Raw genomic sequence first — 72,089 nt, 5'->3', positions numbered from 1 at the left:
CATCCGTTGTTACTCACGTAATCCAAACCACTTTGATTACTGTTGAATAACGTCCTAAGTTCGTCTACTTTGATTACTCATAAGCCTTAGCAAACGAAGAGAGAAGAGGAGTACGAAGTCCTGCTACTATCGTAAATACTTTAGGCTGTCAGGGATGCGAAGGACATGTTGGCCCATCTCGCATTTGATTACTTTGACCTTACTAGCAATACTAATGGACCACTAGGGCCCAATAGCACATAAAAGCCATTGAAAGTCCTTTTATATGGAATTGGGCCATAGGAGGCCCAATAACACATAAGAGTTATCCCTTTGGGCCCAAAGATCATGTAAATGGACTTGCAAGGTCCAACAAGCATGATTTGAAACTTTCCAGCCCAAAGTTTGAAAATCTACTCGTCTTAGGTATCGCATATCTATTGGAGGGTTCGATTGAACGATCGTTGTATTTGTATCGATTCGAGACCGATCGATTTGTTTATAACGATATTTGTTTATAACGATATTTGACAATTTAAGCCCAAAAATGGGTTTTATGTTGAAATATGTTTATCATAATCTTATAAGTTATTATTCTTGACTTGTTTAGTGTAAAATAACTTAGATCATGTTTGTTTCCTTTCTCATGTCATAGATCTCGAGTTATCATCCCTTTTTGGTTACATGTTCATCACAAAAACACATAAAATCATACATACATGCATAAAATCACACATAGCATACACATACACATAGATCTACACATTTTTCTTGTATTCTCCCCCATAAAACATATAAAAACCAAAAAGAGAGGGGTATGAAGCTCACCTTGAGTTGTGGTTTCGGTTTTTGAAGAGAGAAATGAGGAAGATTCGATCCTAGCAAGTCTTCTTGGAGAATTTCGAACTTAGATGTTTTCTAAGAGGGTGATCGAGAGTTTGAATAGATTAGGAAGAGATTTTTGATAAAACAAAGAATCTAGATCATAGATCCAAGCATGAACTTACCTTAGATGATGAATTTGTGGAATAATCTTCTTGAAAAGCTTCCTAATCTCGAAAATTTGATAAAGGATGAAGAGGTTTCTTTGAGAGTGTTTGAGTGAAGTGTGTGTGTGTGTTTGTGTTGTTCTTTGGCCGAGAGAAAAAGAGAGAGGAGGAAGATAAGTGAGTGAAGAGATGGTTGCTTGGATACATGAGTTATTTGCATGGAGAACCAAGAAATAATGGTGAGGTGGCAAGTACAAAAGTCAACTTCTCCTTCCTTTGTGTAGTTGGGCCGAGAAGAGAAGAAGAAAGAAGAGAGGTTGGGCCCTTTAATGCCTAAGCCCATATTATAATCTAATTAGGTGAATTTTCGGCCCAAATAAATCCAGGAATGATTTTTATGACCCATTAGGGCTATATAAATTTGTTGTGACCCAATAAGGTCCATTAAAGTTATCCTATTTCATTTTAGGCTTATAAGGCCCAAAATATTAAGTTTCATGTATATGGGTCCAATTAGAGCCCATTTGAGAGTTCTATATTCAAGATAGTTAAATTGGAAGCTTATTGGCCCATTAGGCCCAATAAGGAAATCCTAGTCCAAAATGGATTTAAACCGGGATTTCTAGGGTTTCCAATTCTTTGTTGACTATTTGCAGTGCTTGTATAAGGTGTTCGATTGAAGTTTTGTTATTATTGAATAAGCATCATGCATGCTTTCACATTGTTGGTTTACAATTGTTATCATTGTTGTTGTTACAAAGCATCCAAATTCCTAGTTGTGACATCATCCCCCCGTTAGAGGGAATTTCGTCCCAGAATTCTTTTGAAAGCTAGATTTGAGAAAGTGAGAACAGGTGAGGGTACTTCTGCTTCATTTGATCTTCGCGTTCCCATGTGAATTCTGGTCTGCGTTTCGCGCTCCATCGAACCTTCACAATCGGAATGCGGCTCTGCTTAGTACGCTTCACCTCCCTGTCCATGATTTCGACTGGTTCCTCGATGAACAGGAGATTATCGTTGATTTCGATCTCTTCTAATGGAATGACGAGGGTTTCGTCGGATAAACATTTCTTTAGATTGGAAACATGGAACACGGGGTGTACACCGCTGAGCTCGACTGGTAGCTGCAGTCTATAAGCCACTGGACCGATTCGGGCAAGAATCTCGAAGGGTCCAATGTTACCTGTTTGCTAGTATTATCGATCCTTTGTGTTAGATCTTTCTTGCATAAAGTTACCTGTTTTTAGTTTTTAATTTTCTTAATTTTCTATGTTTTTGCATTAAACTCGTCGAGTTTCTTACTGAACTCGACGAGTTTATTCTGTTTTCAGTTTCGTTAGTTCTTCGTTTTTGTTCGTTTTACGCTTGTTTTTCTGTTTTGTTTCAGATTTTTATGACCCAAGGCTCTAGTTCTACACTAGTGCCACCTGTGGAAGATCCGGAGTTGATTATTCGCCAAAAAAGGGGAAAAGCAATCGAAGAACCCAAAGATCTCAACAAAATCCACAACGAGAAGGTAGAAGGTTACAAATCCGACACACCCACGTTTGGTGAAGAAAGCGATTCCGAGCAAGAAGACAACATGGCCGACATCGCCGACATACCAATGGGAGACTACAAGAAGCGCATAAGAGATGGTACCGGGCCAGGACTCGTGCAACCAACAATCCCAGCTACCGCCAACTTTGAGCTGAAGGGTCACATACTCGCACAACTAAAAGACATTCCATTCTATGGAAAGGAGCACGAAGATGCTTATAAGCATATTGAAGAAGTTATGGACATTGCTGACTATTTCCACATGCCAAATGTACCTCACGATACCGTTTTGCTTTGGATGTTACCGGTTACATTCAAAGGAGCCGCGAAGGAATGGTTGAAATCTTTACCCCCCGGATCCATTACAACATGGCAAAAGATACGCGAAGAGTTCATTGACCAGTTTTTTCCACCTTCCAAGATTGCAAAATTGAAGAAAGAAATTGCTAACTTTGAGCAATTTCCCGGAGAATCACTCTATGAGGCATGGGAGAGATACAAGGGGTTGATAAGAAATTGCCCGCAAAACGACCTAAACGTGCAACAAGAGGTTTCCATCTTTTATGATGGTGTGAACGTTACAACTAGGCAATTACTCGATTCCCAAGGACCCCTCACGAAGAAAGCACCAGCCGTCATTAAAACATTGGTAGAAGAATTCTCCAAACATTCAAGGGAGTACCATAATCCAAGGAACGATACAACTAGAGGCGTGGTTAACTCAGTTTCCGATGACATGGCGGCAATGATGGCCAAACTAGAAAGTACGGATCATAGGATGACAAAGATGGATCAATCCATTCATGCCATTAGGGTGGGTTGTGACAATTGTAGCGGTCCCCATCTTACTAAGGATTGCGATCTTGATGAGAACGGCAACCGAAAGGCACAAGTTTGTTATTCAAGTGGCGATAGATTTGAGGATGATTGGCGAAAACCCAAAAAGGAGTGGCTCCCCTACGACGAGTACAAAAAGGCAAAAGAGGAGAAGTTTAGGCAAAGGGCACGCGAATTTTATCAAAAAGAAGAACCAGTGCAAGAGAAGAAGACGGATCTTGAAGCTATGTTAACCCGATTTGTTAGTGCTTCCGAAAAAAGGCATGACGAGTCCGATGCGGCCATTAGAGATCAACAAAAGATGATGAAGGAGCACCAAGCAATGATGATGGATCAACAATCTCTGCTCCGGAATCAACAAGCTTCAATATTAAATATTGAAAAACAGCTCGGGCAACTTGCCAAACAATTCAACGAAAGAACACCGGGCGGACTCCCGAGCGATACGGAAAAAAATCCAAAGGGCGCACACATTAACATAGTGACAACAAGGAGTGGGAAGATAGTCACACCCCTCACTCCAATCCCAAGTACAGATCTAAAGGAGGTACAAGAAAAGGATCAAGAAAACCCGGAATCGCAATCAGTAGAAAAAACTCGTCGAGTTCTAGACAAAAACTCGACGAGTTCCATACCTAATGAGAAAAATAAGTCAAAAGCTGAGCCATATAAGCCACCATTACCATTCTCGGGCCGAGCTCGACAAGAGAAGCAGAATGAAGACTACCAAAAGTTCCTGGAGCACATAAAGGCCTTGCAAATCAACATCCCTTTCATCGAAGCAGTCGCGCAAATGCCAAAATATGCCAAGTTCCTAAAAGAACTTCTCACAAATAGAAAGAAGATGGAGGAAGCATCCAAGGTGGTCCTAAATGAGAACTGTTCAGCCGCAATGTTAAACAAATTGCCAAAGAAAATGGGTGATCCGGGTAGCCTAACCATTCCTTGCCAATTCGGGAATTTAGCCACTAGCTATGCATTGGCCGATTCGGGGGCAAGTGTGAACCTCATGCCATACTCTTTCTTTAAGAAGCTAAACCTTCCGGAACCGAGACCAATCCGAATGGAAATCCACTTAGCGAACAAGACGGTGACATTCCCGAGAGGTATATGTGAAGATTTATTGGTAAAAGTCGATAAGTTTGTCTTCCTGGCAGATTTCATTGTGCTAGATATGGAGGAGGACCATCAAGTGCCAATAATCCTCGGAAGACCATTTTTGAATACCGCGGGTGCCATAGTCGACATACGAGACTCAAAGCTTACCCTTCGGGTGGGAGAAGACTCAGTTATTTTTGGAATGGATCAAGCCATGAAACATTCGAAGTTTAGTGATGATATGGCTTTTTCGGTAGATGTCTTGGAAGAATTATTAGAAGAATGGAGAGAAGACGGAACAAGTGAACATAGTTTGGCTCCAGAAGATGATTTTGATGCTGAAAGAGATTTGAAGGAGCTAGAAAGACTTCTCGAAGAATCAGAATACGAAGAACTAATAAAATCTGCTGAACAGGAAACTCGTCGAGTTAATAGAAATAACTCGACGAGTTGCTACGAAAAATCGCGATCTGGGGAAAATTTGATCTAAACTCGACGAGTTTTCTTCCAGAACTCGACGTGTTTAGTATACAGAGCACACAAATAGAGCTGAAAACTTTACCGGAACACTTAGAGTACGCATTTCTCGAGGAGGGTGAGCAGAAGCCTGTGATCATTGCATCAGATCTTACCCAAATCGAGAAAGATCAATTAGTCAAGGTTTTGAAGAAAAGGAAGAACGCCATTGCATGGAAAATCACCGATATAAAGGGAATAAACCCTTCTTATTACTCTCATAAAATAAATCTTGAAGAAGGAGCAAAGCCAATCGTGCAACATCAAAGGCGATTGAACCCAAATATGCAAGAAGTGGTTAAGAAGGAGGTGGTAAAGCTTTTGGATGCGGGGATCATTTATTCAATTTCTGATAGTCCATGGGTGAGTCCCATTCAAGTAGTACCAAAGAAAGGAGGGATGACAGTCGTGGCGAACGAAAAGAACGAGCTTATTCCTACACGAATGGTAACCGGTTGGCGAGTATGCATCGATTATCGAAAGCTAAACGATGCTACTTGCAAGGACCATTTCCCTTTACCCTTTATTGATCAAATGCTTGAGAGATTATCCGGTCATTACTATTATTGTTTTTTAGATGGGTTTTCAGGTTATTTCCAAATACCGTTCGACCCGAATGATCAAGAGAAGAGCACGTTCACTTGCCCAAGTGGAACGTTTGCATACCGACACATGCCTTTTGGGTTATGCAATGCGCCTGCTACTTTTCAGCGATGCATGACGGCAATATTTCACGATATGGTGGAAAAGTTTATGGAAGTATTCATGGATGATTTTTCTGTTTTTGGTTCTTCTTTTAATGATTGTCTTACTAACCTTGACTTAATGCTTGCTAGGTGTGAAAAGACCAATTTAGTTTTAAATTGGGAAAAATGCCACTTCATGGTTAAAGAAGGCATTGTGTTAGGTCATAAAGTGTCCAAGGCGGGGATTGAGGTGGATCGAGCAAAAATTGACACCATTGCTAAATTACCACCACCAACCAATGTGAAGGGCGTTAGGAGTTTTTTAGGTCATGCGGGTTTTTACCGTCGTTTTATAAAAGACTTTTCTAAAATAACTCGACCTTTAACTCAACTACTTTTAAAAGATGCACCTTTTAATTTCTCAAAAGAATGTTTAAATGCTTTTGAAATATTGAAGGAAAAATTAACTAACGCCCCGATCATTATCGCCCCGAATTGGAATTTACCATTTGAAATAATGTTTGATGCAAGTGATTTTGCCTTGGGTGCGGTGCTTGGTCAAAGAGTTGATAAACATTTTCAACCAATTTATTATGCTAGCAAGACCTTAAATCCGGCCCAAGAAAACTACACCACAACTGAAAAAGAATTATTGGCCGTGGTCTATGCTTTTGTCCTTATCTTATATTGTCTAAAACCACTGTTTTTACCGATCATTCTGCAATCAAATTTTTGTTTGCTAAGCAGGACGCGAAACCAAGGTTGATCCGTTGGGTGTTATTACTTCAAGAATTTGACATCGAGATCAAGGACAAGAAAGGAATGGAGAATGTAGCGGCCGACCACCTTTCAAGATTGGAGAATCCAGAAAGGGATGAGTCTGACAACAAGGGTATTGGGGATAGTTTTCCAGAAGAATACTTGATGGTGATCATGGGAGAAGAACCATGGTATGCAGACATTGCAAACTTTTTGGCTGGGGACTTTCTTCCAAAAGGGCTAACTCATCAGCAGAAAAAGAAACTCGTTTCAGAAATTAAATATTATTTTTGGGATGAGCCATACCTTTTTTGGAGTTGTGCAGACGGAATCATTAGAAGATGTGTGTTTGGCAAGGAGATCCGCGACATTCTAGAACATTGCCACAATGGGCCTGCAGGAGGACATCATGGAGTTCAATACACTGCTAAGAAGGTGTTTGATGCAGGATTCTATTGGCCCACAATTTTCAAGGATGCTGCTACCTATGTGAGAGAGTGTGATGCGTGCCAGAGTTCAGGAAATATTTCTGCAAGGAATGAAATGCCTCAAAGAAGCATCCAAGTGTGTAAAGTTTTCGATATGTGGGGTATAGATTTCATGGGACCATTTCTGTCATCAAAGGGGCACAAATACATACTTGTGGTGGTAGACTATGTATCAAAGTGGGCAGAGGCGCAAGCGCTACCGACAAATGATGCGAGGGTGGTGGTGAAGTTTTTGAAGAAATTATTTTCTAGGTTTGGAGTACCAAAGGCGTTGATAAGCGATAGGGGGACCCATTTTGCCAATGAACAACTAGCAAAGGTATTGCAAAGATATGATGTACGCCATAGATTTTCAACACCTTATCATCCGCAAACGAATGGGCAAACCGAGATAACAAATAGAGCCCTCAAAAGAATTTTGGAAAGGTCGGTAGGCAGTCATAGGAAAGATTGGGCAAATAAGTTAGATGATGCACTGTGGGCATTTAGGACTGCATTCAAGGCACCTATTGGAACCACACCTTATAGATTGGTTTATGGAAAAATCTGTCATCTACCAGTAGAGTTGGAGCACAAAGCCTATTGGGCTTTGAAAACATGTAATTTTGCCCCCAATGAGTTGCGTGCCAATCGACTTTTGCAAATGAATGCCTTGGAGGAATTAAGAAACGAGTCTTACACTAACTCGTTGATTTATAAGGATAAGACAAAAAAAAATGGCATGATGCGAGATTGAAGGGCAATAAGGAGTTTGAAGAAGGGCAAAAAGTACTTTTATATAATTCAAGACTCAAACTTTTTCCGGGAAAATTACGCACTCGTTGGACCGGACCCTTCACAATTAAGCATGTTTTTCCATATGGAGTAGTTGAATTGTGGAATAAAGATGGGATAAGTTTTAAGGTAAATGGGCATAGAATTAAGAGGTATGTGGAAGGCAGGCCCAAGGAAGCCGAAATTGAAGAAGGACTCGATTTGGAGGCAACCGCTACAACGTATGGCGGAAAGGAGTCCAGCTAAAGACTCCTCAAAAAAGAAGCGCTTGCGGGAGGCAACCCCACAATTGAGTTTGCTTTCCTTTTATTTTTCCCTTTTAGTCATTTATTTTATTTTGTGTGTTTTTAGTAGGAATATCAGTCTTTATCTTCCAATTTTACTTAAATGATTGCTGGGAGGATTATCAAAGTTGAGTTGGGGTGTTGTGTTGTTTTCAAAAGAAAACAAATTTTCTTTTCATACAGAAAGAAAAACTCGTCGAGTTCTGAGGCAAAACTCGACGAGTCCATTTTAAAAATCGTGAGTTTTTATTTATTTCCGAAATTTTTTTTTTTTTACTAAATGTTTTTACTGGAAATAGGGTTTTTACCCTAGAAGATAAAACCATTTTCCCCTCGTCGGCCGACAAAAACCTCCCAAGCAAGTTCTTTAATTTTTTTGTGCTTCTTCTTCCCAATCTCTTCTCAAGGTAAGATTTTTTCTCATTATTCTTGTTAAAGTTCCGATTTTTAATAGCTATATGGCCCCAATTTGATTTAAAACCCGATTTTGAATCGTCATTCTAGCATTAGGATTTCGAGTTGGACTAAATTAGGATGTTTTTGCTAGTTCTTTCCATGGATTGTTGCTTAATCTTCTGTCCTAGACAAACCCCTGAAGAAATCTTTGTATTAAATGAAGAATTAGAGATTGATTTAGAGTTTTTTTTCGGACCTGCATAAGAACTCGACGAGTTCTGTATGAACTCGACGAGTTCATGACCCTGTGATGCAGATTTATTTTAACATTCTCTATGTTTGTTTGGTTTTCTGTGATTTTTGGTTTTGCGGGAACAATGTCAAGAAACATGGGCCAAAGTTCTCAAGGAAGTCAAAGGAGTTTTCCTTGGCTTGATTTTCCACAAATTGGTTCAAAATCCACATTATTAGCATGGAAAAGGAAATTGGAGAAACTGAAAAAGAGGGAGTTCTACTTGCCAAATGAACTAGATTGGTCTTGTCTAGAGCAATGTGGATTGGTTGGAGAGATGAATCCTTATCTCACTAAGGTATTCATTCAAGATGGAGTAAGGATTACATGTGATGCATGGCGAAGACTTTTCCGATTGCAAGAGCCGGTATACCAGGAATTATGTTGGGAGTTTTATTCTACTATCAAATTCCGTGGGGGTGAAGACTATTTTGACACAAATGTCCTTACTTTCATGCTTGGGGGTGAGTTTAGGGAATGTAGTATGGGGGAACTAGCATGGCGAATGGGTTTATATGAACGAAATGTAGCACTGACGGAAGCTTTTGGGATTTTTTTGGAAAATTGTCACAAGGATTTTCCAACTGGTGAGGATGCAGCGAGGTGGTGGAACACAATTGCCAATGGAGTTTATATCCCATCCGCGGCTCAAGAAGCAAGTATCCGATCACCTATTCATCGTCTTATTCACCGCCTTATTGCAAGCTCCATCAACATGAGAAGAGATGATGATAAAGTGCCAAGCCGAGATGTTTTCTTTCTATGGTGTATTCTTACACCTAACATGTTTTGCAACATTCCATATTGTTTAGCAAAGTACTTGGCGGAAAGTGGGGTGAAGGAAAGAGCAACTGCAAGAATATGTGGTGGAATGTTCATAACTAAATTGGCAAGGTCTTATGGAATCCTTGAAGGGAGGGTTGGAAATCAATTAACAATGGTGCCACAACCGGCGTTTAGTCATCTTCTTTATAGGAGGGCTAAAATTATTGACGATTACGGCGGGGGCAATGTTAGTATTCCAGGTGTGGATGATGCGGTGTTACCGGAACAACCGGGGAGGCGGGTTCGGCCACGACAAGCACATATGCAAGAATATCCTCCCGTCATTCCAATAAATGATGAGCTTCCCATGGATCCTTATAATGTTGAGCTAAGGAAGTTTCACGATGATTTAGCAAGAAGCTTGAATTATGGACATAAGAATTTGGCTCATATGATGACTCATATGAACATTCCAAGGATGGAAGATGAACCGGATTATCCATATGTGAGGAATTGGAGCGAGAGGTGGAATATGCGTCAAAGTGGAGCCGGAGGAAGCGGGTTTGGAGGAGAAGAAAGTGAAGATGAAGATTAATTATCCTTTCCTTATCTTTTATTTTGTTTGGCTTGTTTGAATTTTTTTTTTATTTTTGTTTTTTTTGTTTGGTGTGTTTATTTTTGTTTGATGTTTAAACTTCTAGTAATTTAGGATTTTATTAGTGTGTTTTCCTTTTATTACTTTGTGTTTGTTTCTTTTGTTGTTTTCAGAATATAAGTTGAGGGAAAGAATGAAAGAATAAAGTGTGAGGGGTATGATGTGAGATCGAGTCTAAAACGAGAAGAGTGAGAGAATTAAGTCTATTCGCAAGAGCGGTGAACAAAAGAACTGAAAAGATGTGCTTTCGCTGAAGAAGAATGAAGGGAAATATTGCCATAATCATTCCCTTCAAAACCAGAAACGAAAAATGAAGTTGGGGTATATTTTGTTCTCTCAGTAAACAAAACTCGTCGAGTTCCTTAAATAAACTCGACGAGTTCCGTCGAAGAAGCCCGACTGTGCCAGTTTTAGGAACTTAACTCGACGAGTTCACTTTGTACTCGGCGAGTTTCTCTTTCTCTTACCTTTGAGTTGGTGATTATGAAGGCAATTGGCTGTGTTATCAACGTTTATTTTCCAAGAATTTCCAAGATCTTTTTCCTCTATATTTTGGAGCATAACCACGCGAGATTTGACACCCAAGGCGTGGATGAGCTGTTCCCATGTCTAAAGTCAGCTGAAGATGGAACTTAACAAGAAGAATATCAACCTCGCAACTTCTATCCCAGGGGAGATTGTTCTAATTCTCTCTTTACTTTTATACTCTTTATCATGCATAACATGCAATGAGGACATTGCATATTTTAAGTGTGGGGTAGGGGGTTGATTACATTTAGTGAAAAAAAAAATTAGAATCCTTTGAATCCTTGGTTTGAAAAAAAAAATTGCATAAAAATTGCTAGGGCCTAATTTAGAAAATTTTGGTAAAGCAATTAGGATTCCATGTTAGTATTATGTTTGACGATTGCATGAGGACCCAAATGTTTAGTTGAGCCTATATACGTTATAATGCATTTGTGGCCCCCTTTATTCTAGTGAAATCATGAGACAAAAACACAACCTCGCTTAGTTTGAGGATCGCAATATGTTTAGCATCGTGTACTTGAAATGTATCCATGAAAACTAAAGTAGTCATTGCACACTAGACTAATGCCTTTAACCAATAAAGGATGAAGTTAAATTCCATTGCTTAAGCATATGTTTTTCTAGGTTTTTAGTTTTGAGTGGAAAAAGTGCGTTGAAAAAAAAAGAGAAAAAAAAAAGAAAAAAAAAAGTTGAAAAAAAAAGAGTGATGAAATGTTTGAATAAAGAATTTACAAAGCTATGAAGACAAAGAAGAATATCATGAAGAAAAGCTACAAAGTATAAAAGATTCAATCAAAAGTTGTATTTGTCATTTATTTGTAATTTTCTTTTCTAGGTTATGTTTTTTCATATGTGTGCTTGGGGATTTAACCAAAAATGACTTGAGGTTAAGAAAGTTTTCTGGGGATGGATTCGGAGGGATGCATAAAATGAGCGTTGTTCAAAAGAAGTGGGCGAGTGTTTATGAGGATTGTAAGTATTTAGAATTGAGGGGGTCCTTAGGAAAATTTTAGACACAAATGCATGCGTTGCGGTCTTGGCATAATGGCTGGGTTCAATTGGGATTGTCTTATGTGATATTAGCGTGCTAAAATTCGGTTTTGCTTGGGGGCAAGCAAAAGTCAAGTGTGGGTATTTTGATATGGGCTTATTTAGTCATAGAAATCATTCATTATCTTATTAATTATTGTTGATTTTATAGCATTTTATGGACAAAAGGTACTTAATTAGCTTAATATTTCAATTTCAACAATAAAAGACATGCTCAGGTGAAAAAGGAAGAGGATCGAGTGATTGGAAGCTTAGAGATTGAAGATTAAAGAAAGAAGCTGAAAAAAAAGAAGGAACTCGACGAGTTTTTAGCACAAACTCGACGAGTTGGTTAGAATATTCTCGATTTAAGGATGCCTTGCCGTACACGCTGTATACGCGAATTATTGAAGAAACTCGTCGAGTTATTCTAAAAAACTCGACGAGTTGGATCGATTTTTGGTAACTATAAATAGATAACTTCTAGGCCCGAAAACCTAACTTTTTCTGGAGGCTAGCTGCGACTTTTGAAGATCAGAAGGGTTCTTGGAGCTGCTGTTTTCGAGAATTCAACACAAGAAACAATTTCAAAGAGAATCAAAGGCAAACAATCATTCTTCTTTTCTTACTCTTTGTTTTGAACCATGTTTGAATCATTAGATTTTGAAATTAGGTTATTATTTGCTGTAGATATGAGCTAAAAGCTTTTTACTTCTGTTTGGATGAGATAATCTTATGAACATGGTTTGATTGAGTGGTTGAATTGATATTAATTTGGTTATTCATCTTGTTAAGCTTATTAAAGATCCTTATGTATTGATGATAAATGTTTTCAGTTAACAAATAAGTGATTGAGTTGTATGAATATCTTCTTGATTACTTGATTCGTATAGTTTTGTGAAAACAAGATTGTAAGCCTAGGAATAGTGGATATGAAACTAGGGTTAACTAGGAAAAATGTAAATCAATGTGTAAACATGTGTGATGAACAACCATACATGAATTGATTGAATTAAACCAATTTGATTAATTATTATTATAAGTCTTACTTGATACGAACTGAACACTAGGAAACTTGTTAATTTAATCACTTGATCACTGTTTAAACTAACTTGTCTACTAAAGGATTGGTAATAATGAACATGAACCCAATCACATTAGGAATCGATAACCATTGACATATTAATTCATTGCACTTATCACGAAATCAACCATAGGAATAAGTAAATCGATTCTGAACAGAAGTCTCTTTTATCATTGAATCTAGTTGTCCTTTCTTGTTCTTTTTAGTTGTTAATTGTCTTTGTTTGAATGTTAAAGTGTTTGCTTAAGTTTCTAGTCTTGCAAAACTAGAGAAAAAACCCCTCTTCTTTTATTAATTATTTTATTTAGATAATATTAGTATTAATCTTAGCTGTTGTCGTTCCCTGTGTTCGATACCCTACTTGCTTAAACTAAACTGCTATCGATAGGTACACTGCCTGCGTGTGTTTGTTTTCATTTGAGTTTGTTAGGATTAAAACTAGTGCGTTTTACACACATCAGCCATAATGACCATAATGGTCCCTCCAGCTCCAATTTAATTCGAAATAGATCCATATTTTACATTTCTAACCCCTCCTCTACAAATTCTTTTCAACAGGAATCCATATATTACCATTCAGCCCCTAAGCCTCCAAAATCTCTTCAATTTAAGTCCCAATAATTACCCAATAGTCCCTGCCTTCATAATTATTTACGAAACTAATCCGAAACTAACACTTTTAACTTCCGACTTCTAAAATCGCGATAATTAGCTCTTCGAACCCATCCTTTGATATATAATTATTTATTTTAGGGCTACTATTCCTTCATTAATTTATTTATTTACTTAATAAATAAACGGGTGTTACAATGACAGTGTTTTTTTTAAGAAAATGATTTATTAATGTTTACTAATTTACTACTCATGTTTTACGTGTGTATAACATTAGTTACATTGGTCCTGTAATGTTATATTGAAATTTATAATTTAAATATTTTATACAAATTGTTCAAAACTTGTAGCTTTAAAATGATAATGGTTTACATCCAACAATATATTAAAACTAATAAATTTAATATAATATGTAGAAAGTTAAAAAATATAATTTTATAAGTAGAAGTAAAGATATATTCTTTTAATATTGAAATTTAGTTTATATATGATTGCACTTTAAGGTTGATATTTATTTAATCTTATTAACCAACTTATAATCATTATTAGAAAGAAATTAAAAAATCATGAGAGTTTCAAATGAATGTGGTGAAAGAAAAAAATGTTTCCTTTATAATATAGTATGATGATATGATATGATATGATATATATATATATATATATATATATATATATATATATATATATATATATATATCCTCTATAACCACTTATTTGACACAAAACAATTACGTTAACATCATTTTAAACTTATCATCGTTAGTATAATCTATTCACATACAAATTTATGTTACTAAGTGTTATAAGATATTTAAATTAGTTGTTGAACACCTTATTAAAATTATGTGTTTAGATAATACTCAATCACAATCGGACGTACCCTCATTATGAATGAAAAAGAAATTGCATGGATAAGAGTTCCAAGCATATTTTAATTACAATTAAACTATAGAGTCAAAATACATTGTTGTTCAAGAAACTACATATGGAGATACGTAAATGATTAGTTCATTTCTAACTATGAGTAATCCCATTACACGAGTATTGGTATCTGAGTCATATTTAAGTAGCTAAAACATTCTCAAGAGTTTATATATATATATATATATATATATATATATATATATATATATATATATATATATATATATATATATATATATATATATACCCGCGCAAAACGGCGACGATAAATAGCTTTTTTGGCGAATAGTTTATTACGGGGAAATAATTATTATATTTTATTATTAGTTATTATATAATAAAAAATTACCACTTTTAAATAAAATATTTATGTTTATACTATTGATGTAAATTAATTAATGTTGGTTTTTAGTTTAAGCATTGTAAATAAATTTATATACATGAATTTAATATTTCAAAATTTTCATTTTGCTTCAAATTGAATTTCTTAATTACTTTACTTAATTCAAGTTGTAACCTCATAAAATTCAAAGTAAAATTTTCAATTTTTTAAAACCAATCCAAAGATCATAATTGTTTACAAAACATTGTTTCCAAGAGTAATAATCGAATTAGTGTATCTAAGAAATCTAAAATCATAAAAATCAAGAGGATGTGTACGATCACGCATTTGCTTTCCGACGATCGTCTGAAGTACCTGAAACAATAAACTAAAACTGTAAGCCAAAACTTATTGAGTTTCCCAAAGTACCACACACAATCATACATATAACAGCATGCATACATGAGCCTTCAGCATGACTGGGCCGCCTTGCAGGCTGACAAACTATCTGAACCGCTCTTAGAGCCTTCAGCATGACTGGACTGCCTCACCGGGCCTTCAGACTATATGGACCGCTCTTCAGGCATTCAGCCTGACTGGACCGCCTCGCAGGCCTTCAGTCTATCCGGACTGCCCTGGGTATCTTGACCTTCAGCATGAGCTGGTACGCCTCAACCCAACAAACCATAACATGTCGACATATACAATAACATACAATAATCAACAAACACAAGTAGTCCTACAAATCTACCAGTTTTAGCACATATCCAACAATATAGGTAATCATACAGATCTACCAGTCTAATCACATAACCAATGAACATATACTCTTAGAATAACATCACACAACAAACCACGATATCTAATCCAATGGGCCGACATTGGTGCCTTTGACCCACAAGTACAGTGAGGAAAACTCACCTCTCAGTCTGGAAAGATAGTTGAACAGGACACTGCTCCGAATATCAACTCTACAAGTCACCTATACATCAAATAGTGACCAATCTCAACTACAACTCAAAATACCTAAAATACCCTTAGGTCAAACTTTCGACCCCAAATGAAAAGTTCGACCTTCTTACTTTCAAAGGTGATCATTCTCGGACACAGGATTGTCAGGTCGCTGAATCTGGCAGTATAAGCTTCAATGGCGGAGTCTTGCACAGTGAGATTCCACAATTCCTGTTCGAGTTTTTGTACTTCGCCTCTAGGGAAGTACTATTCAAGCATCATGGTTTTGAGGTCCTCCCAAGTCATCGAGTTTGCCACTGGGAGTGTTAGAGCCTTGATGTGGCTATTCCACCATATAAGGGCTCTATCGGCAAAAGTACAGGATGCAAATTTAACTTTTCTTTCCTCCAGGTAGCCGCAGATCTCAAATACTGACTCCGTCGTTTCGAACCATCGAGTTAGGGCTATAACACCTCCACTTCCGTTGAACGGCCTTGGATTTCCGTTTGTAAAGTCTTTGTATGTGCATGCGCGTTGAATCCCTTGGTTAACCCCGTGGTTGGAACTGCCCGTTCCGTTTCTGCTTCCGCCTCCATTTGCACCATTACTATTGATATGTGCAAGAGCAGTAGTGACTGCGGCTGAAACTGTTGCCTGTAATGTGGCCGAATGCATTTGTGGTGGAGGCGGTGGCGGTGGTGGTGTTGTCTCGTTGTTCTTGCATCGGTTGTATCTTTGGGGCGACATTCTACTGCCACAAGCAGAATTTGATAAGTTTTTGATACGGGTTATGATGTGGATAATGAAACATCGCATCAAGTCTAGTGATTTTCAAACGTTATTTTGTACATATAATTACATAACAGATAACAACATCCATAAATAAAAACACATGTTTGTTTCATTACTGATAAAGTAGAGGTACATAACTTTTGGAAAATTGACCTTTATAAGGTCTACAATACATCAAGATAATAATCCGACGACATAACGACCCTCCGAATAGTGTAATCACTTAGATGTATGGTCGGTCCTATATACAAAATAAAAGAAAGGGGTAGCACTAACGCATACCCAAACATCTAGTCTATCATAGCTGGTGAGTAGGATAGATCCTACTCATGTCGAGTAGTCCCCTGTGGTGCCTGGAATGAGGTAGAAACACCCTGCAACTCGGCTAGTCGGCGCTCGGCTACCAATACTCTCTCCTCAAGGGCAGCATGTCTCTCCTGATATTCCCTTACTTTCGCTCGCGTGGTAGTAAGGTCCTCGACGAGTCGGTCCATAGGTTAGTACTCCCTCTTGAGGTCTCGAGTGCGTGCGGCCATGACCTCCATAGCAGCCCTCATCTCCATGAATCAGTGGGCTGTCATCTGAGCCTGATCTCCGATGTATGAAATCCTCCGGACCATGACGGGAAGGGCTCGGTCCGCAGGCCCTCCATGGCGAAGGTCATAAAATCCTCGCTCCATCCCAAAAGGTGGGTGTTGCCCCTGATGCCGGATCCATCTATCAAGATCATAGGCCCAGGGGGCGTAGGGCCATTATAGCCCCATCTGTGTACTGGTACCCTAGCCATGTTGGTAGGACCGATGACTTCAGGCTCCGCGTCCGACTCATCATCCTCCTCCTCCTCCTCTTCCTCTTCTTCCTGTACTTCCTCTTTGACTTCTTCCTCCGACTCATCCTCCAGGATCTCCTCGGGGATCCTCCTCAGGATCCTCCACGATCCATCATGCGTTCCCCTAGTTGGGGATCTAAGGATCTCCAGGGTGGTGAAAACCTGTCATGGCGTCTGTACGAGAATATAAGCACAAGAGGACACATGCAAGGTTCATAAAATGTTAAAATACTCCTATAGTATTTTATGTCTTTATGTTTCGTTCTTAGATCCTTTTGGTTTAAAGTTGGTAACTTTTGGATTTGTTGTCCACCTCGACCACTCCTAAACACATGTTGGTCATAACTCGAATAAGTATAGTTGATCAGGCTATATTTACCCTAGATATGATTACATTACTGTCTAAGTTTAACCGCAATGTCCAACTCTTCTGAATACTTATTATTATAACATTATTTTTTAATATGTATTTATGTGTGTACACTTTTATAAAATACTTATATTTTTTTAAAGTATACTTTTAGTCAGAGTGTCTTAGTCCCATTGTATTCATAGTTGTATATCTTGTATGGTTAGATATACTAGTTCACTATAAACAATGCTCTGATACCAATCTGTCACACCCCCGAACCAGGACGGCAGAAACGTCCGGGGGCGGATGACGTCATTGTATAGTATCATAAAAATTGAATATAAGTGAAACATAGCAACCCAAGCAACATACATTAAGAATACCAACTTACATTGTTTACATATTGTACTTGTTCATAAGTTACACAAATGTGTCAAAAAGTAAAATTTCATAGTGCTGCATCGCTTGAGCTCAAAACTGAGATGACTACCTGTTACTGGTTCCCTGAGAATACAAGTCATTTTGAAAAGCGTCAACTATAAAGTTGGTGAGTTCATAAGCACTTTTGTATGAAAAGTTTTGTAACTTCTTTGTTTAAAAATGGTTTGTATATCTCCAGAAAATCCGATATTTTCTATAAAAATGAGTGGTAATTCTTACATCAAAAACTAAAATGTAAGTATGCATGAACTTTGTTTCTGTTATTTGTAAATGTAAAGAGTATGTTCCCAGAAAATCCAATATTTCCTGATGTATGAAAAACCGTAGTCTTAAAACCCTAAGACAGAATGTAACCAATAGAGTACTGAAAAGTAGTATGAAAATTTTATATATTTTAATAAAACTGGTGAAGTGTAAGCTTCCCATAAACCAAGATAGTATTGTTAATCCCTAAGTGAGTTACTATAACCATGCTAATGTGACTGTTATGCCTGAACAGCGTTCTTCAGGCGTCGGAATCGGTAAGATATTTGTCACCCTAGACTGGACCGTCTAGCTGTAGCGAACATCTCAGGTGTGGGGTTATCAATCCTCGTATAGATCTATACACAACTATCTCGCTCTCCCTCCAGGAGACTCTGGTTATAATGCATGACATAAAATGTACGCTAGGTAGGTACGGTGAAGTGAATGTCTCAGTAGATCATTAACGGATTTACGCGAACTACGACTTCCTTTTATTATACAACGAAATGATTTTCACTATTTGAGAATTTATGACAGTTGTTTTACGACACACGTTTTATGAGCTTCATGACATACATTTTATGACATGCGTTTTATGACAAACAAACTATACTGTCATCAATTTGTTTTGTATACCATTTTGTGTAAACTATTTATAACACTTTATATAAATGGTCAATAGTGAATATGTCTAGTAGTGATATATGTTGGTAAAATAGCATAATATTATTATGTTTAACCCCACCAAAATAGTGACGACAATAATTACGACCATTTTTACTAGAAAATTTTATTTTTAGTAAAAATTTCCAAGAACTTGTAGTTGCACTTTTCATATATTACCGGTAAAAAAAATGTGTAACACCAACATAGTTTAATTTGGTCAACTTTGTTGGGTCTCAATTTTTATAAAAATCATACTATGACCTCAATACTTTTATATTTATAAAATTTTAACTTGTAAAAGTAGGACATGTAATTACCCAAAGATCAAAACATATTTGGAACTTCCTTAAACATATATTTTTTGTTATGTTCGAGTATATCTATTTCTAGACCCGATTTTGTGTAATAAAAGTATAGACAATCACATATGTCACGGTTTTTAGGTAGTTAACAAATGATATCAATCATTTTATACAAGAAATGGTTCATATTTAACATATACTCATAATGCATGTAAATGTCCAATGGATAAAATCATTTAAACTTATAACAATCTTGTAAATCACGATTTTCATGTGTGTATGTAAGAGATTTTCGACATCATATGCTCAAAACATTCCATAAACAAGTTGGTTCATGGAAAAATCCATTGGGTAAACAAAACTTGACTTGTATTCCCCCCCCCCCCCCCGAAAAGCATGAAAAACACGAAAAACTTGGGGGTATGAAGCTCACCTTGATGATTTTCGTATGGTAGGAGGAAGGAAAAGAAGAGTGGTTTTGAGCCTAGCCTTGCACAAGCTTGAAGGACTTCTCGAAAATGCTAGTGTTTCTAAGGATCTAGCACACGAAAAGTGTGTGTAAAAATGATGATTTTAACCTTAAAATGTATAAAAACACTTGAGTTCTACAAGGAACTTACCCAAAATTCCTAGGAACGACTTGGTGGTATTGAAGTTGAAGAAGCTTGGCTAATTTTTGGGAGAGTATGAGTATTGAGGTAAGAGTGAAATGGAGTGAGTGGAGGGTCTCCACCCTCTCGGGCGTGAGTAATAAAAAAGGGGAGAGGTGCCTTCTTTTGTCTTTGCATGTTGGTCCTTCTTTTGTTATGCATGGAGATTTGATGGTCATTAAGATGTTATGTATGGGGATTTGTTGTGTATTAGGGTGTAGGACATGGAAACTTGATGGTTAAAGAAAGGTAAAGAGGAAATGCCAATTTGCATGGTCAAAGTCTTGGACACAACACCCAACCAAAGATTTTTAAGCCATGGAGGATGGTTCTCGGTTTTAGGGTGGCCGAAAACACCCCTCCTTAGGGTTTTCGGTCCTTGTGGTGTGGGCTTTCGGATCCAACATGGCCATTTGGGAGGGTTTTCGGCCTCAATATGGTCCAAGAAAATGGGTTTTCGGCCTCAATATGATCCAAGAAAATGGGTTTTTGGCCTAGGGTTAGTTGGGCCGAGAACTCCTAAGCACAAACCCAAAAGCTTGATTTGTTTTTAGCTATTAGATCTTATAAGAGGTTATTACAACTTGATTCTTAGTGTATGCATCTATGTACTCATATAACATTGGCATTTTTGAATTTCAATAATCTAATACAACAAGATTACATAGAGGAATTGTTTGTACACGAATACAATCTTGACCCTGATTTTACTAGTTGTGATACCTGATCTGCTGAATAAGCTCTGTTGTCTGAAGGAGTACTTCGGTCCTTCCTATAACCCTGTTACCGACCTCTCCCCAACAGACTGGGTACGACACCTCCTCCCATAGAGAATCTCAAATGGCGGCACACCGATACTAGAGTGATAAATGTTGTATGAAAACTCAGTTAAGGGAAGGTAGGAGTCCCAACTCCCACCGAAATCGATCACATAGGCTTGTAACATGTCCCCAGGTGTATGGATGGTCCGCTCGCTCTGACCGAGAGTCTGAGGATGATAAGGAGTGCTAAACTGCAATCTCGTACCCAATTCCTCATGGAGTCTCTACCAAAACCGTGAAGTGAACCGAACTTCCCAATCTAAAATAATAGAAACTGGAACACCATGATGGGCGACGATCTCGTGCACATACACATCGGCTAATTTCTCGACTGAGGAACTCTCTCAAATAGCTAAGAAGTGGGCACTCTTGGTCAGACATTCCATTATCACCCAAATCGCATCGAACCCCTTAGCCATCCGAGGTAGCTTGGTGATGAAATCCATGGTGATTTGTTACTATTTCCACATGGGAACCTCCAAAGGCTGAAGCTTTCCATGCAGCATCTAGTGCTCGACCTTGACCATCCGACATGTCAGGAACCTCTCAACATACCAGGCTATATTCCTCTTCATACACGGCCACCAGTAGCTAAGTCGCAAATCTCGATACATCTTGGTGACTATGGGGTGTATCGAAAATCTGGACTTGTGTGCCTCATCCAACACAATCTGTCTAATCCCACCAAAATCCAGTACCCAAACCCGACCACACCGAGTTGACAATCCACGACTGCTGGTCGAAAACCTGTCAATCTCACCCCTGATACTCTCCTGTTTCAAATGCTCTTTCTTGACCCCCTCAGCTTAAGGGTTAAACCTAATTTGAGTGTAAGCCCTAGGTTATAGTCGTAGTTCTCAAAGAATTACTAGTTCGCTATAACATGTAGCTTTGATATCAATCTGTCACATCCTCGACCGGCGGTGAAAACGTCGGGCTGTGCGACGTTAGGACGTTGGATCACATATACAAATATATTTATATTTATATTTATATATATATATATATACACACACACACACACACACACCAAAATGTCACGAAAACATTACTTCTAATTTATTAAATAATATATATTACATAGGTGCTCGAGGTACAAGCACATCACAAAGGCAAAATAAAGCAACATAACACATAGGCTTTCGACCGTGCTTCCGTCATCTTTCGAACTCATTCTCCTGAGAATACATGTGGTTTTGAAAGGTCAACATAATGTTGGTGAGGTCAGAGGTTTATATGCTTTAAAACATTTTATATAATTTTTGTTGTGTTGCTAATGTTATGATCCTAAACTCGCATCCTTGTGTTTGTGTATGCTATCACTACATTCTTAGGTTTATTCCTAATAGTAGTTTTAGATAGTTAAAGTTTAACAATGTAACAATGAGTTCCTATAATCGAGCTTATGACTATTGTATTCCCCGAGAGATGCTTCATCGGACGTCGCCAAAGTTTAGAAAGTGATGCCTAATTCGACTTGACCATCAGGTTGTAACTAGCAACCGCATGTAGGGGTGTCAACCCCGTATAGACCTATACATATCTTTCCCGCTCACTTAAGATTTAATGATTATAGGTCGAGGCTAGCTAAAGGATGAACCGTCTCTCATCTAAATATTATGTTGTCATCATGTGTTGTCGTCATGTATATCTTGCTTTCCGTCGTTATCTTTATTATATTATATGATATATATATATATATATATATATATATATATATATATATATATATATATATATATATATATAACACTATATATAACTAAGTTAGAGTAGTTTGTTTTAGTTGGATATTTGGGGAGAGTAACTACTAAGTACAAAGCTATCCAAAAGTGTTGGCCAGGGCAACAACTATGTATGATGTTCCCTAAACGTTAGACCAGTGTAACGACTAGGTATTATGTTTCTCGTGTGGGTAAGTCAACATAATAACTAGGCATAATATTATCCATAAAAGTTGGGCATGGTATCGACCAAGCATAATATTACCTTAATGTTCTAGGCATAATTATATAACTAATGCTATACAGTTAGTAATAATTATCAAAATCAGTAGTAGTATAGCATGTATAACCTCTTTAAAAGGTTTGAAAACTATAAAAGTGGGGTGGTAAACTCACTCTTGAAGCGAGAACCGTTGATGTAGGGTAAAATCGAAATTCTGGAACTTGGGAATCGCTCGGGAGGTAGGGTCACAAAAATCGAGAGTGAGAGAGAGATATGTGTTGATGTGAAAACTAAACTGTCGGAGCTTGCTATTTATAACAATTTTTGGAGTGCACGTCGTACAATGTGCGTGTGGCTCCACCCGGGAGTTGCCACGTGTCATCCTTTGTTCGTGCCACATCATTCGTATCCTGACGGATCTACACGTCAGAATGCGTGCCGCGCGTGGGTACGAGTGCAAATGAATTTCCAACTTTTAAAATTCTTTTCTCCTACGTACGATCTCTGTTTTCAACAATACTTATATCCCTGTGTAGGTCTCGACGTACACTACAACTTTCATTTTGGTCGTTTTGGCTAATTTTAACTTTTATTTTTAGCCCATATTTTATAACTGTTATGATTTTATAAAAATCATAATTCTCTCGTTCGTATTCATTTTAGGCGTTTTTTGTCTCAAAATTCATACTTTGAGAAGTACTACGATATTCCTTTTGGTGACTTTCGCTAAAAGTCGACCGTTCTCTTTGTAGTTTTTGACGTTGTAACTTTTTATGTGCGGCAAATTTTTATTTACTATAAAAATTATATCTTTTCCATACTAATTCGGATTTTTACGAAGTTTATATTTTTGGAATCCCGCTGATATGTACATTCTAAAAATGTTAACCTACTCATAAGATGATACGATTTTTTGCATAGTTATTTCTGAGCCTAAAAGTTGACATAGTCGTTCGAATTAAGGACAAAATCGAATATATTTCTCCATATATTATACCATTACATTGTGGTCCTATTACATGATTCTGAAATGCTAAATTCTAATGGCGGTTGGTGACATATTTTTTGGGTTGTCACAAGATAGACACTTGAACAGTTGATCCTACCCTAAAGCCACAACCAAAATATGGAACAAGCAAAAAGGCCTAGATCAAGAGTTCTCAGGCTATCTTACTTGAGTACATATAACCCCTACGACATTCACTCGACGATCACCAATCTTACCGACACTCTAACCAACATACCACCACTCCTCTACATCATATCATATAATGGCATATAGGAAAATACATAGTATAGTGAGGAAACTCACCTAAGCTAAACACCTGAAACTCAACAATAACCTCAACAATAGAATAGCTAACGCAAGCTACCTCCTAAACCTCGACAAGGTGTAGGTGATACAATATCTGAAATCTCATACACCTTCTTCAAGCAACAAGGACACCACTCGTCCTTCCAAGCTTGAAACACCAACAAGACACACTCAAACACTAAGAACACACACACACACAAACACACTAGGGTTTCTCTCTGAGGGGATGAAGGCTGGTTATAAGAGAAAATCTAATCATAAGGTTACTTAAATATGACCCAAGACTCGAGATCTAGAGCTTTGAACCCAGCCGCCACCGCATCGTGGCCAACTCTTGGCTATGCCGTGGCCACTTAAATGACGCGGCCAAATAATTAACATGGTTGTGCCATGCATGTGGTTATTCATCACCATATCGCGATCAACCAAAATCCCCAAAAACTTCAAGACTTAGAATTATTAATCACAAGGATAATACCTGAAAACAGATGTTACAATATAGAAAGATGATGTGACAATTCATTCAAGTCTATTTAATGAATACCTTAAATAATAAAACTTCAGATTTTGTTCATTAATATAACTTGTGAATGTTCTTTTGTGATAGTGCAATTATAATTTATAAAATTTAATTGATGAACTTTTTATGTGGAAAGCAAGGTGTTACACCAAACCAACACATTTTTGTCTATATATTTTTAATTTTCTATTTTAAAATAACAAAATATACGAAATTTTTCTTAACAAATATATATATATTAAATATTATACGAATAGTTATATTATTGACATCTTCAACCCATTAGATTGCCCAGAATAGAAAAAATTATAATCCAAGTTACGTAATTATTTTGGAAAATGGGTCAAAATTCCGTTTCATTTTAGTTTTTAAAAGTGAAATGTCATAAATCCATTTTTTTGGGGCTCCTATTTGTCCCTAAGGAGATCAGTAAGGATCAATTCGTAGTTTGTTATTACCAATTTTATCATAACTTTGTTTAGGCATAACTTTAATGATATACAGAAGCGTAACTTTGGGGGATTAATGTAATTTTCTGCTATTCATGGATGTAACTCTATGGTTATTGAAGTATATATGTCAAAATGACTTATGATTGGTAGCCGTATCTCTTACGGTTTGTCGAATTATAATGAATGCATTCACATGGATGGCAAACACTCATATTTCTGAATAATCCAAATTCCATGTACTGACGATTAACCAGTACCTCACATAAATTTTGACCTATTAGCGGAAGACTAAGACTTGACGTAGAAAATTAAGTTCTCTTTCATAATTTTCTTTCCCCATATATAGGCAGCTAACAGTCATCACTATTCCATCTTCATCAAACAGTTCGAAGTTACGTTCAGAAACCCATCATGATATCTTCAGACACTAATAGGCAAATCATCTCCTTCTGTACATTTATGGTGGGTTGTTTCTCCTGCTATGCAGCAAGAGACATTATAACAACGGGGCAAAACATCAGTGATGGTTCAGATTATTTAGAATCTCCGGAGAAGAAGTTTCAAATGGGCTTCTTTTCACGTGAGGAATCATCAGAAGTAAGACGATATGTGGGGGTATGGTATACCATGGATCCAAAGACCGTAGTGTGGGTGGCTAATCGTGATAAACCAGTGCTGGATTCCACTGGAGTTCTTGCTGTTTCAGAAGAAGGTAGCCTTAAGCTGTTCGATGGAAATCGAGTTGAATACTTCTCTACAGACACAGGTAAGTCAACTGGATGAATTTACTTTTACGAAATAAGTTTGACAGTTTGATGTGGAATTTTTTTAAGAAGTAGCTAAGAGAGCAAAGACGTTTTAATTCATGCAATAGAATTGATTTCACTATCTTTAGAAAGAAGATTTAAAGAAAGAGAGCTGATAAATCCACTCCTTATTTTTATCGATCCACATATTTTTGTTAGTAATTGACTATTATGCCCCGTGTACTTTAATTATTCCAATGCTTTTTGGGAGCTGATTTGATTCTCTTTCAACACATAAACACAACACGCTTAATCTTCCTCCTTCAAAGCTGTAGTGTAATAAACTCATCTCAACAGAATGTAATGACCGGAAATTGCTAGTCACATTTTCCCCTCCGAATCCATGTTGTACCACCGATGATCAATCTGTTCAATATTCCGGTCTATCAAACCCAGTTCGTAGATCCTCCTTTTCCACTGGATTTCCATCCGGTTTTTGATTTTCCAGTTGTGAAGTAGTTTATGAAGTTTTTGTGATAGTATTACAGAGCTCCGATGACGGTGTTCTCGATCGGAGTCTTCCCGGAAAATAATTTTGGGTGTAGTTCAACGGGTTCTCGAGGGCAGTTCTTCCCGGAGAATGTATATAAACCTTAAAGTTGAGCGACAGGAATGTGTTTCTAACCAGTCGAGTTAAGACATGTGGACTCTCCGATCACTGCATTCCGTTCCTTCAGACACATATACATGGACAAAGATTGCAAAACGTATGCGTCGTCTGAAAGCCAACTGAAGATTGCAGCGCCGCAAGAGGAAGGAGTTTTGTGAGGAAGGAGTGGGCTGAAAGCGCTTAAAAAAGACGTTTAATACTTAAAATTTAAACTACACTATATATTCTAATAAAGGGTATAATCGTCCATTAACTACCATATTATGTTGATGAATAAAAAATTTAATCAATGGAAGAATAAGCAAAAAAACCTATAAGACCATCTCCAACCTACTTTCATTTTTCGTATTTTTCTCAAAAAAATGGAGTAAAAAATAGGGCAAATAGTGTTTCATCTCCGATCCTATTTTATTTTTTACCCTATTTTTACCTCCAAAAAGTATATTTCATTATTCCAACTTATATAAATTGTCAAACACACCCTTTCTATTAATTTGATTTTTAACAAATATATAATCTATATTTTTTTCATTAAAATAATATTAAATAAATAAGATTATATCTATAACACTTAATTACAAGCTTTTGTAAAATACGTTATCGTGTTTTAAAATTTCAATATGTATTTAAATTTTAATATGAATTTGATAAACAAAAAACAAACATTATATTTATAATTAATTAATATAATTTAATATATAACACAATATTATAAGTATTAAATATTACACTTAAATTATAATTAGTAGATAAAAATAAACTATAAATGTATACATATATAAAAAGAGAGACTAAAATCGACAACTCAAAGTTCATGCCCATTTTGGGGGAAATGAATAGTATAACACCATATTTGGTGTTATACTATTCATTTATCCTAAAATTGGGGAATAAATGGAGTAGGGTTGGAGAATAATGGGGGAAATAATAGAGAATGAGAGTGAGTTGGAGACGTTCTTAGGAGATATTAAAGGATATTGAATAAACCAACCAATATTAATGTCTTTTTGAAAGATAATTGTTTTTGGTAAAATGACTAATATGTCTTAAACAAAGCATTTCTGAGTAGATTAAGGAATCCGGAGTAGCCGTTTCGGAACATCATTCCGAAATGCTTATTTAATGTTTATGTTTTTATGTTAATTTCAATTAATGTTTGGTCAACTTTATTATATGATCATTTTTGTATGTATTATATGTTTAAAATTTAAAATGTTAATTATGGTTTTATGGTCATTTCCAATTTTATATGATTATAAGTGAAAAGAAAACTCATGTTTTCCACATAAAGCAAAATATCTATTCGAAAAATAAATAATTTTTGAATGTTGCGAAATAAAAATTCTATTGCAATAACTAATAATTACAAAAATTCACATATGTTCAAATCATAATAAAACGTGCAAATGGAGCCTTATTTTTACATGTACCCCATGCAATTTTTACAAATCACCTCCGACATGAGTTGGCCTGGATCTTGATGCAGCCTTCTATGCTCACTGATTGACCGTTGGTCAACCTTTTTAGGAACCAACATAAGAAAACACTATAATCCTTATCATTAGACTGTTGTGTTACGTCTGTGGCCTTCACAAGGGTTAGTGTGAAATACTCTAGGGGTCTTACATCGGTGGGGTTGGTACCCCAATACTTAATTAATAGCCAGTAGAAGTTTCTGGATATGGGCTCGCATAGCTCTAAACCAAGATGTAGATTCTGAAAAATTGTTGCCAGACCAATAACTATCGTATATAGTGAGTGTTAATGTCTGAAAATCCAAAACACCTAAAACTAGTGGGCATCCGGTATATTAATGGGGATGTATGTTGTACTAGAGGTCGAAAATAACAAATAAGCATATAACATTTTGTTATAAGTGACTATTATTAGGTAACGTAATTAAAACACAAGTATAATGTATTACATTAAATATAAGATGGGCAAATGAATCCATCATTCATGTTACGCTAATACTTTACATCTGTTTTAAAAGTTATAGGTACAAATGTACACCAAACATCATTTAACCTTCACTCTAGAAGCAAGGAAATCCAGAGAATGATGCGATGTTGATCAACACATGTATACAATAGAGTAAGTTAACAAAACGTTTATTGTGTAAGGATAACATAAATATATATCTTACATCACATTCCAACCATCCATTGTCAAAGATCCCATACATACGCAACATAAACTCCATCACCGGTTTATAGATGAGAAACCGATGAACAAAAATAGCGAATCATCTTGATTCAGATATAGAATGTGAATGCTATCATCTAAACAACCATCTAACAATGGTGGGCGTACATGTGTGATGTCTTTCGTTTTTATCTGTATCCATGGAGAATTCAACCATATCGAAAAATGTGTTGCTTGTTGTGTATGTCTAAGTGCCAATGGTGACGTTTGGTGATCTAACCGGGGAACCTCAACGATCTTTGGCGGCTCAGCGAACGTATGTGTAGGTACACTATCTATGTGTATGGTAGACATCTCAGCAGGTCTACTATCATGTAATGGGTTATCATTGTGTAGGGTAAGCTGTTTTATGGGATTAGCAGTGACACTCTACATAAAGATAAGATTAAATACAATTAAGTATTCAAAAATACAACAAGGGTAATAACACATACCTATTTAAATATGTACCTCAAACCCATATGACCAAAAGTCACCTTGTGATGTACCATGACCCTCTATGATAATCTGGTATACATGGTAAACATGTTACCCTACAATAATGTAACAATTCCATACTATTAAATAATCAACGATGCAATAATGGGTATACCATAAAGTATAAAAAAATGCACCTCTATCCCCAGTGAGGTACCATAATCCTATCCGGTATCCTTATCATTGGGTGTACCATTATCCTCTACAAAGGATCTACATATAGCCCTAACGCAACCTCGATACGAGAAATGCGTATATCATGTGTCATTAGCTGCCTTTGACATTCCTGAAACAACTTTTTCAACTCCGTTATGATTTTTTCCTTATCTATTGTGAGCCTAGTTTCTAATGGTCATCATGGGTCTAATGGATATGAACCTTTACCAACATCTCGTCATGTCTACATTTGTGGAGGCTCATAATTAGGCAACCTACCAAGTGATGGTTCCCAGGGATAGTGTGCCTGACATAAAGCATCACATTCAATCCATATGAAGCTATAAGATACACTAGGCATCACATGTCTCATCAAGTCGACTCTAAGGCCCCGTTTGATACGCATCTTTCCAGGTCCAAACAGATCTTTCTGGCTGAATGGACCGGAAAGACTGTTTGATTTGCACAAAAAAAAGGTCTTTCCCGGTAAGATATGTCTTTCCCAGAAAGCCTCAAAATCATATCTTTCTGGCTGAATGGGCTGGAAAGACAATTATGCACCAAACTCCGCCTCTTTCTTTCTTTCTTGGATTATTATTTTTTTTTTAAATAACTTTTTTTAAATTTATTTTTTTTTATTGAATTATTACTTTTTTTATCATTCAGCACAGTCAATTAGATGTACAATCAAACATCATGGTTTCTTTCCCAGTCAGAAAACTTTCCCAGACAGCACTTTACCAGACAGCACTTTCCCATACAGAAACTATCAAACGGGACCTAACTTCTCTATAGGCTGATAAAATGTATTTTACCTTAAAATCAAATAAAAAACCACTTAAGTTTCATATAAAATTTTAAGGTTTTGGTTTTTTAACTTTGATATAATGAAGAAGTTGATGGAGCTTTCCAAATACCGTCTCTAGCTGATTGTAAAATTGTTCCCAAATTATCCTCCCTCTACGATGTCTACGACAAAAAAATACACAATTACATACATAAAAAGTTAGTAATGATATTTATAAATTAACGACATGATACATGTTGAATTCATCAAAGTTAGATATCAGTCCTAATCATAGGCTGACGTAGCAAGCGGTCGTTGGACCCCTCTCCAATAGATATAGTAGACACACATAGACCATATCCTCGCCCGATAAGTCATTAAAAGATGTTTCAAATATATATTTTTACATGTTCTAGTTTTACCCACTCACTTGTCTTTATTGTAGCAAACACATACATAATCGGAAGGGAAAATAGTAATTCGAGGCTATAAAAAAATCACCAATCTGGAAGACGTTGAAAGAGTTCCTTCCTCCCAAAGGCCAACTCAAAACCCCTAATATTAAAAACCATTTCATGTACATCTCTTCCACGATCTACGACAACTTCTTTGTAGAGTATGTAATGTAAAAGAAAATGATCCCCTTCTACTCAGGAATGGATATCTAACAACCTATCAAAAAACATATGTCAGAAGATAGCCTCACATGGGGTTCGGTTCTTGAGTTTAGCAGGAATATTCGCAATACTGACAGTGACAGGTTTGCATGACATTGTAAAAGAAGCATCGAAAATTCGGTCATGCTGAAAAACGCAAAAAGAAATCAATTCAATAAGACACTGAACATAATTTCGAACTAGTTACGGTGTTCCAGAACGGACTGTTCTAATCATTACAAACTTGTTTTTATATTATGGTCATGTTCTTCATGTTCTGTAATTATGCTAAAATATGTTATTTTTAACCTAACTACTTATCTAATCTTTTTGGTGGTTACTAAGACTAAATAAGTACCTACCTAAGGCACCTGCTATGAATTAATACAATAGTCTGGATCTGTTCTTCATGTTTCAAACATGTTATTCGTGTTCCAAAATAGTGTTTTCCAGTTAAAAATATAAAATTTAACAAGTACAATTAAGGAACGAATAACTAACTCATAAATCCTCTAACTCATCGGAATTGGATATCGTTTCTTCTTTTCCTACTTTGTCCGAAATATGAAGATATTTCGACATATATTCTGGAATCCCATATGTAGTGGGCATGCAATCCAGAACCCAATACAGAGTGGGCAGTGCCTGATAACTCCGCTTTGGAAAACACATTTCTGAAATCTGTGGTCATTTTGAAAAAAAAAGATGGTTAGTTTATTCAAAATGTCTTAAACATTTGGTTAACTTACTCTACCTTCCCTGATATTAAAGTATTAAACACAACTATTTTACTATAAATAAACATACAACTTTGACCTAAATAAACATGAACTAAATCAATGTTCATGTCACATGTGTTGATGTGCTAAATTATAGTTTTGAATCGTTTTTCAATATCCTTCTGTTGGGTTGAAAATATCGAAATTGATGTTGGCATTTATGAAGATTATCGTGAAGATTTTTTATGAAGTATTTTATGTACTAGTGGTTCCTTAGTTTATTCCTCATTAATGTATTTAACCACCATAAGTACTCTTAACTTAATTATTTTAGGCTAAGCTTCCCATAGGTTCCTAATCTGGATCAATATCAGATTAGTTGAGCTTAACCCCATATTTTCTTTGTATGTTCCATTCACAATCAATAATATACGAGAGCTTATTACTTGCAACGTATAGTTTGATTCATGATTCTGATTACTATTCTGAATATGACATTTTGTTTAGGGGTCATCACCTTCATTATTTCAAAACCGGTAATAAATAATCGATTACTATAGTGAGTAAAAGGTAAAATATAATTAAAAAATGTGACAAAAACAAGTAAATATGTTGCTATTTTCTGCAATTTGTCAACATGGTACAAACATGATGGAATTTATAGGATACTGATACGTAATTTATATACTAGTTTTAACCAACTAATTTTACTAACCATTACGCTTAAGGCAGTGTACCTAATCGTAGATGGAATAGCATAAATAGTCGAGTATCAAACACAAGGAACGAAATCATTAGCTAATTTTATCTACTAAAGTTAACTAAATAATGATTAATTAAAAGGGGAGTTTTTCTCTAGTTTTGCAAGTCTAGAAACTTAAACATTCAATTAACACTTAAAAGAAAACAATTAGCAACACAAGAATAACTAGGAAAACAGGAAATGATTTTACCAAGATAATTAAGAGACTATCGTTTAGATTTGATATACTTGCTTTTATGGTTGATTTAATGGAAGTGCAATGGATTAATGCTTCGTTATCGATTTCTAACTAGATTAATTTTCACTAACCTAATCTTTTAGCAAATAAGTTCATTCATACGGTGATCAAGCCGATAAACTAATAAATTTACTAGTGATAGGTTCTAGTACGTGAGACTTATAATAGATTGATCTATTAGGTTAATTAAATAAATACAATATATGATTGATCTTCATATATTAGCTCCTACATTCACTTACCCACTTTTCTATTTAACCCTAGGTTTTTGGTCAATACACTAGTCCTATAATTTTGCCAATCGCAAGATCATAAGATTCAAGCCAATTAAGAATGATACGTCATGAAAACTTAATTACAACTCAGCAATAAACAGAAAAGTAGTTATCATAAATTAAATAGGTTCTTTAATAAGCTAACATACCAAATAATCAACTAACATAATCCAATCCACAAAATCAACTCATAATAATGCAAGCAATCTAGTCTAAACGAAAGTTAGCGTGTTTAGCCCATAACTTCAGCAAACAAACATGTAAAAACAGGATTCACTTTGATAGACATGATCAACACAAAGTAAAAAAAGTATATAGGAGTAATGTTGCCTTAGATCTCTTCAAAACCAAGCTAATAATCGAAATCTGCACTCCACAGCTTCCAAAGAACATCTCTAGCCTCCTAGAGTCGATAATTGCTTCCATCAAATGTTATGTTTGAGAGAAAAGTGGATCTATATATAGTTTCCAAAAATCGGTGCACCACGACGCGGTAAATGGCCACCACGCCATGGTTGGTGTGAAAATCGCATATCCGACAAGGCATAAAATCATCAGGATTTATCATTTTACCATGCCATGGTGAGGATCAACATGTTGTGGTTCTTCAACTTTCCATCTTATTTTTGTCTTAGTCCAAATTCGTAGCTTCCAGCTTCCTATTTGCTTCCTTTTTTATCCCGAGCATGTCTTTTACTGCTACGACACAAAATATAATAAATTAAGCATCTTTTGTCGAAATAATAAGCATACTTATGGCTAAAAATATTAAGATATGATTATATATATATATATATATATATATATATATATATATATATATATATATATATATATATATATCAAAATACTCCACACTTAACCTTTTCTTGTCCACAAGCAAACTGATTTTTTTACATACCAATATCGCACAAGACAATCCATTTTAAACCCAACCATTATCCCAAGACCGCAATGCATGTATTTTTGTCTATAGTCCTAAAAACTTCCCAATCCTAAATACTCACAATCCTTATGAACATTCCCTTGTTCAACCCAGGGAAGAAGTGTCTGGTGATGCTGATGTTGGGAAAGACAACTTGAAGAAGCTTCTAGAGAATGAGTTTGTGATGAACGATTTAGGATTTAAAAGAAGATAGAAAGGATGGAGATTCGGAGTTATAGAAGAGCATGATAGTTATACATTTCTCATTACTTTGAGAAAGTATTGCGGTCATTCTATTGTGATCGGTCCAAACTTGTTGGTTCTTCTTTGGTGGTTCGAGGCAATCGGGGAAAAGCTCATTGGGAAGTGGTCAAGTAGATCTTGCGACACTTGAAGGGAACCCTTGATGTTTTCCGATGTATGGTGCAAATGCACAACATATGGACTTAGTTGGATTGATAGACTTGGACTATGAAAGTGATATGCAAATAAGAAGATCATTGGTGGTTGATATCATTCAAAGTCTTTTTTTTGAAGGTGGAGAAAGCTATCATGCTCTATGACATGTTATGCATTCAAAAGTCTAGTGCCAAGGATAATCTGGAAGACATTGTGACAAGGTCGTTGCCCACAGAGAAGTTCAAGCTTTGCTTGGACTTGGTTGATGCTTGCAGGAGGTAATTCCCTTCGGGGACGAATGGAAGAAGGGGAGAGGAAGTTCTTGTTTGAGGTGGAGTTCAGAGGATGCTCAAGTCAAGGTGGAGATTGTTAAATGTGACTCGAGCATTTGGATCATGTTCATGGAGTATTTAGAGCACCTGGAACTCTATGGAGCAGTTAAGGTTCATGGAGCATGTGACAAAGGAACGGATCATCTGAGAAGGGAATGAATCATCTGACAAAGGAATGGATCATACAGAAGGGGGTTTGGAGCACGCGAAAGAGGTCTGGAGCACTTAGGAGTGATATGGAGCAACAAGGGGATCTTGTTGCACCATCCGTTGAAGAATTAGGCCAAGAAGAATGTTGTTGTGCCAAGCTACTCCCTTTTGCATCATGGACTATCCCTATTGCGCCATGGGGTACTCCTGTTGCGCCATGGAGTATGTTGTTGCGCCAAGCATGGCCTTGTTGCGCCATGCATGTTATTGTTGTGCCAAGATGGTGATGTTGCTCCAACCTAGAAGTTCTTGTGCCATACTTGATGCTACTTGCGCCATCCATGTTCCTGTTGCACCATCATGGCGCAAGATGGACCATCTTGGTCCATGATGTGCCAAGTATGCTATGAAGTTCTCTATGATGCTCAAGATTTTTCAAGGATGCCCAGAAGTTGGTATTGCTCAAGGATTACACCATGTTGTGCCACCATGATGGATGTTGGGACATTAGTGTTCATGATGCACCACATGTACATCATGATGCTCCACTATAGCATAAGGTGGTCCATCATGTGTGTTGCTGATGCTCATGGGTTGTATGACATGGAAGAATGTTCCAAAAGATGTTGCATGGCGGAATATGATTGGTTGTCACCATTCATGGGCCTATGGGCCAATGGGTTTGGTGCATTAGGGTTTTATGTCTGATCCCTCAACTATAAATAGGGATGTCTGCTTAGTCATTTGGGGTCTCGTGTCTTGTAACTTGTAGCATTAGTGAGTAGGACGAATCTCTGGTGAATTGTACTTGTAACATCTGTTTGAGAACTCTGAAATAAAGAATACTCCCCTCCTGCTTGTGGACGTAGGTCATCTTGACCGAACCACGTAAATACTATGTCTTTGTGTGCTTATAGTTTTTCTTGGTATCCGCATTACTTCCAAACAATGGTTATCATAACTTGGCAAGTGGCATCAGATTGGTTCGGAGTCTTGACAAGTATCGTCTGTTTTTCCTAACAATATATATATATATATATATATATATATATATATATATATATATATATGTGTGTGTGTGTGTGTGTGTGTGTGCGCGCGCGTGTATGTATGTGTGTGTGTTTCAAATACTAACTATCGTTTCCAAGTTCACATGATTATTATTTTAATGTATTTATAATTTAATAGAATTTTTTATATAATGTTATTTATTGTTAATGTTAATTAATTTAAAATCTAAACCTTTAAATATTTTTTATTTACAAAATAAAACTATTTTTAATCTTTTAAATAACAAATAACTTATTTTATGATTATTATACGCATGAACAATTCTTTGCATAATTACGATGAACCTTTTTTTTAAACCATGTGCTTTTGTTTTGCTAAAATCTCATATATTTAATATGAATTTAGAATAACAATGTTGTTTCTTTTTTTATTACACATAAAAACTATTTCATAAAGTATCTCATGATCTAGTGAAGTATAATTGACGGGAAAAAAAATTCTAATGCTTGAAAAATAAGTATAACATATAGTTTGTATCGGTTGTGATTATCATAATTTAAAGAAAAGTAAAAACGTTAATGGAGATCTATCGCTATAGAAAAATTATTAATGTACTTAGAAAATTATGACAAATAGCAAAAATAATGTATACAACAAAAATATACCACAATCTTATAACAAACAAATTGTAAAAATTAATTAAAATATATCATCATTTTCTTTTGGCTCTAAGTGTATAATCATAAATATTTTCGTGAAATTTAAAGAATATAAAGGAAAAGGAAGTGAATATAATAAACAAATATACAATATTATATGGATATCAATAGTGGAAAGTTACACATAACTATATTAAACACTTATATATACAATATTTTAAGTCGCTTGTAGTAATCTTTTACTTTGTAATTCCATCTATGTTTACCTTCTTTTATATTTTCATGGACTCTAGATAACAAAAACAAAAGGAGAAGATAAGAAAGTATAAGTAACCTAACATGGAAATAATGTTCTTATATAGGCAAAATATTTTGATTAACTAAGGAATTAATTAACATAAGTTGAAAAGTTATAAAAGTTATGTAGTAAAAATATTTTAATTAATCTAACCAATACATACCATAGATGAAAAGTTGTGGGGGTTTCAAATGAATATGGTGATTTATCTTGAACCATATTGGTTTGAATGGTCTTCTTTATAAGATTTAGAACACAAGGTTTTTCCATTTAAATACTTAGGCTCCTAGTTATTTGATATTCCACTATTTTTCTACTTATATTTACTTATCCCGTCTTCTTTCCTCTTCCTCTGTTTTCTTTATGTTGTTACCTTGGTGTACAAGGTGCAAGGGCGTGAAGCAGGTCCCATGGTTACCTTTAGTATCATAGTTCAACCAGTTCAGTATACAACCCCTCTACCAACAGATGGATGCCAAAAGAAAGATGGAACATCTTCATTACATTACATTTTCCTATCATTTAGCAACCACTTCGTAGTGGGCCATAAAGATGAAAGTCTTTATGTAGGCACAAGACATTTACAAAGCTGTGGAACCTAAGAACCATAAAAAAGTAGTACATGTCAAGAAAACAAGACGACGTTGGCATCCATATACCAAAGAATCCCGGAGGATGTTTTTTTGTCAATCGTGGAGAAGAAAACAACAAAATAAGCATGATATACAATTTAGGTCATGTATCTAGCTAGGAGCAGATAGGGTGAAGGTTGCAAAAGTAAAAGTCGTGAAGGTTAAAATTGATGCCCTAATCATTAAGGAGACATAATCGATCGATGACCTTGCGCTCAGTATAAATAATGTTGTTAGCCACAGTTGTGCTCTATGCGATGCAATGGAAGAACAATATATGGTCACGAAGTTCTTGAGGCAACCCCAACAAGGTTCTTGCAGATTTCCTCGGCTATCAAACTGAAACATCCCAAAAGTACTAGCCAAAAATTTCGTTTTCAAAATCATTTAACAAACATAAATATCATCGCCATAGTATAAAATCGTAAAACATGTATCTCAAAAACTCATAAAATCTATCATCATATCACAATCTCATATAAAATATATGAGTAAACTCCCAGGCTAAGAAAAACTGTGGTGTGTGCCATGCCATCATCCCGAGCTCTTCCCCTTGCTAACTGATGTACCTGAAACCAAAACTGAAACTGTAAGCACGAAGCTTGGTGAGCTCCCCCAAACTACCACATACCATACAATGCACATATAACAAATAACATAACTCTGGGACTACTCCCAACTGCATCGGGACGAATCCTGACATCGGTTTACCCTACATCGAACTCCTGTCCGACATCGGGCTCACCCCGGCATCCGAACACATCGGGCATCGGGCTCACCCCAGCATCAGGCTTGCCCCGGCATCTGGCTTACCCTGACACATACACAACATAACATATATCATAAACATATAATCTGCATCGGGCTTGCCCCGACATCGGGCCGAAGCCCGGAACACATAATCATAACATATAAACTAGCATACATCGGGCTTGCCCCGTAACATATAATTCATGGCATAATTAATTAACATACATCGAGCTTGCCCCGGCATCGGGCTTACCCCAGAACACATAACACATAACACATAAACATGCATGAATCACAAAGACATCAAGCATACATAACTACTTTTCCAGACCGCCCCGGCATCGGACCGAAGTCCGGAAACATATAAACTGCATCGGGCTAACCCCGACATCGGTCTCACCCCGACACACTCTACAACTTAAACGGGCCGACAATGTGGTCGTAGACCCGTTACTACTGGAAGGAAACTCACCTCGTAAGGCTGACTGTGAAATCTTGCGGTGAGGAATCCCTGACTATTGTTCCAGCTGCTCTCCGACTATCATAACCAAATAAACACTTAGTCAGAAATGAGGATTCTACTGTGGGTAAAATGACTATTTTACCCCTATAATCTAATTTGGGCCATTACCTAGGCCCACTCCTTTCTAATCCTCACTAGGCCCAATAAGTCCCCAAATGGCCCAATTTTCTAAATTGGGCCCAACTCTTCATATGGGCTTTCCTTCCAAGCCCAAACCAATTATTGGGCCCTTAACTGGCTTCTGAAGGCTCATCACGGTCCAGCTACTGCTATGACCAAAGCTAGGCCCAAACCGAGGCCCAATAACTTATAACCCACTGACTGAGAGTACGTTGAGCGTACCCATCTGTACGCTGCGTGTACTGCTTGAATGGCTTGTACGATGCGCGTACTGGTGTGTACACCCAGCGTACTCTCCTGTTAAGCCATGTTTTCCAAAACGACTTAATCTCTTAAGACAGAACGTCCAAACTACAGATCTGAGTCCAATACTTCGTCCTAGCCCATAAAGTCGATCACTTGGTGGCTTGCAAGCCACCAAATGAGCCCAACACTAAAAAGTGGCAAAGAACAATCATGGAAATGGCTAGATCTCTTGTATGGCTTCATAAAAGCCTCAAAGCTTGCAACTTTACAGCTAAAGGAACACATTGAGCTTTAAGGCTGGCAACCCTAAGCTCAAAATAGAAGTTGCATGATCAAGATCCAATCTTTGGACCTAAAAAGGTTCAAATATTCCAAAACCCTATATCTATGATTCAAGAAGGAAAGATAGGAGCTTTATACCTCCCTTCACCAAATCAAACTTCAAAAGGCCAAGCACACAAAGAAATGGAGTAAGGAGACGAACTGGGGTTTTCTGAGAGTGAGGGACAGGTTAGGAGGCCAAAGGGGTGGCTATAATGGGGTTTATATATGTCTTAAACCCTAAAAATCAGGGTTTGGCATCTGCCCGTGTACGCTGGGCGTACCTCAAGGTACGCTGCGCGTACGCCCCCGAGTCCCGCGCATCCAATGTGGCTACTACGCCCCGCGTACGCTGGGTTACGCCCCGCGTACGGCTTATTGGCTGCTCACTCCTAGGTCTAATCTTCTAGAGTCCATTCTAACAAGGGCCATTGCCCAAACCTTAATCCAAAACCAATATTAATTTGCATAATTAATCAATACCTCGAGAAACAGATGTTACACAAACATTTTGTGAATCTCGAACTAATGACAAATTAGGAAGTGATTAATCATTTGAAGGTTTATGAACAAAGGATTCAAGGGTCTAATGAAGTTGATGAAATGAAGTTACTTTTAACACACCAGGAATGGGTAGAAAAGATGAAGAAAAAGGGAAAAACACCAAAGTCTTGATTAAGTCATATTGTGGTAACAATAATAACTCACGGGGGCAAGGAAGAGGTGGTAATAAGAGTCGGCGAGGTAGACACCATGACACATGTTCTAATCATCCCTGTAATGGAGACAGGTGGACCTCTGGCCAAGATAAAAGTAACATTCAATGTTATAATTTTCAAGATTACGGGAACTACACAACTGAGTGTAAGAAATCACGAAAAGAGTAAAGAATGACAAAAACCACGAAGCTCACTTCGTCAAAGACAAGGATAACAATAAACTTGTGTTGTTATTGGCTACATGCAATATGACAGAACAAAAATAATAAGTATTCATAAACAAGCACAAAGTAACACCTAAACTAATATATCAACCAGAGATGACTTAAGCCAAACCAATGTTTGGTACCTAGACAATGGAGCTAGTAATAACATGACAAGTTAAAGGGAAAAGTTTCAAAATCTCGACTAATCAGTCCAAGAAGTTGTGTAGTTTAGAGATGGTTCGGAGGTATATATCAAAGGAAAGGGACCGATTCTCTTTCAACGTAACAATGGTGAGAAAAGACTTTTTCATGATGTTTATTATATACTTAGATTATGCACAAATATCATCAAGTTAGGTCAACTTACAACAAAAAGTGACAAGATTATGGTATTAGGTTTGTTCCTTTGGATACATGACAAGGATGGAAAGATCCTAATGAAGCTAAAGCAATCTCCTAATTGTCTCTATGAGATAACTTTAACTACTATAGCACAAATATGTCTGACTAACAATGCTTGTGAACCATCCCGGCTTTAGCATGCCCACCTTGGGTATGTAAACTTTCTAGCACTTAAGATGACGTCGGATAAAGAAATCATAAATGGTTTAACCGATATGGAAAACCCTACTAAGATCTGCGAATGATGCTTTGTTGGCAAGAAAACTCATACCTCTTTCCCAGCCAAAACATAATATAAAGCTTCTAAAAAGTTAGAGCTTGTTCATGGTGATTTATGTGGTCCATTCATGCCACCTACACAATCTAGAAACATTTGTTTTTTCTTCCTCATAGACAATTATACATGAGTGATGTGGGTATATTTGCTATAATCGAAAAATGAAGCTTTTTTCACTTTCAAATGGTTGCGTACCCTTGTCGAGAATGAAACATGGAAGAAACTAAAAACATTACATTCAGATCGTTTGGGGAGTTCTTATCAAACCAATTCGATACTTATTACACTGATACTAGTTGAAAACTTCACTTTACGACTCCATATTTCCCACGACAAAATGGGGTGGTAGAAAGAAGAAACTAAACTGTTCTCGAGATGGCTAGATGCATTTAAAAAGAAATGAGTGTACCAGCTGATTTATTGTGGGGTGAAACGGTACTCCATGTAGTGTAAATACTCATTCGTGTAACAACTAACGCCTTGAACAATGTAACACCAAATGAAGCCTGGAAGAAAACCCAACGTTGAACACCTAAGGGTATTCAGGTGTATTAAACGTGAAAAAATTGCCATGAGTCATCAAAATAAGCTATAAGATCGAAGTATAAAGCTTTTCAACATTGGGACTGAAATGGGCAACAAGGCTTACATGGTACATGATCCAGAAACCGTAAAAATCTATACTAGTAGAGATGTGGTATTTGAAGAGGATAGATTGTTGAAGTGACACAGTAAAGTAAGTTCAACATTACGGATTCAAGTACTTTTGTGCTTATTAAAAATCCACCATATGCTAATGATTAGGTTGAATTAAACTCGATCCCACTTGTCACCTATCGTAACAATAACGATGACTAAGAACAATTATCTCATTTTTCAGAACCAAGTCACCATAAAATCAAATGACCACCATATTGCAAACCATAAATCTAGAAAATTCAAGTTCAACAACCTCTAATACTAAAGCTCTTATACAACTCAGAACTATATATATATATATATATATATATATATATATATATATATATATATATATATATATATATATATATATATATAGTTGAGATCGGTTGAGAACTCATAGTTTCCCGAGAACCTGAGAACTAAAGGTGGAGCGTTAGATCAAAATTAACTCATTAAGGGCATGATCATAATCTTACCGATCTCATGTAATGTTTATTTATTTGTGTTATTGAACAAAATTAACATAATAAATCAAATTTCGGATTTTTTTTTAAAATAATTTTTGATTTTTTTTAGAAAATGGAGATTTTTTAGTTTTTTACAGAAAACATTAATTTTTTTTTAAAAATTGAAAAAAAAGTAATTTTTTAAAAAAACTGTATTTCTTTTAAAAAACTGTTTTTTTTAAACTGCATTTTTTTCAAAAAAAAACTGCAATTTTTTTATAAAAACTTTTTTTTTAAATTGCATTTATTTTCAAAGAAACTGTAATTTTTTAAAAAAAAAACTGCAATTTTTGTAAAAAAGCTGCAGTTTTTTTTTTCAGAAAAAAAAAACCTGGAATATTTAAAAAAACCCTAATTTTTTTAACAGAAAAATCAATGTTTTAGGTGCATATATGCATATTTTTTCAAATGCATATATGCATATTTTTATACTATAATATTCGTACGTAAATCATAAAAAATCTTATTTTTATTAATCAATCTATAAATATAATAATACAAGTATTTAATTCAATACAAAATAAAATATGAAAAATAAAAAAAACTACAAAGATTCACAGTGTTATCATTTCTTCATATCAAAATTTCCATATTTTCTTCAATTTCACTTTTTACATCTTCAACATTGTCCACATATTCTTTCAAATCTAAAAGAAAATAAAAAAAAATGATTAATGTAAGAACACTCACAAAAATGCATATGTATATATCATGTAAGCTTCATATGCGATTATGTAATGTGATATTCACATGTGATTGTATCTTTTAAGATTCAAATGTGAAATTCACAAGAAAATAAGAACAAAAAACACTCACACAAAATGCATTTGTGCATATAGACGTAATTCATATGTGATTCACTCGTGACTTACATATGAATTACATGTAATTTATATGTGAACCACATGCGATTTATATGTGAATCACATGTGATTTATATGTGAATCACATGTCATTCATATTTGATTCACTTGTGAATTACATGTGATTCATATGTGAATCACATGTTATTTATATGTGAATCACATGTAATTCATATTTCATATGTGATTCACTTGTGAATTACATGTGATTTATATGTGAATTACATGTTATTTATATGTGAATCACATGTGATTTATATGTGAATCACATATAATTCATATATGATTCACTTGTGATTTATATGTGGATTACATGTGATTTATATGTAAATCACATGTAATTCATATGTGATTCGTTCGTGAATTACATGTTATTCATATGTGATTTATATGTGAATCACATGTAATTCATATGCGATTCACTTGTGAATTACATGTGATTCATATGTGAATTATATGTGATTTATATGTGAATCAAATGTAATTCATATGTGATTCACTTGTGAATTACATGTGATTCATATGTAAATTTCCCATTTTTTTTAAGATGGATTTGAATAACATTGGATTTATAAGAAGACCAAAATTTATATGAATTACATGTGATTCATATGTGAACTTCCCCCTGTATAAAAGCTACCTGATCAATCTTAAATTTTGTAGATTCACATCGTTTTGGTTCATGGGTATTTTGAAATCCATCATCCCCATCCATCGTCTGAAAAAAACTAAAACAAAATTTATTATTTAAGAGAAAAAAAAACTAAGGTGGGAATTTGAATTTTGAAAGATAAAAATAAATTTACCTCAATTAAGTTATGTTTAACAAGTTATATCTGTCTTTGAAATAGCTCTTCTGCCATAATCTTGTATCTTACACCCAAATCAATAAACACAACTCCTTTCATGGAAGTTGGGAAATCTTACTTATACTGAAATAAGAAAATGGAAATATATACATATATATATATATATATATATATATATATATATATATATATATATATATATATATATATATATATATATATATATATATATATATAAATTATGAAAAATAGGCACAAAGTTAAGAGCTTGTTTGGTATGATGGAATGGAATCAGAGAGAAATGGAATGAAACAAGGGAATTGAATGGATCATTACATTAAATTCGTGGACTGCCATCGAGTTTCTTTTTCTTAATAATAAGCATATTCTGAGTTTGAATATAACAATAATTACAGATTTTTAATACTAAATTCTACAACAAAAAACGGAGGTAAGATGAACCACATATATAATGGGCAGTGTACATAAACAACATTAAAAACAGAACATTAACGATTTGCAGCAATTTCCCAAAAGTCATAGAAATGAAAAAATTCAAAATTTTCAAAACTCACAACAAGGTCCATTTCCCATACCATTTTAAAAAATGGTCAAAAAACAACAGATGGTATTACCTGACATATGCGAGCACATTTAAACAATCAAATGGGTGTATGCATTAGTTAGACAACAAATGAGCTAAAATGTAAGAAAACATTGATTTACACAAACCAAATTATGAAAGTATTGCAATAATAATAAATAAGCAAATGCGGACCTGTTTACACATCCCAAGATATAAAAATAATATTACCATATCAAAAGAATATACTTTCAAATCCATTACTTATTGTTTTGAGCTTATAATATTAAATTCCTAAGTTTTTCCCTAACCCACAAGATCCAATCCATGTATATTTCTTTTCTGGATGTCACCCAATAATCAAGTCATTTAATTGTTAAAATACTATTACAAATTCTATACTCTTGAGAGCCCTATTTGTTGACGATGACTAGATAAGGATGTAGTGTATAATTATCTTCATACATGTGATCTTAGCTCATTCATAATTAGCATAAACATATGTATATTTCCAATGAATGAGATAAAGTGATTGGTTTCAAACATCATCTTCTACAGAGCATAAAAACATCGAACTAATTACTCACAAAATCAAGTATCAATCAAATCAATTCATAAGCAGCACAATTAAAATCAATCAAACTAATAAGAGGCAAAATTAGTGTCGATAAACATGATTGAGATGAATAAAAAAATTGCCAATGAAATGAATAGATAATAGGCATAGTTACATTCGATGTAACTGGTACGAGATACAGTTAATATCAATAAACTCAATCCAATTGAATACTTGAATAAATCCATGGAGGGATTTAATTGACATGAATCATGATTAGATTCAATACACTTATCAGATGCGATTGAGTTAGGAATGCTCCACCACTGTCACACATTCTCATAGAAAAAGACACAGATTTAATTCCACATCTGATCGAAAGAACAAGTAATTTTTTTCTTCTCATCAACTAGATCAACAAATTAATGCTATAATCTAAATCACTATACCTGAATTTCTACATAAATCTGTGATAAGTCAAAGAGCTTCCTCCTAGGCAAGTGCAAAACTCATCGATTTCATCGGATTCTTCGTTATATCTCGATCATAAAAATACTTTATGATCTATCATTTGTATCGATCTGTCTCTCGATCTCCTTTGACGTCCTAATCTAATGAAAACAATGGAACAACGATGAAGACGTAGTGCTGAGAGACAAAATTTCAGTTGAATAATCCAAATCACTATACCTGAAAACACACTAGATTGATTTGTTTTCGATTTCACCAAACTAGATTGATTTGGAGGAAAGAGATCGACCAGAGCAATCAAATCGATGAAATGAACCTCTGGTTGATTTATTAGGGCACGAAACTCCGAGAGGGAGAAGGACGCAACCATGTAGGTCAATCTATCAATCATTGGGGATCTTCATTGAAGATCGGTTTATGATATAATGGATCGATGAAATGGATTTTGTTTCCAGATCTACGGTAGCGGCGTTAGGCGGTGGAAATCATGGAGGAAATCGGTGATTGAGGTCGATCCAGGGAAGAGGGGTGATTCGGTGAAGAAGACGACGTGAGAGAGAGAGAGAGAGATTTAATTGGGGGAATTAAAAGAATCATTTTAAAATCATACCCCCGTGTCTTATTTTGTCTATGTATTTACAAAAATGTCACAATGCATCTTGTCCATCCTTTTTTTTTTGATCCAACGCTCCAATATATATATATATATATATATATATATATATATATATATATATATATATATATATATATATATATTAAAGGCTAGGAAAAAAAAAAGAAAATAATAATAGAGTTGTATAACTCTATTATTTTTTTATCCCTGTTCGTTCATGTTCCTCTGTTTTCTTTCTATTGTTACCTTAGTGCACAAGGTTCAAGGGCGTGAAGGAGGTCCTGTGGTTACATAGTACACTTCAGTTTTAAAACTTACGTTGACGATTTTTCACTATATTATACTATTACAATGATACTATGCTTTCAAAACTTATGCGAAGTTGACGAACTTTTTATCATGGTGTTGCCAGACGGAGATTCTTTAAAGGCACTGAAGTTGGAGGATACCGGAAATGCTGTATTGATACATTGTACATCAAGAATCACATTGTGGGAGAGCTTTAAAACGGCAACAGATACGCTTCTTCCAGGTATGATGATGAGCTCAACCGTAAGAACATTGACATCCTGGAAAAGTTTAGAAGACCCTGCATGTGGACGCTTTGTGTTTCAGCTAGATCCAGTTACAAACCGATACTGCATTTTTGACTCATCACTTGGTCATTATAGTTGGAAAAGTGGGAGCATGTCGAAGAATAGCTTTGATGATAATCAAATTTACCCTCAGGCATTAAAATTTCTGTATAGCACTAAAAAGAAACAAAATATATCTCTTCTTAACAGAGCACTTCCAAACTATAACGGAATCGAGCCTTACTCAAGGCTGGTAATGAATCATACTGGGCATATACAATATTTTAGTTGGTCAAATGGGTCAGAACACTGGGTTTTGGATTGGCAAGAGCCAAAAGATAATTGTAGTAGATATGGTGTGTGTGGCTTATTTGGGATGTGCACCCAAAATAAGGATTCGTTCACATGTAGTTGTTTGCATGGATTTGAACCTACTTCACCCGATGAGTATAAGGCTCGTGATTATAAGTCTGGATGCAAGAGAACTTCTGAAATTATATGTGATAGAGGAACAAACGACACATTCCTGAATAAAACGATGATTAGTATGGATGATACAACCCTACCTTTCTTTAAATCAGAAAATGAATCGGAATGCATAAAGAAGTGCCTTGAAAACTGCACGTGTTTGGCTTATTCTTTTAGTTCTCCAAACAAGGGAGAGATATTGGACCTAAGTCGCAATGCAACCCAAGGCGGTTGCTGGTTCTGGGATTCTGCACCAAATAATCTTCGAGCCAACGGTTTACATACTATTTCTTTTCGTGTTTCTAAAGGTACTTCATCATTTGACAAATCAACTGTATAGTTGCAAACTGTTTTTAGAAAAAGAATCATTGAGAGATGACCATATATTTGCATTTGAAATGAAGGACATATGAGTTTGTTGTTTGTTATTTTGGATCTTGAAAAATTATAATTACCTTACTTTAAATCATACCCTTCGTTACTAAATCGAGCCAAGTAAGCAGATAGATATAAACATCTAAAATTTAAAGCAAGTTTATGTTTGGCAAAAGTAGATGTAAGATTTTGAAATTTATAAAATTACATAAAATTAAAACCTAAAAGTTACTTTGAAGTAGTTTTGATTCTCATTTTTTTGTTTAAAATAAGAGCTTTAAGCCTCACTCCTAAATAAATATTTTTCTTTTAATTCAAGTTTTTTTTAACCCTAAAAGCTAAAATCTCATAAAAACTCATGCCTCACATAGCCATAGTCACTACAACTCGTAAACTAAATGGGTGTCAATTAAGGTATGTTAGAACAAGAAAAATACTGGCTTAAACTCTTTCCTCAAAATGTGGTTGATTATGATCAAAATAAGATCAAACTTTCAACATATTTTTATGTACCGATTTAGAGGAAGCTTGTTCTTTTCTATATATATGTCCTTTATAGACTCACACTGCCCCATTTTCCTAATTCCTATGCAGGTTCTATCATCTATTCATCATCTGGAAAATCAAAGCCTGAAACCGAAAAACGTCTTCTTGCTATTGTTATTGTTGTTACGGGTCTGGTGATTTCAACATTTTGTGGTATTAGCTATATTTTGTTTAAAATATTGGTGAATAGAAGTGGTAAGTCATTATACAAATTCAACATATATAAACACTTTATGTTCTTTTGAATTTGTCTATTAACGCTTGCTGTATAAGTTTTCATTTCAAACTTAAAAAGTGAACTTGAGGCTCACTCATCATCTACCGTATCATGAATAACAGAAAACAACCAAGGAAACATAGAAGTTCAATCTAGTGATCTGAGGAGACGTATCGGTATCACGGAGTTACTTGATCTAGATCACTCAAAAGAAGATGACAGAGAAGGCATTGATGTGCCATATTTTGAGTTGGAAAGCATAATGGCTGCTACTGATGACTTCTCAGAGAAAAATAGACTTGGACAAGGTGGATTTGGGCCTGTGTACAAGGTGATAAAGAAATTATTTTAAGTTGATTTTCTCCACAAGAAGTAGACATGTAGTAACTTACGTTATTATGAGTACGTGATTAGGGTAAGCTTCCTGGAGGCAAAGAAATTGCTGTGAAGCGGTTGTCAAGCCTCTCTGGACAAGGTTTACAAGAGTTCAAAAATGAGGTTATGCTGATTGCTAAACTTCAACATCGAAATCTTGTAAGACTAGTGGGATATTGCATTGTTGGAGAAGAAAAGATGCTACTCTATGAATACATGCCAAATAGAAGCCTAGACAAGTTCATATTTGGTTAGTTAGTTTATCGATTCATATACTTTGTATCTATACACATACATTACAAAATGAAAAGTTATCATTTTGTTTGCAAGATCGAACGATGTGCACATCACTGGGCTGGGAAATGCGATTCGATATCATTATGGGAATTGCTAGAGGACTAAACTATCTCCACCATGATTCTCGGTTGAGGGTTATTCACAGGGATTTGAAAACAAGTAACATTTTGTTAGATGAGGATATGAATCCAAAAATTTCGGATTTTTGTTTGGCTAAGATAGTTCAAGGTAAAGATTTAGAAGCTACCACCGGAAGAGTCATGGGAACTTTGTAAGTTTATTAATATTAGTACTCTTTTCTTTAAAAAAATAAATCCACACTTGTAGATCGAAGTGGTTATATAATTATATTAGTGTGGATTTGAGAAACAGATTCCCATTATGCAATATGTATGTGGTTCCTAACAATATCCTGTGTGTTTAATTTTCAGTGGTTATATGTCACCAGAGTACGCACTAGATGGGTTGTTCTCTATAAAATCTGATGTATTTAGCTTTGGAGTAGTAATGCTAGAGATTGTAAGTGGGAAAAGAAACATTGGATTCTATCAATCCCGCAGAAGTATAAGTCTTTTAGGACATGTAAGTGCTATAAGAACTTTGAAGATGTTACCTACATTGTTAATTAATTGACATATAATTTATATGTCTAAAAATATCTCAGGCATGGAACTTATGGAAAGAAGATAAGCCATTTGAGTTGATGGATCAAATACTAATGGAATCATGCAATTCGAGTGATGTATTGAAGTGTATAATTGTCGGACTCCTGTGCGTACAAGGAGACCCTGATGATCGTCCAAACATGACGAACATTATTTTGATGCTTAGTGGTGATATTGTCACGCTTCCAAGTCCAAAAGAACCAGCGTTCATTCCAGGGAGGGACTACGCTATTTCCTCGTCCTCTAGTTCTTCTATGACAAATACGCACTCTAAAAACATGTTGACAATCACTAAGCTAGATGGACGCTGATCGAGAGGGTATTTATTTTACCCATGAAGTGTATTTGTGTTTATCAAATATATGATTCTCACTTTTAACAATATTTTCTAGTAATAGATATATTATCAATATCTGTCTCGTATTTTGTAGATATGTTACAACTGAATTAGAAATATACTTTCCATATGTTGTATGAACTCATTTTGTGCTTAAGCAACCCAAATCTAACCTTATCTACCTTCCTAATAAATGAATAGTTACTTGATTACACATGTCATCTCCATAGCCCTCCAACTCATCATGTGCCACGTGTCATGATATGAGGCATTTCCTGCATTTTCGTTTTTCAATTACAAATCTACCATAATAAATGAAAATAATTTTACGACATGTCACACTCTCATTCATTTTGCCACATGTCATTATTTTTATTATTTTGAATTAATTTTTATTCCAAATGTAATTTTGTCGTTTTTCTATTTTATTAAATTCCATATGGTATGTAAATTTAATAATAAATAAATATCAATTTTATTAATGGACTTTCTTTATAATTTCAAAATTACTAAAATAAAATCTCATTAATTTGCTTTGATTATTTATCTAAATTATTTGTTTAAATTTAAAAGAGAAAAAAAAACTTTAATTTTAATAATTCAATATTTTTCTTATTTTTTTATAAATACAAAATTTTCAAATGTTTATACATATTTAATTGTTTTAAATACACCCATGTAATACATGAGGCTCACACCTAGTCAATATAAAAAACAAATCAATATCAATATCAATAATTACGATTACGATACGAATAGGAATCAAATACCGATTTCGAAGCTTTCTAGTTTTTATCATCCCTTGATATTAGGCTTTTTATTTGCTAGACATAATGACATTGTTATTGTACACTGCTACATGCCATATTCCCGCCTAAAAGCTTCATACTTGCGTACCTACAAAATAGGCATTTCAATTGGAAACTATTTAATTATCCCATCAAAATCAGCAAAAAATCATGTATTTATTTTGAATTTGAATTAAATTATATTAGCCAATAAATCAATCAGCTAATATATTTGTGTTTGTATGTTCTGTGTGGTTCATTTGTTTACATCATCTTAGTTTGTTCCTATTTAGTTTCAAATTCACTCTTCTAAAGCAACTGACAATTCATTCTTCTGTTACATTTGTACAAAAGATTGCTATTCTACCCTTTTTTTCAATTAGTGTAATCCCATTTTCTGATAATTAAATATTCTACTAACTCTCGTGAACATTTTTTATCCAACTCTTCATGGTATTCTGATGAACAATGAAAAATAAAATAATTGTATTTTGTTTACAGAATCTCAAATGCAATCGTACAAAAGATTGTACGTTAATCCTTTTTTTCATTATAGAATCATTGTTATGTTTAAACTAATACAAGGTTACTCTTTTCTTCTTTTGTCCACTGCTCTCTTTGACAACTGGAAATTAGTATGTTATAAAGATAAATTGTAATTAATAACATCCTAATTTCTAGAAGTCAAACATAACAGGGGATTGTTTATCAAACATAACATAGTAAACAGATTTACAAGTTATAGAAACAACAAAATAACCAAGTTGTCATCTTTTCTGAATATCTATGTGAATATGTGTGAATCTGCCAACTTTTTAATATCCTACTTTCCTGTTTACAAAGTAAACATGGACTGTTTATGTAAACAAAATCCATAACAGTTTAGACAGAGACCATTTTTATAATTTAGAGAGGGACTATTTTTTTTATCAAAGTCCGTAACGGTTTGTGTATGTTTATCGAAATATATAAAAATGGTCATTTACGCAGTTTGTGACTGTGGTTTCTGTATGAACAGGGGCAAAATGGTCATTTACACTGTTTCTATATGTTTATCGAAATATATAAAAATGGTCGCTGTTTTAATTATTTACTAGATTGATCCTTGATTTTCCAGTTTGTCACATTTGGTCCATGTTTGACATATTTACATGAATGGTCCTTAATTTTACATTTATACACATTTGCTTCCTTTTTGTCGTATCTAAAAGAATTGTCATGTTTATATAATAACTACATTACTTACAACAATTATTAAAATGAAAGTTTGTTGTTATAATATACACAAACTTCAAAGTAAATTGCTATTTTTTCCTTATAGCAATGTACTTTCAATAATGTTTTAATATCATACTTTGTTTCATAACTTTTTTTCAACAAAAATAAAACAGGGTATACTTGGAAAGTATAATGCTATAAATTGTATAGATTTTCGGGAATGTTAAGTGAATGCCAACATTACCTAAAAGAATTACCTTTATATACTTTTTACTTAACTCATTTTCTACATTATTTACTTTCAGCATCATGTCTACTGCAACCATCACCTTCTTCAATGGCATTGGTTGTTGGGTTTTGAGCATTCTAACACTCCTATGGTGTACATGCAACCCTAAATACCTTGGATCTATGTTTTCTCTATTATACATGAAAATATCAATTTCCAAGGTATTTATCCTAACTAGCATATTATGAAGTACAAGTAATATAAAAACTAGTAGAAATACATACCTCTTTGTTGGTGCTTGATTCCATGGAGCTCAAGAGCCTAGTGCCCCAAATGTGACACCTCAAATGGTTCACACAACATCATATGCACTTGGAATAACTTAGAGAGAAAGTAGAACACTTCATGAAATCGGTTTGCCCTCTTCATGCATACATGGTGGTCGATTTTGCAAGAATAAGATGCTTATATAGTTTGTCACAATTAGGGTAAACCCTAATTGTCATGGCTTTCCATTTCCTTGGATCCATGGGTTCAAATACACCATGGAGCATCCATGGAGCATCCTATGGGTTTTGGCCCAACTTGATAATCCATGGAGCATTAGCCCACTATATAAGTATGGATGATTTACACAATCAACCCATATATTTAATTAGTCTTCTTTTTTATCACTTAATTAATTCTAAATTAATTCTTGATCAATACTAATTAAATAATCTTATTAATATATTAGAACTTATAATATATTAATAAACCTTAAGTGTTATTTCTCTCATTTTAGTCTATCCAAATGCACGATGCCATGCAACCCAAATGGACCATGTCGGGTCGGGTCAAGTATATACCAATTATAGTTATGGACTTAGACACTAATCCAACAGTCTCCCAATTGGATAAGTCTAATAACTATTATTGCAAGTATGCCTTCACAACCCGACCAGCAATCGTAGCTCTTAAAAGCTGCTGCCGAACTCTGAACAAATCAATAACGCGCCCATTAGATAAGTGATCATATATTCCTCCATTCTAGATATCATATGGACTGAGACATGGATTATAATCATTCTCTCTGTCCATCTGTTGTTTCCCGATTTCCGATTTATGACGACTGACTAATTGAACAAATCAAATCAGTCCAGGCCCGGCTCGGCCAAGCACTTACGTTTTATCATCACTAAATCATCGAGGGGCCCACAGATATCACTTTTATCCCGAAGGTAAAAGGAATGGATAAACTTCGACTCATATGCTTGTACTGACTACTTGTTGAATCATACACAAAGGCACGTTTTATAACATCGAGTTACCAATGCGTTTACGTGCAATCAATGTAAACAACTCATAGTCAACAACTCATATCTCTAGGTTTGAAGAATATAAGATATTATCGTCTCATGATTCACTCGTGATAAAATCCATGAAGTGATTCAAATGAGCGTGGGTTGAATCCAATACTCAGAACTTATGAGCACTCATGAATGTTGTAGCAACCACTGCTATGTCTAATGCACATTAGACAAATCATACAAGCCAAATTCATGACAGTCTTGATTCATATCTACTTCCAACATATGACCGACTGTGGATGGTTTAAATAACTTAGTCATTCGGGAAGAATGACCTAGTTATTCTGGAAGTCAAAACATGCAAAGTGAAACACAAGAATAATACTAATCCTATATGACCCCAACACTTTGAGTGTAAATAAAAAACATCTTTTATCTAAGCACCATATTGATTACTCATTATTCATGTTTCGATTAATCAACTTAATACTTGAATTGAAACAATAGTTATGCCATGCTCCAAGCATGCACACTATGTTCGTCCAAACAATAGCTATGCCATACTCCAATTATGCACACTATGGTTACATATGGTCCTCTCTTTGTGAAACAGATCGATTGAAAACATTTCAATGATGCTCATTTCACAATCCCAAATCCTTTACAATAAATGCAAGAATACCAAAATTCTTGTCATTTACCGTAATCTTGTTAGATTCTAAACTTATATGCAATGATCCTCTTGTAATGAATATGCACACAAGTCACAAAGACTTGGCAACAGACATTACAAAGTATTCCAATGGAAAGCAATTCCATGGAAACGAAGTCTCAAATTCAAAGTACGTTCCTTTGAACATCCTTCTTTGCATTAAGTTCTTTAATCTTACACAGATTCAAAAAATAACTTCCATCTATGGAAACAATTCCATATTCCCATTTTGACCATCACCTTTTGAACAAGAGTTGCTCCTTTTCAAAATATGTCAATATGATCCTTACTCTATACTTTCAATTGTCCATGAGTAACCAATCTTTGGTAAACCTCAAATTGTCCTCGACAATTGTTTAATCATTTTAGTCATATCCAGTTCTAATCCCTTTTCCCTTCTTAATGCCCTAAGCATTAGGAAAATTTAGAATGGATAAATATTATAGCACATGCAATCGATCCTATATCCTAAGCATATGGGACATGATTCATGCTATAAAAATTTTATTTGCTATATTCTCACAATTCGAACTATGAAGAGGTATGCCGTAATCATACTCGAAATTTTGAGAACGCAACATATACAAAATTTCCTTATGTCGAACCATTCCAACATAACATTCATATATATTCTTGACTAAAGTTGATTAAAATCTCAATCTAAGCCTGTAGAATTGGAATGAAGTATAAAATCCTCTCCCTTAATTATAGGGAAACAACTTTTCAAAGCGAATTGAAACTTTTGTTTTCTATAATTAACATTGCTAACTTGCAACATAATCATCATGCTCCCACTAGCATAATGATTATTATCTTACTAGCATAACACTTATGCTCCCACTAGCTTTGACATGTACTCAGAAATCAGCTGGACTTCTAGAAAAACAATACTTTATTGACTTTCTTACCAAAGTTCAGATTTCTGATACAAGATGCTTTGATAAGACTTTATCAAAATCATACACCTTTCCTTAGATAGCTCACTTGTGTGTCTAAACAATTATGAAGAGGGATGCCGTAATCATAATGTTTAGACCTTTTGTCATTCTCACAATTGCTATCTACTTAAAATCTACTTAGTGAAAGAGTTTCCTCACCATCATTTTCATGAATCGGAGAGAAACCTTATGACACTTAGATTTAATGGTGTATGTGTTCCTATCCATGTGAATTTGTCATAACCATAATCACAAGACAAGGTTAGTGGCAAATCCAGACACATATGGATTGAACTTGTTCAATCTTAATTTCTTGCCACCCGGCAGCACAAGGGCCTACCATTACTTCCAGGTTGTTATGCAAACAATTGAGAACTCATAGAACTCACAAGCATAGTCAACTTTTAACTGGAATAGACACAGAAATAAGAATATGTCAACATGATAGGTTACAAACCTCAAGTCGTGGGCTAGTGATTAACAAATATCTCGATTAGTTCTTGAACCTATCTTAAGATCTTTTATACTCCCACTGTCCTCTTGACATATAAGACTCTCTTGCCAAATATTCAAGAGATAGTGCGGATTCTTTTACAAACACTTCACATAATTGGCCTTAGTTGGTCTTTGTTTTATCCAAAACATCACAACTTACCAATTTCAAATGTACAAGAGTAAAAAAAACATTTTACTCTACATTTGACAAGTGTTTTAAACCTTTCTTAATATTATGTCACTCAAGGCTCAATCTTGGAGTATGACTCTAAGATTTTATTTTGGAACGAAGTATGATTTATCCTTTGATTTAACCATTTCCACAATTCACGATTCCTCTCCTTAGCCACCAAATGCACTAAGGTGTCCTTAGAGGATCAATTGTGATATGGTTCCATAATCACTAAGATAATCATAAAGCAAGATACACAAGTACTCTCCCATCTCTTCAGATTGGAGAAACTTTTATCTTTCTACCTTATTTGATTCTTCTTATTCAACCTTTGTGGTGGACCTGACTAGTACACAACCTAATGTACCCGATCCTTTAGTCCTTCGCTTGACTCACATGTGAATGTGAACAAGGAATTAGTCTTAATTTACCAAAGATGAAAAATCTCATTTATCACACAATGCAACTTGCATGATTCCAAGTTTCTATCCAACTGAAACTTGGGTGATGAGATTCTTTCCTTATTTGATAAATTATGACACTACCACAAACGGAAGAATCAAATTCATTTTCCAATATTGCTTATCAATGGAAACATATGAACAACAATTTTTCACAAATGCCCTTGTAAGGATACTTAAAAGAAATAAAATCAAAACTTTTCTTTTATTTTAAAATTTGCGGAAAAACTTATCCTTACACTGCAAATTCATATGAAAACTTTGTTGTTATCTATTCCTAAGCAATATCTCATAACTCTGTAATTACATTACATCATGTATTAAGAATCTCCAGAAGAGACTTAATAGAGTTAGATAACGGACTTTTCCTGAAGTAGAGTCAAACTTTTGACTTTACCATCCTTATGAGGTTTCAGGTAAATTGGGCAGCTTCGCAACCAATGCCCCTTTCCTTTGGCAATAGGAACATATGGACTCTTTGGGAATGGTACATGGGACTATATCAGACTTAGCCTTTCTCTTTACCATTTGGTCAACCGAGTTGACTATGGCCGATCCCTTTCCATTGGGAAGAGAAAGTTTTTATGGATTTCCAGTGTCACCATTGTCAATGTCCATGAAGTTTTGGGAAGTCGATCTTCTAATCAAATTTGCTTTACCAGTGTTCCAAATCATTGTTGATTCAGCAGCACCAAGCAAATAGATAAGATCATTAAAGGGTCATGTCGTGATCTGTCATCAAGGAGTGACTGAAGAACCAAGTCAACAGCCAGCTACCTCGAGACTTCGACACCCGACTCTCCCGGCTTGTCAATATGTGACTTAATCTCCAAGACCTAAGCACATATAGACTTCGTTTGCCAATAGGGATTGAGTGACTTAGAACTTATCAAGTCTTGAAACTTGTGGGATAGGGAGATTTATTGGAGGAGGTGGAGGAAGTGAAGTATGATTTCCAGTCCCACTAATGCACAACAAAGGGATTGATCTTTCACCTTGATTGCCATTTGGGATATCATCTTCATTAGGATGGCTTGTTCCTAAAGATTTGGGAAGACCATAGTTGTCTGAAGGAGACATCTATAAGGGAGAAATTCAAGTTAGTTGATTTAAAGTCCTTAATATAACACCCAATATGAAATATTAAGGCTAGGACCCAACAACCTATTTATAACTGGAAGAGGGATGCCGTAATCCAAGTTATAAAATAGTTGAAGGTAGGTAAATGACGATTTACCAATTTCCACCATGAAAAACGAAATATAATTAAGTTTTAATTGGATTTGAAACTCCTAGATCTTTTGAGATGCATTGAACTTTCAATGACATGTTTGAATCTCGATTGTGCCCTCTCAAGTTTGTGACTGGGATGCCGAGGATCACAAACAAGGTGTGAATAACCATCCAAATTGACTTGGTACCCTTAACTTTATCACCTAATCGATGTGCCGGTTAACCACACACGCTCCACCGATCTATAATAAAGTCAAGTTACCCTTTTCCACTCTTACTAGTCCTTATTAGTGTGTCGGTTAACCACACACGCTCCACTAATGACTTGGTAAGGTACAAAGTGTAATTTCATGGGTTAGCACCTTTTCACATTTTCCTAAGTAACTAAGATTGGGAATTTATAAGTGTTTAGTTACTTAGTATTTATCATTATACTTTTAATGAAGGGAGAATTATAGTCCTTTCCTACCCGTTCGGCTAACGACCCTCCACCAGTCAAGGAAGCGGTGGGTGAGAGTGGACACCCATTAAACTGCCATTTTATAGGCAGTAACCTTATACCCCCCTTATAGACCGGCTTCGTGAATGAGGCCTACTAACGGTAAGATTGACTTTATCTTATACATATCTATATAATTAAAATTATAATAATAGTATAAGGGTGTATTTTAAACGTTTAAAATACTTGGTGGTTTAATCTATTAATTAAACTATACTCTTAATTTAATTAAACTTAAACCATGTCTTTATGGAATTATTAACTCTTTTAATTAAACACTTTAATTAATTTAATGAAGTCCATAAATTTTGAATTTTAGCTTTTAAAATTCTAAGGGTTCAATTTTGGAATTAAAGTATACATGAAGAGTAACTTTGCAAATTCCAAAACTTGAGGGCAAGTTTTGAAACTATTCAAGACTTTTCATTTCATAACTTATGAGTTTAATGTGCATTAAAATAAAGACTCTTCATATTTATGTAACTCCTTATCTTTTAATGACATCTTTTAAAGAAGTGACTCTTTAACATCCATAACTTGAGGACAAGTTATGGAGTCATAATACTATTTAATGAAAAAGACTCTTCACTTTTATGTAACCTATGACACTTTTATGAGTTTTAAGATTCATAAATATGACTTTTCATATAACTTGAAGACAAGTTACAAAAACATATTTTATGAACTCCTTTTAGATTAATTTGGATCAAAAACAACTAAAACACAATTTTTTTTCATTAATCTAAACTAACTCATAAATCAAGGAATCATAAAAACTTTTGGTAATCCATAATTTGAGGACAAGTTATGGACTCCTTACAATTTCATTGAGATCAAGAATTATAATAACAAACAATTTGCACATAATTCCTATGATCTACCAAAACTCATAAGCATGAACATTCATAATCAACAATTTTCAAGAATTACATAAACATATATAAACTTGAAACTTCGATTATAGCATTGAAATTGGTTTAACACAATCATTACCACATTAAAAAAAGGTTTTATAAGACCAAAACAATCAAAGGTAATGATTCTAGACCAATTCCAACACCAAAACTCGAAGATATGCTGTTTGGGGGTCCAACTCGTCGAGTGCACGAACCAACTCGGCGAGTTGGATGCATTTTGTCTTGGACTCGTCGAGTCCCTTAATGGACTCGTCGAGTCCCCTGTTCAGACAGCACAAAACTTCGTTTTTTAAGCAGTTTACATCAAGTATAAGTGAAAACAAGCCTAGGCTCTGATACCACTGTTGGGTTTTGAGCATTCTAACACTCATATGGTGTACATGCAACCCTAAATACCTTGGATCTATGTTTTCTCTATTATACATGAAAATATCAATTTCCAAGGTATTTATCCTAACTAGCATATTATGAAGTACAAGTAATATAAAAACTAGTAGAAATACATACCTCTTTGTTGGTGCTTGATTCCATGGAGCTCAAGAGCCTAGTGCCCCAAATGTGACACCTCAAATGGTTCACACAACATCATATGCACTTGGAATAACTTAGAGAGAAAGTAGAACACTTCATGAAATCGGTTTGCCCTCTTCATGCATACATGGTGGTCGATTTTGCAAGAATAAGATGCTTATATAGTTTGTCACAATTAGGGTAAACCCTAATTGTCATGGCTTTCCATTTCCTTGGATCCATGGGTTCAAATACACCATGGAGCATCCATGGAGCATCCTATGGGTTTTGGCCCAACTTGATAATCCATGGAGCATTAGCCCACTATATAAGTATGGATGATTTACACAATCAACCCATATATTTAATTAGTCTTCTTTTTTATCACTTAATTAATTCTAAATTAATTCTTGATCAATACTAATTAAATAATCTTATTAATATATTAGAACTTATAATATATTAATAAACCTTAAGTGTTATTTCTCTCATTTTAGTCTATCCAAATGCACGATGCCATGCAACCCAAATGGACCATGTCGGGTCGGGTCAAGTATATACCAATTATAGTTATGGACTTAGACACTAATCCAACATTGGTGTGGTGTCACCTGATACCACATTTAAAGTTCGAATACTTAGCTTGTGGAATTTCATACCAAAGTTTAAAACACAAATCTTGTCCATTGAAATGATCCTTATGGATGAACGGGTTACTTTAAATAATTATATTTACCTTTATTTATATTTATTTTATATCATTTACTACCCTTCTTATTTTCTCTGTAGGGCACAAAGATTCAAGGTCGTGTTTTCAACAGTCAATTCCATAGGTTCTAGCATCTTCTGAATGTTGGAGACACTTTAATGATAAAGAATCCAAACATGGCTATGATAGGAGATGGTTTTAATATTACTGGACAAGAGCAGCATATTGTCTTGCAATAGGATACTCTATTAAGAGATATATTGATTTTGGAGGTCCAGTTCATAGTTTTGTTTTTGTTGATTTTGGATCAATTTTATAGCAAAATTGTCCCAAAAAGTCATGTTTTGGTTTGTTTTTTACTTATTTTTTACATTATTTTCATTATCTCTATAAGTCACTTTATTCTTTTTATTATTCTTAGATGTAATCGGACATATCGTTTCACGTCGTGATCTTGATGCATCTAACTCAAATCAATCAAAACACAACATTAAGTTCACTTTAAGTGACTTAGAGTGAGTTCTTTAACCTTTACTTTATTTCTTATTTCTTATGTATGTATATGTTGTTTATTATGGTAAAAATTGTACTTTATTATTACAGGGGTACAGAGCTTAGGATTACTCTGTTTGGATTTCAAGTTTATCAACTATGTGATATTTTGACAAAAAACACGGGTGTTTCATGTGTAATCATAATTGTCCATTTTGCTGCCCTCAATGTTTGGAATGGTTTGTGATAATTGATATTGTCATATTTATACACATTTTTAGGAAATATTTAATACATTTTATTTAATATTTTGGTTATTTGCAAAGATATATGATACTTATGAGATTAAATTATATTTTACAGCCAAAAGGAACAATTTTGAAGAATAAGGACCATAATTGACAAGAAGTGGAACTTTTGAGGATTGAAAAATTAAAAGAAGAAAAATCCCCGAGAAAAGCTCAAATCACGACGTGGCCGTCACATTCACGACGTGGAGTGAGTGTTCTAGATGATAAGTATACGGGAAGTCAGAGTCCTTGCCCGATAAGGACTTATCTCAAATTCACGACGTGAAATCCTTGTTCAGAAAAACCGATTTCCATATCACTTTTTGATAGAGATGCAAGGAAAATGTTGGATTTAAACGCGAGTGATTTAGTCGATATAGTGAAGAAGGTATAATCTCTTTGTTATATGCCTTTTACTTATCTATGTATTTATATTTTTTTTGGTCCATAGAACGGTGATAGTTTGGCTATGTTCTCAACTGAATTAAACGTTTTGAAACAACGAAAGACAACTTTCTTAGTTGAAGTTACACCTTACAATGTAACAAACCCGACCAACTTTTATTCTATTAACAAAATTACTGAAGATGCTGGAATAATTTCTTAATTGGAGAAAAAAGTTGAAACTTTGGTATATACCTTAACTCTAATAGTATTTAATAGAATTTATATTTTTAACTAACTATCCTTTACATTGACATATTATTATGAAGGGTGGTGGATCCCAATCATATAATCAACAAACCGATGTCTCATATTCAGATGATATAAAAGTTGTAAAGGTATATATTATATTACATTATATAAATATTTAACATTTACTCCCACTTGAATATACTGATGAAAATATTTAACATTTACTCTCAAGTTGAAAGACAACTAACCAACAATTATTTTTTCAACTTTAGGATGTACTTCTCAGACAGGAGATAATGTAACTCCTTCGACTTTAAAAAAATCAACCGCGACGAGTCCAATTAAGCCTTTTAACAACCCAATTGATCTAATGTAACACCCAAAAATTTCGAACCAATTTAAACTTTCAAAACATGTCAAGTTCATCAAAACATTACAACTTTGTTTTCAAAATACATTTTTATCAGAGTATTCCCAGAAACATAAACATAATAGGAGGAGCTGTACGATCATGCCTTCGCCTTGCCGCGATCCCCTGATGTACCTAAAACAATAAACTGAAACTATAAGCCCGAGAGCTTAGTGAGTTACCCCCAAAATACCGATACACATACAGTCCACATAACCATGTCACACCATGACATATCATAACAAACTGAACAGAACAACATGCAATGGGTCCACAGCTTTACAAGCTGTATTACCCCTGGGTCCTCAGTACGAGTCTGGAATGCCTACCGGGCCCTCAGCTCGTATCTGGAATACCATCGATCCCTCAGTACGAGTCTGGAATGCCTACCGGGCCCTCAGCTCGTATCTGGAATGCTCCCGAGTCCTCAGTATGAGTCTGGAATGCCTACCGGGCCCTCAACTCATATCTGGAATACCCTAAGGTTTGTTGGCTACCGCACGGAGCAGTACAACCTCAACCCATCCCATATAACATATCAACATGTAACAGATAATGCACATACATGTAATCAATCAGTATCACAGGTAGTCCTACAGACCTACCCTCTAGCATATCAAACTAGCATGCATAACCAACTCATACTCAACATAATACAACTACTAGGATATCATATCCAATGGGCCGGCCTTGGTGCCTTAGACCCCTTAGTATAGTGAGGATAACTCACCTCGTAAATGTCGACCCGGAAGATAAAACCCAACTCTCGAATTACTTGGCACAGGCTCCACCACCTAATATCATAGCACAATATACTCATAAGTCCTTAACCTTATAAGGTACTCCATAACTCACTAGTCAACCCCTGCTCAAAGTCAAAGTCCTCAGTCAAGGTCAACAGTCCATGTTGACCTTACTCGCCGAGTACCCTCGGCTACTCGTCGAGTTCCTTGAAACACTATCCCACTCGCCGAGTCATCGAGATGACTCGTCGAGTTTCTCCGATTCTCGACCAAACTCTAAGGCCACCCGTCGAGTTTTCCTTTTTGCACACGACGAACACACACACACACACATTCATAACTTGGGGAAAACTCATCCGACTCGTCGAGTTGTTCTTCAACTCGCCGAGTCTTATGGTGATCTTCATCGGACTCGCCGGGTTGTTCATCCAACTCGTCGAGTCCACGGCCATCTTCATGTGACTCGCCGAGTCAACCTTGCGACTCGCCGAGTCCATTCAGTCCTTTTTCCATACAGACTTGTTTTGAGCCATGCAGCGGCTCCAAATCACAGATCCAAGCTTCTAGGGCATGCTTATCACGTAAAGTTGCAAACTTTACGTGCATGCATGGCTATAAGGGCTCTAAATGTCTATTTTAAGTTCTTAATGGAACTTCATGCTCAAGAGGGACCTTAATCATGACCAAAACTGAAACTTTATGCTTATAGAATCCAAGGAGGGTCCAGATCTGAAGTTACAACCTCAGATCTAGCCCATAGCTCATCTTTCCAACTTAATATCTCACCAAAAACCCTAAAACTCAACCAATAGAAGAGATTCACAAAGAAAAGGCAATTTGGTTACCTCCAGAAGATGGTAACTGAGATAAGAGTTGATTCCCACACTCTACTTGCTCCAATCTCCTTCTCCTCTAAGCCTTCTCCCTCCAAGGATCCTCTCTTCAAGCTTCAAACACACAATGGGCACACACACACACGTATTAGGGTTTTAAGGGGCTCCTAAAGACTGCAAAGAGGCCATAGGAGGCTTATCATTTCTTAAATAGGGTGCAAAACCCCGAGATTTAGGGTTTCATCTGCCAGCTCCTACTCGTCGAGTCCCTTAGTGGACTCGTCGAGTAGGTCACTAAACATGCGTTCCAACCCCGCTGCTACTCGACGAGTAGGGCAACCAACTCGTCGAGTAGGACATTAAACCAATTAACCTTTTATTTAAATCCATACCTGGAATCGGGGCGTTACAATTCTCCCCCACTTGAACTAGACTTCGTCCTCGAAGTCTACTGCAGCGAATAACTCCGGGTAATGCTCCCGCATTTCGGCCTCCGTCTCCCACGTCCACTCGGACCCCCTTCGATGCTCCCACTGTACTTTCACCAAAGATATCTCCTTATTCCTCAGAATCTTCCTCTTCTTCTCCAAAATGGCCACAGGTCTCTCCATATAGTTCAGGCGCTCATCGACCTGAATATCATCCAGCGATACTACTGCCTCCTGGTCCATGATGCACTTTCGTAGCTGCGAAACGTGGAAAGTGTTGTGTATCTGACTAAGCTCCTCCGGCAGCTCTAGCCTGTAAGCCACCTTGCCAACCCTGGAAATGATCCTGAACGGCCCAATATATCGGGGACCCAATTTTCCCCTCTTCCTGAAGCGAATCACGCCTTTCCAGGGCGAGACCCTCAGGAGTACCATGTCACCCACCTGAAATTCCAACTCAGATCGGCGTCTGTCGGCATAACTCTTCTGCCGAATCTGAGCGGTCTGCAAACGTTGTCTAACCTGCTGGATCTTTTCGGTAGTCTGCAAGACTACCTCCGTACTACCCATCACTTTGTGTCCAACTTCACCCCAACAGACCGGGGTGCGGCATCTCCGCCCGTACAACAGCTTGAATGGCGGGGCGCCAAGGCTAGAATGATAGCTGTTGTTGTAGGCGAACTCCGCAAGCGGTAGGTGAGAATCCCAACTCCCACCGAAATCAATGACACACGCCCTCAACATGTCCTCGAGGGTCTGAATAGTCCGTTCGCTCTGGCCGTCTGTCTGCGGGTGGAATGTTGTGCTGAAGTGCAACCGCGTGCCCAGCTCCTCGTGAAACTTTTGCCAGAAGCGGGAGGTAAACCTGACATCCCGATCAGAGACAATGGAAACAGGAACCCCATGGCGAGACACGATCTCGCGAACGTACAATTCAGCCAATTTCTCGGCCGATGAGCTCTCCCGTATAGCCAAGAAGTGGGCACTCTTGGTCAATCGATCCACGATGACCCATATAACATCAAACCCCTTTGCCGTCCTTGGCAACTTGGTAATAAAATCCATCGTGATCTGTTCCCATTTCCACATGGGAATCTCTAGGGGCTGCAGCTTTCCATGCGGCCTCTGATGCTCGGCCTTGACCATCCTACAAGTCAAGCACCTCTCGACGTACCAAGCGATCTCTTGCTTCATGCACGGCCACCAATAGCTCAAACTCAAATCCCGGTACATCTTGGTGGCCCCCGGGTGAATAGAGAAATGAGACTTATGAGCCTCCTCCATCACCGTCTGCCTAACCCCACCAGACATCGGAACCCAAACCCGACCGCATCGGGTCAATACTCCCCGACTATCCTGTATGAACCGGGTATTCTCACCCTTGATTCTCTCCAGCTTCCAATTCTCCGGTCGCATGCCCTCTACCTGGGCATCGCTGATCAAACTCACAAGCGGAGAATCCACCGCTATCCTCATACATACCGCGAGGTTGAAAGACCCAGCTGACTTGCGGCTCAAAGCATCCGCAACCACATTCGCTTTACCGGGGTGGTAAAGGATCTCACAATCGTAGTCCTTAACTACATCCAGCCACCTGCGCTGCCTCATGTTCAGGTTCGGCTGATCCATGATATGTATCAAGCTCTTGTGATCCGTGTAAATGATACAGCGGACCCCATAGAGGTAATGTCTCCATATCTTGAGGGCGAACACCACCGCCCCCAGCTCCAAGTCATGCGTAGGGTATCTCGTCTCATGCGGCTTCAGCTGCCGCGATGCGTAGGCTATCACTCGTCCTCTCTGCATGAGGACCGCCCCTAAACCTGTGATGGATGCATCACAGAACACCACAAAATCCTCAACTCCCTCCGGGAGTGTCAATACTGGTGCCTCACACAAACGCTGACGGAGGGTCTCAAACGCCCTCTGCTGCTCGGGACCCCACCAAAAATCCACCCCCTTCCTCGTCAGACGAGTGAGGGGTACTGCAATCTTGGAAAAATCCCATATGAACCTCCGGTAGTACCCTGCCAATCCCAGAAAGCTCCTAATATCTGAGGGAGATTTCGGAATCTCCCACTGCATAACCGCCTCGATTTTGGCCGGATCAACCAAAATCCCCTCCTGGTTAACGAGATGTCCGAGGAACTGGACCTCTCGTAACCAAAACTCACACTTCGATAATTTGGCGTACAGCCGTTCTCGTCTCAGAACTCCCAAAAGCTCTCTCAGATGCTCCTCATGCTGCTCTCGGGTCTTGGAATACACCAAGATATCATCTATAAACACTATGACCGAGCGATCAAGCATCGGGCTGCAGACCTAATTCATCAGGTCCATGAACACCGCTGGCGCGTTGGTGAGCCCAAACGGCATCACCACGAACTCGTACTGTCCATAACGAGTTCAGAACGTGGTCTTCTCCACGTCCTCCTCTCTGACCCTGACCTGATGATACCCAGACCTCAAGTCTATCTTGGAAAACCAAGATGCGCCATGTAACTGATCGAAGAGATCGTCTATCCTCGGGAGTGGGTAACGGTTCTTCACCGTCAACTTATTCAACTCCCGGTAATCAATACACATCCGGTGCGAACCGTCCTTCTTCCGGACAAAAAGTATCGGCGCTCCCCATGGAGAACTGCTAGGTCGAATGAACTCCTTGCCCAGCAGTTCCTGTAGCTGCGATGACAGCTCCTGCATCTCTGGTGGTGCCAATCGGTACGGCGCCTTAGCGATAGGGGCCGCAGCTGGCACCAGGTCGATCCTGAACTCGACCTGCCTCTCCGGAGGTATCCCTGGCAGCTCCTCTGGAAACACATCTGCGAACTCCCTGACCACCGGTACATCGGAAACCGAAATCTGATCCCTGACTCGCGTATCTACCACATACGCTAGATAACCCGCACACCCATGCTGAATGTACTGCCGAGCCCTGAAAGCTGAACAAAACCATGATCCCACTCTGGTGTCCTCGCCATATACAATCAGTTCTCCCCCTCTTGGGGTTCGAACTACCACTCGCTGGCCCTCGCAATCAATCATAGCACCGAACCGACTGAGCCAATCCATGCCCACAATCACGCACACCTTACCCATGGGGATCGGAATCAAATCTATCGGAAAGGACACCCCGAAAATCTCCAAGTCACATCCTCTATAAACTGAAGAAGCAGAAACCCCGTGCTCGTTGGCGATAGACACTCGCAACGGACACTCTAGCTCGCCCACAGGCGCACTGAACTCCCTACTAAACGACTGAGATACGAAGGAACGACTCGCCCCCGAGTCAAATAAGACCAAAGCAGGCAAGGAGTTTACTAAAAACGTACCTAATCACAGGTACAACAGATAAGTATACAACAAATATAGGAAACGAGATAAAAGATAGAAACATACCAGCCACCACATCTGGTGCTGCCCTGGCCTCCTCTGCTATAAGCTGAAATGCGCGTCCCTGAGCCTTCGGAGGCTCTGCTCTGCCCTGCCTCCCATCGTTAATCCTCAGCGTAGCCGGCGCAGGAGCCTGTGCCGGCTTGGCGGCAAGTAGTGGACAGTTGGCCCTCATGTGACCAACCTGATCGCAGTGATAGCACAACCTCATACCCTAAACTGGGGCGGCCTGGCGATAGTCCTTCGCGTAATGCCCCTCCTTGCCACACTTGTGGCATCCACTACAAACTCGACATACACCAGAATGACCCTTGCCACACTTCCTACAAGTGCGGCTCTGCTGACCCCCGGTCCTAGTATCAGCGGTCTTAGACCACTTCGGCGCCGGCTGAGAATGTGTCGGGGCCTGCCGCTGTTCTCTCAACTACTGCTCAATCTCCAACTCACGCCGTCTGGCGGCCTCCTGCAACTCTAGAAGAGTATCACATCGCTGGGTAGACACAAACTGACGGATATCTGTCTTGAGCATGCTCAGATAACGGGTCATCTGAGCCTGCTCTGAAGCAAACTCCGGGCAAAACATCGCCCTCTCAGTGAACATCCGGGTGATCTCCGTCACCGACTCCCCATCCTGTCTCAAACTCAGAAACTCCTGTGCCAATCGCTCCCGCTCAACCCGTGGAATGTAACGGGCGCGGAACATATCCCTGAACTGCTCCCAAGTAACAGCAGCTCTCTGATCATCAGTGTACGACCCAGTCGCAACTCTCCACCAATCCTTGGCCCCAGACCTAAGCAGGTTCAGAGCACACCAGACCTTCTGGTCAGCAGGACACGAGCAGGTGAAGAAACACCCCTCCACGTCTGAAATCCATCTCATGGCCTTGATGGGATCCTGCGTCCCATCAAAAGTAGGGGGCTTCGTGTTATCGAAGTCCCTGTACTGAAAACCTCTACCAACTCCTCCTCCTGCCGCGGATACAGCTGATGCAGCTGCTACGGCGGCTGACTCTGCAAGGGCTGCATAGCGCTCATCAAAATACTCCACCATGGCGGTCTTAATCGACCCGAACATCTCCGGTAACTGAGCCCGGAATGCAGCAGCAACCTCATCATGCAGGATTTCTCGAATCCTGGCATCCAACTGCTCTGTACCCATCTGCACCACCGGCTCAGGTGCTGTCGGCCCCTCCTGGCCTCTGTCCTTGGATCCTGATCCCGAACCGGATCCAGCCACAAAGCGCCTCGTCATCACCATTCTGAAACATACCACAAGATATCAGATAATCCATATAAATCACTGGGAACCAACTCCCTACTAACCCTAGGGATTGTGATTTACTTAACACGTGTATAGGTCATGTGCGTTCAGTAGTATGGGCCCCTACTACCTTCCACAACTACCCATATTTGTCTCAAGTATCACCACAACACCCTAACAATATACACAACATGGCAAGCGCTCAATCCTCACTCCTAGAGGAATGCTAAATATCTCATAACTGGCCTCCCGGTCTCACACAACCCACCCATCCATGAAACTTCCACCAACCCTGCAGTACTAGTGTATGCTAGCCATACATAACGCTGGACTCGATAGACTTTTGAATATCCAATCCTACCCTAAGCTCCCAATCAAACAAGAACAGAACATAAGGCCAAATCTAACATTCTCAGGCTATAAGATCTTAATTATGTACAACTGTGATGCATACACTAAGCAACTACAGTAATGATGTCAATCTCATATAAAGGAAACCCTAGGCTAGCAGGCATCATGTAATCAGGCAATTCTATTATGCAATTCCTGAAGATCCCTAGCCTAGCACTAACATGTTGTTCTATCATATCACATAATCAGATAACTTGTATGGTATTTTGGGGTCTACTTACTGGCTCCGGCTGATCGTACGCCCTGCATCCTCCTTTATTTATTTTGAAAACCTCTTTCAAAAATCATTTTGAAAATCCTTTCCTTGATTTGAGACTGGAGTTACACGAGTGTTCCTCCAATTCACTCAAACCAAGGCTCTGATACCAACTTGTAACACCCAAAAATTTCGAACCAATTTAAACTTTCAAAACATGTCAAGTTCATCAAAACATTACAACTTTGTTTTCAAAATACATTTTTATCAGAGTATTCCCAAAAACATAAACATAATAGGACGAGATGTACGATCATGCCTTCGCCTTGCCGCGATCCCCTGATGTACCTAAAACAATAAACTGAAACTGTAAGCCCGAGAGCTTAGTGAGTTACCCCCAAAATACCGATACACATACAGTCCACATAACCATGTCACACCATGACATATCATAACAAACTGAACAGAACAACATGCAATGGGTCCACAGCTTTACAAGCTGGATTACCCATGGGTCCTCAGTACGAGTCTGGAATGCCTACCGGGCCCTCAGCTCGTATCTGGAATACCATCGAGCCCTCAGTACGAGTCTGGAATGCCTACCGGGCCCTCAGCTCGTATCTGGAATGCTCCCGAGTCCTCAGTATGAGTCTGGAATGCCTACCAGGCCCTCAACTCATATCTGGAATACCCTAGGGTTTGTTGGCTACCGTACGGAGTAGTACAACCTCAACCCATCCCACATAACATATCAACATGTAACATATAATGCACATACAGGTAATCAATCAGTATCACAGGTAGTCCTACAGACCTACTCTCTAGCATATCAAACTAGCATGCATAACCAACTTATACTCAACATAATACAACTACTAGGATATCATATCCAATAGGCCGACCTTGGTGCCTTAGACCCCTTAGTATAGTGAGGATAACTCACCTTGCAAATGTCGACCCAGAAGATAAAACCCAACTCTCGAATTACTTGGCACAGGCTCCACCACCTAATACCATAGCACAATATACTCATAAGTCCTTAACCTTATAAGGTACTCCATAACTCACTAGTCAACCCCTGCTCAAAGTCAAAGACCTCAGTCAAGGTCAACAGTCCATCTTGACCTTACTCGCCGAGTACCCTCGGCTACTCGTCGAGTTCCTTGAAACACTATCCCACTCGCCGAGTCATCGAGGTGACTCGTCGAGTTTCTCCGATTCTCGACCAAACTCTAAGGCCACCCGTCGAGTTTTCCTTTTTGCACACGACGAACACACACAAACATTCATAACTTGGGGAAAACTCATCCGACTCGCCGAGTTGTTCTTCAACTCGCCGAGTCTTATGGTGATCTTCATCGGACTCGCTGGGTTGTTCATCCAACTCGTCGATTCCACGGCCATCTTCATGTGACTCGCCGAGTCAACCTTGCGACTCGCCGAGTCCATTCAGTCCTTTTTTCATACAGACTTGTTTTGAGCCATGCAGCGGCTCCAAATCATAGATCCAAGCTTCTAGGGCATGCTTATCACGTAAAGTTGCAAACTTTACGTGCATGCATGCCTATAAGGGCTCTAAATGCCTATTTTAAGTTCTTAATGGAACTTCATGCTCAAGAGGGACCTTAATCATGACCAAAACTGAAACTTTATGCTTATAGAATCCAAGGAGGGTCCAGATCTGAAGTTACAACCTCAGATCTAGCCCATAGCTCATCTTTCCAACTTAATATCTCACCAAAAACCCTAAAACTCAACCAATAGAAGAGATTCACAAAGAAAAGGCAATTTGGTTACCTCCAGAAGATGGTAACTGAGATAAGAGTTGATTCCCACACTCTACTTGCTCCAATCTCCTTCTCCTCTAAGCCTTCTCCCTCCAAGGATCCTCTCTTCAAGCTTCAAACACACAATGCGCACACACACACACGTATTAGGGTTTTAAGGGGCTCCCAAAGACTGCAAAGAGGCCATAGGAGGCTTATCATTCCTTAAATAGGGTGCAAAACCCTGAGATTTAGGGTTTCATCTGCCAGCTCCTACTCGTCGAGTCCCTTAGTGGACTCGTCGAGTAGGTCATTAAACACGCGTTCCAACCCCGCTGCTACTCGATGAGTAGGGCAACCAACTCGTCGAGTAGGACATTAAACCAATTAACCTTTTATTTAAATCCATACCTGGAATCGGGGTGTTACATCAAAAGTGCAATTTGAATACGGTGTATGATGCTAATTCACCCGATGTTTTATCAACAACAAAGCCAAAACGATTGTCAAGAGGTGAAAGCACTCCTCTTTTGGTTCTAAAGAAATAGAAGTAGAGTGTGTTAGTGTTTTTAATGAGTCTTGAATTATTTGGTATTGGGTTGTGGGATGTTTGTTATAATTTTTTTTGCAGTTTTTGATATTTTGGATAATGGTTTTTAGATGGTTGTTGGTTGTTTTTTAGATAGTCTCAATTTTGGAACAAATACTCTATTGGTGTTATCGTGTTGGAGTTTTTTTGGAATACTATATTATTTCTTTCATCTTTATTTCGTTTGTTCTATTTGTGTGTGGCTTCATATGTGTGGTTCCTAATTGTATCTTTGCTGTTTTAATAATTTGAATCCTATAATAGCATTCTACTTTTATTATTATCCCAAAATAAAAGACAAGAATATTAACTAAATACTATGATTACACATTACAATACAACCTTACAGTCAAAATATGTCAATACCTTCTGTAGCGTCTGTTATTTAAAAATAAACTACATAAAATAGTCATGGATTTACTGAAATGGTCTTATTTTGGCTCTGTCCTCTTATTACATCAAGAATGTACTTTAAAAGTACATTTTATTTTAGAATTAATTTTTAATAATTAAAAAAACATATTATATTTTACATTACAAAACAGTTAATAGCAATGGACTTTCAAAATACATTGTTATTTTAGGTTAGTTGCTAATACACAAAAAAGAACAGATTATCCAATCTCTATAATATGTGTCAACAAAAGAAGTTTATTATTAATATTTAATTAATAAATTATAATGGTGGTAGCTAATCTTAGCTCCAAGCCACTAAAATGGACTTCACAAGATCAAGATCACACAAAGATGAAGGTTAGGTTTCTAGGGTTTCTGAGTCAAGGAGGCTAGGGTTTGGAACATAATGATGTATATATATGGCCTAAACCCTAAAAATTAGGGTTTTGAGTCAGCTCGCGTACGCGCATCCCCCCCCCCCCCCCATCGAATCCAATGCCCTCATTACACCCCGCATACGCCAAAATTACACCCAGCATACGTCTTCAGTCAGCCCGAACATATAACAGCCCAATAAATAAAGACCCAACTCAATAATCCAACGTTAATCTCATAGTCCAACAATTAATTA

The 72,089-nt window shown here is 36.7% G+C and overlaps 1 protein-coding gene and 1 non-coding gene across 2 annotated transcripts; one reads left to right on the top strand and one right to left on the bottom strand.

The window, feature by feature from the left end:
• Positions 1-2,934: 2,934 nt before the first annotated feature.
• Positions 2,935-3,041, bottom strand: LOC145134964 (small nucleolar RNA R71). Its single transcript, XR_013719446.1, has one exon. It is a non-coding gene; the product is annotated as a small nucleolar RNA R71 (small nucleolar RNA).
• Positions 3,042-25,175: 22,134 nt separating this feature from the next.
• Positions 25,176-49,597, top strand: LOC145132516 (G-type lectin S-receptor-like serine/threonine-protein kinase At4g03230). The gene is made up of 8 exons (XM_079067317.1): positions 25,176-25,606; positions 46,003-46,941; positions 47,603-47,749; positions 47,894-48,102; positions 48,186-48,396; positions 48,477-48,714; positions 48,875-49,025; positions 49,108-49,597. The coding sequence occupies exons 1-8, from the start codon at positions 25,252-25,254 to the stop codon at positions 49,417-49,419; spliced, it is 2,562 nt and encodes an 853-aa protein (XP_078923443.1). The 5' UTR covers positions 25,176-25,251; the 3' UTR covers positions 49,420-49,597.
• The last annotated feature ends 22,492 nt before the right edge of the window (positions 49,598-72,089 follow it).

Source organism: Lactuca virosa, chromosome 8 (genome assembly GCF_052849685.1).
Source record: "Lactuca virosa cultivar CGN04683 chromosome 8, Lactuca_virosa_CGN04683_v6, whole genome shotgun sequence".
Lineage (NCBI taxonomy): Eukaryota > Viridiplantae > Streptophyta > Magnoliopsida > Asterales > Asteraceae > Lactuca > Lactuca virosa.
Note: the sequence above shows the minus strand (reverse complement) of the source record. Positions and strands in the feature narration are given on the sequence as shown.

Excerpts from the sequence above, each read along its gene's own strand:
- LOC145132516 (XM_079067317.1), top strand. The coding sequence starts at position 25,252 with ATGATATCTTCAGACACTAATAGGCAAATCATCTCCTTCTGTACATTT. Across the intron at positions 46,942-47,602 it reads TTCTTTTCGTGTTTCTAAAG|GTTCTATCATCTATTCATCA; the intron begins GTACTTCATCAT and ends ATTCCTATGCAG. Across the intron at positions 47,750-47,893 it reads AATATTGGTGAATAGAAGTG|AAAACAACCAAGGAAACATA; the intron begins GTAAGTCATTAT and ends CATGAATAACAG.